This window comes from Thamnophis sirtalis, unplaced genomic scaffold (genome assembly GCF_051295495.1).
Source record: "Thamnophis sirtalis isolate CommonGarterSnake01/CBP01778 unplaced genomic scaffold, rThaSir2_p1.2 scaffold_13, whole genome shotgun sequence".
NCBI classification, from domain to species: Eukaryota; Metazoa; Chordata; class Lepidosauria; order Squamata; family Natricidae; genus Thamnophis; species Thamnophis sirtalis.
In genome coordinates, this window is record NW_028261393.1 from 18,233,120 (window position 1) to 18,304,172 (window position 71,053).

The 71,053-nt window shown below is 43.1% G+C and overlaps 4 protein-coding genes across 8 annotated transcripts in view; all 4 read left to right on the forward strand.

The window, feature by feature from the left end:
- The first annotated feature begins 1,832 nt into the window (after nt 1-1,832).
- Nucleotides 1,833-33,538, forward strand: KDF1 (keratinocyte differentiation factor 1). 4 transcript variants are annotated; one of them, XM_087727130.1, is made up of 5 exons: nt 1,833-2,240; nt 11,761-11,832; nt 15,711-16,803; nt 21,879-21,959; nt 32,457-33,538. In XM_087727130.1, the coding sequence occupies exons 3-5, from the start codon at nt 15,732-15,734 to the stop codon at nt 32,537-32,539; spliced, it is 1,236 nt and encodes a 411-aa protein (XP_087583256.1). In that variant the 5' UTR covers nt 1,833-2,240; nt 11,761-11,832; nt 15,711-15,731; the 3' UTR covers nt 32,540-33,538. The 4 variants fall into 4 exon arrangements, with proteins under 4 accessions (XP_087583256.1, XP_087583258.1, XP_087583259.1 ...); XM_087727132.1 differs by having other exon boundaries at nt 11,766-11,832; XM_087727133.1 differs by lacking the exon at nt 11,761-11,832.
- A 12,349-nt stretch (nt 33,539-45,887) lies between these two features.
- Nucleotides 45,888-60,596, forward strand: NUDC (nuclear distribution C, dynein complex regulator). The gene is made up of 9 exons (XM_014076507.2): nt 45,888-46,088; nt 51,156-51,233; nt 53,091-53,294; nt 53,503-53,580; nt 53,961-54,074; nt 54,808-55,002; nt 55,247-55,330; nt 56,459-56,577; nt 59,222-60,596. The coding sequence occupies exons 1-9, from the start codon at nt 45,993-45,995 to the stop codon at nt 59,271-59,273; spliced, it is 1,020 nt and encodes a 339-aa protein (XP_013931982.2). The 5' UTR covers nt 45,888-45,992; the 3' UTR covers nt 59,274-60,596.
- Nucleotides 60,597-62,406: 1,810 nt separating this feature from the next.
- Nucleotides 62,407-65,249, forward strand: NR0B2 (nuclear receptor subfamily 0 group B member 2). Its single transcript, XM_014076502.2, has 2 exons — nt 62,407-63,079; nt 63,959-65,249. Exons 1-2 carry the CDS (start codon nt 62,557-62,559, stop codon nt 64,198-64,200), a joined length of 765 nt encoding a protein of 254 aa, XP_013931977.1. The 5' UTR covers nt 62,407-62,556; the 3' UTR covers nt 64,201-65,249.
- A 2,314-nt stretch (nt 65,250-67,563) lies between these two features.
- GPATCH3 (G-patch domain containing 3) overlaps nt 67,564-71,053 on the forward strand; it is a 9,058-nt gene continuing 5,568 nt past the window's right edge. For both annotated transcript variants that reach the window (XM_087727156.1, XM_087727157.1), the window contains exons 1-3: nt 67,564-67,935; nt 69,442-69,878; nt 70,837-71,014. In XM_087727156.1, coding sequence (XP_087583282.1) covers nt 67,578-67,935; nt 69,442-69,878; nt 70,837-71,014 — 973 coding nt within the window. In that variant the 5' untranslated portion in view covers nt 67,564-67,577. The remainder of the gene's footprint in view (nt 67,936-69,441; nt 69,879-70,836; nt 71,015-71,053) is intronic.

Genomic DNA, 71,053 nt, shown 5'->3' on the forward strand with positions numbered 1-71,053 from the left:
ATTTCCAAAAGAAGAAAAAACAAGAAAGTCCAGTTGCCTCATGAAAAAGCACCTTTGGGACAACCTTGGCCTAGATAACTGAAAAACTCTACAGACTTTTATCTATGCAATTTGGGATGAACGCCCTTTGCATGGTGTGGAAGTAGGAATGAATTTCCAGAGAGAAAAATTGCAGACTACAGAAACCATTAGCGCTACTCAGGTGATCCTGAGGGCACAGATAAACCTCCAAGGGCTTCAAGGACCCTCTGAAAGGATGCAAATGTCCAGCTATCTCTAAGGAATATAAATCCTTCCATTCCCTACTGTTCTGTCAGAGCTGAAGAAGCTTCTTGGATGAGAAGCGAAACATCTTCAAAAGAAAAAAACAAGAAAGTCCAGAAAACGCACCATTGGGACAACCATGACCTGGATGACTGAGAATGTCTATAGACTTTTATCTAGGTGGTTGAAAGGGTTGAGAACAACTTGATGGCACATAATCAGTCAATCAATCAATCAGTGTCCTTGGAATCTCTTGCCCTGTGCTGGCTATATGGTGGAGGGCTCCAGATGTTGGAAGGCTCCTTTGGAAACTTTTCCATAAACGTATTTGTTTGTTTGCATAAGTGCACCATCGTGCCTACTGTCCCTGTCCTACTGTCCCCATTTATTCGTATCCATTTCATTCATACTCATATTTATTCCTATACCGATTATCTTGTAAATGATTGACAAATCCAATAAATAAAATAAATAAATATGTCCTCCAGCTTTGGAATTCCCCCAAGTGCTGTTCCCAAGGCTCTTTATAGGTGAGTGGGTTCTCCCCACCAGTATTCTGAATCGGGGAGATGACGCATCAGATAAGATTTCCCCGTGCCGTCGAGCATACACAGAGTTCCTTCCAGAACCTCTCCCTAACTGCATGATACAGTTGCAGGAACTGGGTATGTCTAGTTTAATGAAAAGGAGGACTAGGGGAGACATGATAGCAGGGTTCCAATTTCTCAGAGGCTGCCACAAAGAAGAGGGGGTCAAGCTATTCTCCAAGGCACCTGAGTGTAAAGCAAGAAGCAAAAGCAATGGGTGGAAACTAATCAAGGAGAGAAGCAACAGAACTAAAACTTAGGGTATAAAATGTTAAAGTATAATATATAGAATGTAAAAGGTATAGGAAATAGATATTGATTTGATGCTATTATAACCTAAATAAGGATATAACTTAGGACAGTGAAATAGAGATAGAATTTTTATAAATACCATTGTTACGAAAGATATTGATACCGATGTGGAAAAGCTGTAATAAGTATAAATTTGTGTTTTGTGTCTGGTCTTTTTAAATGTCGGAAAATTCAATACATACTATTTTTAAAAAAAGAACTAGGGAGAAATTTCCTGACAGTGAGAACCATAAATCAACGAAACAACTTGCCTCCAGAAGTTGTGAATGCTCCAACACTGGAAGTTTTTAAGAAGATGTTGGATAGCTATTTGTCTGAAGTGGTGTAGGGTTTCCTGCCCAAGCAAGGGGTTGGACTAGAAGACCTCCAAGGTCCCTTCCAACTCTGCTATTCTAAAATTCTTTCTCGTTGCCCTGAGAGGCCGGGCGAAAGTCCACTGCCCCGAGGGCAAGGAGCGGAACCCAGCGCCCGCGACGAGCCGTCGGTCGGCGGCGTCTCTTTCCACCACCACCCCGCTCCCCTCCCAAACCCATCCCCGAGAGGGCTCGCCTGCCTTCCGGAGCAGCGTGGCCTTCCAGGCAGCTCGCGTGTCACGTGGGACAGCTGAGGGAGGGGCCCCAGACGCGGTTCACCTGGCCGGGCAGGTAAATGCCAGGGCGGGGCTGGGGGGGTGGCGGGCAACGATTTCCCAGGAGGAGGAGGAGGGGAGAGAGAGAGAAAAGCGCCCCTCGGTGTTGGGGAAAGGTAAGCTCGGCCCTTCCCCAGGGGGCTTCCCGGAGCGGCTGGAGGCCTTCCGCCAGGAAGTCGAGGCAGGCCCGGCCCAGGTAGCGCTAGGGGTGACACTTTCCCCCACCTTGGATGCTTCGTTCCCTCTCCTCCTCCGCTTGGGCAGCGTTCCCACCCCCGGCTCCGTTTTTTGGGAGGGGGGAACTCTTCCGTCGCTGCCCGTCTTTTCGCCACCCACCCCTCGAAGATCCCTCTGGGCAGGAGATCGGAGGCCAGGCCAACTCCGAAAGGGCTGGGCCGGCGAAAGTTTGACATTTGCACCGCCGAGGGCTGCCGGCGCTGCGGATCCAGGTAAAATCTCTCTCCCCTTTTGTCTTGCCTTGTGGGAAACTGTTTTCAGCCCTCGCTGAACCCACCCGAAATCCCTACAATTCCACGTGGAGGTCCGCTGGATTCCACGGCAGACGTTCTTCTATCCAGTGAATAGGATATGTTGCCCTCTTAACCTGTAGAGACGGGAGGTCTTCAAACTTGGCAACTTTAAGACTTGTGGGACTTCAACTCCCAGAATTCTCCAGCCAGCTTTGCTTGAAGAGTTGAAGTCCACAAGTCTTAAAGTTGCCAAGTTTTGGGGGACGCCTGCTGTAAGACAGTTTGCTGGGATTTGGGAGTTCAGTTATTTGGGAATGCCACCTTATATTCAGCTCTGCTGGCTGGAGAATTCTGGGAGTTGAAGTCCACAAGTCTTAAAAGTTGCCAAGTTTGGGGGAACCCCTGCTGTAGACAGTTTGCTGGGATTTGGGAGTTCAGCTCTTCTGGGAACAGCGGTTTATATCCCCCAGAAGTGAAAAGGGGAATTGGTTGGACAGGAAGTCCAGTCTTGGTAGGGAAAAATAAACAGCCCCCCTCCCTTTCCTTTCCAGATGTTTTGGACTTCAACTCCCAGAAGCCCCAAGCAGCTGGCCCAGTGGCAAGGGAATGGAGGGGGGGTGTTATAGTTCCCTGGAATCTGGAAATCACCCAGTTGCCTTTCTTTCACAAGGCTCAGGCCATTTCTTCAGAAGGGTTTCATTTGCATGTTTGATTAATGAATGTTATTGATTTGAAAGTTTAGCTAATCCGATGGAAGACTGTCTGCACACAGTTCTTCGTAATGTTACAGGTCAAGCCAGATTATCAACACTCGGTAACATACTGTATGTATCCTCCCACTTTCTTTTCAACCAGCGACTGGAACTTGAGTTGAACTCCTAAGGAGACGACCCCCCCCCCCCACAGACACCCATATTTTTACAAGAGTCTTCCTGAATTGAAAAGCCAGCTACTTAAATCTTGTTCAGCAGAGTCCTGTATTAAAAAGAATTCAAATAATAGATTATCTTTCCTTATTTTATTTACAAAGACAATCTTGATCAAAAAGACGTAATATCCCTTCTAAAGTATTAGGTCATGGTTGATGATTGAGAAACATGGCTTTAATGTTGGAAAAGTTGTGTCTCTTGTAGGAGTAGTAGGGGAATCGGAAGTATGATTGGGAGTAACAGGAAATTACAGATGGGTGGGGGCAAGTCCCACAAGGAGTTTGTTAAAATGACACATAATCAGTTCATTCAGGTGATTTGGGAAAGGTTTGCAGATGTGAGCCAAGTCAGATTTGTTCAGCCCAATATTGGTAAGTCACCCGTTTGTGTTCTAATGCAGAATATTAGCAGAGAGGCTTATTGTTCTTGGCTGTTATGCTTTGGACTTAACCTTTTAACCATATTAAACATTATATTACATAATGAAGCCTTGTATCAACCATATAAAGCGTTATTCTCAGTTTACCCCCAGCTTGTTTATTCACTCCTTCCTTTTCTGTACAAAGAAATGAAATATTTACTGGACTATTCCACAAGGAGGAAAAACTCATGAATTTGTTTATCAGTTCAAAGTATGAAAATAAATGTACTGCTGCCATCTAATACATTTTAATACTTTAGCCAATCTGCAGCAAAAGCTTACGAAACATTAATATCTTATTAGCAGTTTGGAAGTTATGGCCAGTCACTACTCTAACCCAGGGGTATCAAACTCGTGGCCCGCGGACCGGATGCATCATGCACTGGCCACGCCCAGCCCCATTTTAGCAAGGGGGAGGGGAAGTTGTGATATGTCACATGATGACGTGTCATCATGAGTTTGACACCCCTGCTCCAATCCAAATAAACTATATAATGGTTTAGCGTGATCCATGATTCTATTAGATTTTTATTTTATTTATTATGAAATTTATTTCCTGCCCATCTCATATATAATGACCTTTGGTGGCTTGCAACATAAAATATATAGTTTTACGTTTGGTATGACCTACAAAACGTGGATTTATTTCTTGATGAAAATGACCCAAACTCTGGATAGCAGTTGACATTTGCAATTCTTTACTATGAAATCAACTGGACTAGAGTGGTATTTCTCGAACAGTTTTTGTTCTGCTCTGCTTTATTTTGCTTGTTTCTATTCCACCTTTATTACTTTTACAAATAACTCAAGGTGGTAAACCTTTCCAAATAGGAGCTTCCTCCTTCTATAATTACAACAACAACAACAACAACAACAACAACAACCCTGTGAAGTGAGTTGGGTAAGAGTTGGTGTGTGACTGGCCCAAGTCACCCTGCTGGCTTTCATGCCTAAAGCAGGTCTAGAACTCGCGTCTCCTGGTAATTGGCTCAAAGTCACCCAGCTGACTTTCATGGATAAGGTGGGACTAGAATTCAGGATCTTCCGCTTTCTAGCTTGGTGCCAAACTGCACAATTTTACATTCCTCTAACTAAAGGAAACCTAAAACTTGTTCATGAATAGTTTGATAACATCCAGATTTTATTAATAGATTATTATATCACCTGAGCCTTATTGCATGTGTACACAGTTCTAGTTTTTGTTGAGCCTTTGTGCAAAATGCTGAGATTGTCTTTAAGGTCTTTTCCACTTGAATGTGGCCATTCTATCAGATAAGCCCTCCCCTTCCCCGCATTTCCCTCTGTAGGAGATTAAATTGGCTTCCCATTTCACAACTAAGCCATCATTTTGTACGGAAATTCAGCCACTGTGGTTGCCAAACCTTAATTATTGACTAAGCATGCAAGTGTGTAATTTGGCCTGTGTAAACCAGGGCACTTTAACTGATTTAACATGCAGGATTAAAAGAAAAACCTGTGGCTGGATGTAAGAGCTGAACGTGGCCCAAACAGCTTATTTGGATGTGTTCACTTGTTTGGTGTCCTCAGACCAAGCTGTGATTGCGCTCACAGCACTAGTGTAAGAAGTAACATTCAGTTGGCACGCCAAGCAGCTCCTGTATATGTGTGGAAGGTGAAGAGAGAACCAGCTAGTCCTTCATGTCTTGGGAAAGCAATGAAAATGTTTCTTGAGCTGAAATTGCAGTAATACAGTTAATTTACTGCGTCCAGCTCTGGTGCAAAAATGTTCTTTTTTTTATGGCTCTTATGCATGCAGACTTGGGAGGCCCTTCAGATAGTCACTCACGCCCTTGTGACCTCAAAGCGGGATTACTGTAACGCGCTCTACATGGGGCTGCCCTTGAAGAGTGTTCGAAGACTTCAGCTAGTCCAGAACGCAGCCGCGCAAGCGATCGTGGGTGCACCCAGGTACACCCACGTTACACCTATCCTCCGCGAGCTGCACTGGCTACCTATTAGTCTCCAGACTCGCTTCAAGGTGCTAGTCATTACTTATAAAGCCTTACATGGGTACCTGAGAGACCGCCTCCTGCCAATTACCTCCCATAGACCAATCAGATCGCACAGACTAGGCCTCCTCCGGATCCCATCTGCCAGCCAATGTCGGCTGGTGACTCCCCAGGGGAGAGCCTTCTCTGTTGCAGCTCCAGCCCTCTGGAACAAGCTCCCCGTGGAGATCCGGACCCTTACTACTCTCCCGGCCTTCCGCAAAGCCACGAAGACTTGGCTGCTCCGGCAGGCTGGGGGGCTGTTGAAATAGTCAGCCCCATGGGAACTATGAATGTTGTGCATTTTAAATTGTTGTTTGTCTATTGTCTATTTATCCCGTTCCTTTGTTTATTGTAAGCCACCCGGAGTCCTTCGGGAGTGGGCGGCATACAAGACCAATAAATTCAATTCAATTCAATTCAACTTGCATAATGGCCAGGTTCAGGCAACACACTTAACCCCAGTCAACAGCATGCAATTGGTATGTCCAGATAATGCGCTAACCCTTTGCAGGTAATCCTCAATTTATAACCACAATTGGAACGGAAACTTCCACTGCTAAGTGAGTCATTGTATGGCCATGCCTGATTTTATATGACCTGGTTTGCCACAATTGTTAAGCAAATCCTGTGACTTTGCCTACTGACTTTGCTTGTTGGGATCTGCCTGGGACGGTCACAAATGTTGATCGTGTGACCCTTCAGATGCTGGAACCATCAGAAATACATGCTGGTTGCCAGGCAGCACATTTTGATCATTTTGACATTTTGTATGAACGTAGTCACTGCAGTTATATCACTAGTTTTGGAGATTGTTTAGAAAATGGGAAATGTTTAAAAAAAATAGAATTCTTTATTGGTCAAGTGTGATTGGACATGCAGGGAATTTGTTTTTGGTGCATATGTTCTCAGTGTACATAAAAGAAAAGATACATTCGTTAAGAATCATAAGGTACAACACTTAATGATAGTCATAGGGCAATGGTTCCCAAACTTGGCAACTTTAAGACTTGTGGACTTCAACTCCCAGAATTCTGGGAGTTGAAGTCCACAAGTCTTAAAGTTGCCAAGTTTGGGAACCACTGTCATAGGGTACAGATAAGCAATCAAATCATACTAGGAAACCATCAATATAAATCATAAGGATACAAGCAACAAAGTTACAGTCCTCCAGTCATAAGTGGGAGGAGATGGGTGATAGGAACGATGAGAAGACTAATAGTAATGCAGACTTAGTGACTAGTTTGGCAGTGTTGAGGGAATTATTTGTTTAGCAGAGTGATGGCGTTTGGGGAAAAAATGTTCTTGTGTCTGGTTGTTCTGGTGTGAGTATATAGCCTGATAGTGCTTTAAGCCTGCATGCCTGCTTAACTCTGCTGAATGTGCACTTACAGGATAGGGGTATTCATTTAACTATTATTTTTTAGCCGACTCTGTTTGTATGTATTTTGCAGCCTGCTAGGTTCCTTGGATGCCCAAGGGACAAACATATTTTAAAATACTTCTCTTGCACTCCCCTTCCTGCCTCCAGATCAGGTTCTGTTACCCTTTCACACAGTGCTGGAGGTATGGCCCATAGTTCAGGAAAAGCAAGACAAAATACAACTGAGCAAAAGTCGGTGACCTTAGTAGAATATAAATCTTCATTCTCTCCCAGAATCTGGTGCTCTCCAGATATGCTGAGAATTGCAATCCTTCTAGTTAAAAATCCTGGAAAATTCAAACTGGACATGTCTGAAATTCACCGGCATGGGGGCAGCTGGTGCTGGGAGGTTTATTTCCAAAAAACTTTTGCACTCCTGCAATTACTTTTATAAGTGCCTTGCAGGAAATTTTCCTAGGATCTCACCTCATGCACCAAAATCTCTATTAATAACCCATCCTAGAACTCTGGCTGCATTGGTTTGTAAACTTGAAATATATGTCGAAAAGGTTGGAAGTTCTTAAGAAGAGATTGGGCAACCGTTTGTCTGAAGAGGTATAAGGCAGAGGTGTCAAACTTGATTTCATTGAGGGCCGCATCAGCCTTGTGTTTGACCTCGGGGGGGGGCGTGGCCAGATTGATGACATTCGTGTCGGGAGTGTCTATGATGGCCTGAACATTCTGCCTGCGAAAACGCGCTCCTAAGCTTCATTTCCAGCTGCGATGGCCTCCTGTATCAGTGAAGATGGCACTCAGAAGGGCCGCACACACACTCCCTGAAGTCTCTTTTTGCTGGAAGAGGCACTGCCGGCTGGTCCTTAACTGTTTCCTGGGGGGCCCCGTGGGCCAGATCTAAGCACCCCGCTGGCCGGATTTGGCCCACAGGCCTTGAGTTTGACAGCCCTGGTATAGGGTTTCCTGCCTGAGCAGGGGGTTGGAGTAGAACAGGGGTCAGCAACACACGGCTCTGGAGCCGCATGTGGCTCTTTCATGCCTCTGCTGTGGCTCCCTGTTGCCAGTCGGCTCCACAATTGATAGGGCTTTTGGTTAGGACAGGTAGAGGGAAAAGGATGCCATGCTAGGAGGAGACTCTATGGTGGGGGAAACGGACTTCCGATCGGCTCCAGAATTGAATGGGGGGGCTTCCTGTTAGGACCTTTGTGGCATTTTGAGTGTTTAAGGTTGTCGACCCCTGGATTAGAAGATCTCCAAGGTCCCTTTCAACTCTGTTATTCTGTTCTGTTAACTGACCTAACTAATCCTTCCTGGGATGTTTCCCAGATGCCAGGTGGCACAGCAAACATTGCCTATTTGTCTTGCAAAAATGGCACCCTTTCCTCCCTCTTAAGAAGATATTTTTTCAAAACTCCACCAGGTTTATAGTTTATTTGGCAATGGCAGGCAGAATTCCCAGAGATTCCATAACTGGGAGAGGGAGAGGGCAAGAGAGAAGATTGAATAGTACTGTAGCAACTGCCTCGCAGCCTCATAAACTTTCCAAGATACGTAGATGGAATGTGCTCTTTGCTTAACAAAGGAGATCTGTTATCTTTTGGTTTTCCATTTCAACATCGCCCATTTATCACAGTTGGATTGGATATCCTGCAAGCCAGGTCTGTTTTCCTCACTTACTTTTACCTGTCCCCTAAATACCAAAAAAGTATATTAAGCAAACCAGGTTATATTTCATGTTCTCGATTGCAAGAAGAATATGCAGTTCCTGGCATAGGCTGTTTATTGTATTGCTATCAAATAAGTGAGCCCTGGTTGAGCAGTGTTCAGAATGCAGTATTGAAGGCTAACTCTGCCCATAACCAAGAGTTTGATCCTGACAGGACTCCAAAGCTGGTAAAACGAGAACTCCAGATTGTTGGGGGAAATATTCTGACATGGTAAATTGCTGTAAAGCACTATAATGTGGTATATGTCTAAATGCCATTGCTGTAAGTGTTCCAACCATGCAAAAGAGTACAGCTATCCTGGCTCTTGAAGCATCTGTCAAGAAAGGGACTCATGGAGCAATAAGGGATTCCAGAAGGCCAAATCTTTATAGCCAATTTTTGAACTCTCCTCTCTAGTGCTGCTGAATTTCAGCAAAATCCTAGCCAAAAAGGATTTGGTGGCGCATTTCTAGTCTAATTGAAAATTGAAACTCATGAATGCTATATAATGTGTCCAGGGGTCCCTGCAACTGTTGTCATCACCATTTGTGATTTTCCCAGCTTGTTTCTGACAAGCAAAAGGGAGGCTAGAATCACTTAACAACTGCATGATTCACTGAACAACGATGGCAGAAAGTTTATAAAATCAGGCACCATTCACTTAACGATTGTGTTGCTTAAAAACAGAAATTCTGGCTCCAGTTATTGTCATAGGCTGAGAACTACCTGTGTTGAGCTATATTACATTTTTCAAACTATCCCATCTGTTGTTTTTCAGTATCTACAGTACCTGTACAGATAGTCCTCAACTTACAACAGTTCATTTAGTGACTGTTGGAAGTTACAACGGCAGTGCAAAAAGTAACATATGACAATTTTTCACACTTACGATCTTTGCAGTATCCCCATGGTCACGTGATCAAAATTTGGACACTTGGCAACGGGCTGGTATTTAGGAGGGTTGCAGTGTCCAGGGGTCATGTGGTCACCTTTTGTGACCTTCGGATCAGCGAAGCCAATGGGGGAGACAGATTCACTTAACAACTGCGTTACCGATTTAACAACTGTAGCGATTCACTTAACAACTGTGGCAAGAAAGGTTGCAAAATGGGGCAAAACTCAGCAACTGCTTCACTCAGCAACAAAAATTTGAGCTCAATTTTGGTCATAAATTGAGTCACATTTTCTGACTCTCTGACATGTACAATTGAGTAGCACTAAGCTTAACTTAGGGGCGCGGTCGGCAGTTCAGCAGTTCGAATCCCTAGTGAGCTCCTGTTACTTGCCCCAGCTTCTGCCAACCTAGCAGTTTGAAAGCACATAAAAGTGCAAGTAGAAAAAATAGGAACCAGGGATGGGTTCCGGATCCCAGTGCAACCGGTAAGGTGCAATGGAGCCTGGTGACCACCACAGGAACACGAGCAGCGCGCGCATGCGTCCTTACCTCCTGCAACACTCTGTGATGCCTCCACAATGCTCCAGCTGCTCAGCAGAGCATCATGCAGGCACCGTACACTCCACGCGCATGCACAGATATCCCGTTTCCTTCAAATACAGGTAAGGAACGAGGGTGGGCAGGTGGACCCTCCGGAGCACCATACCGGAACAGTACCCAGTGCTCCTGGCAGGCATCGGTATGCCCATACCGGGGTGTACCTCCTGAAACCCACCACTAATAAGAACCACCTTCAGTGAGAAGGTAACAGCGTTCTATGCGCCTTTGGCATTGTCATGCTAGCCACATGACCATGGAGACGTCTTCGGACAGCACTGGCTCTTCTGCTTTGATATGGAGATGAGCACCGCCCCCTAGAGTCGGGAACGACTAGCATATATGTGAGAGAGGAACCTTTACCTTTTAAGCTCAACTTTCCTAGCTACTTTGAAGCAAGGGAAAGATTCTTCACATATGGGTGGAGGGAGGAACGCTGGAGCAGCATAACAAGCTGTTCATGTAGCCCCGAGCCAAGAATTGGCCCTACGTCTCAACAATCCAGTATTTCTTAATAACCTCCTGTCATCCACCCACATTTTTTAAAAAGAAGAAAACCCAACTGTACAGAAACATAATCTGGGAATAAGGCACTTCATGCAACATATAAAATTCCTGATGGCCATTGTTTTAAAATCAGGGGTGTTCAACTCAAGGCCCGCGGGCAGGATCTGGCCTGAAGGGTGCTTAGATCTGGCCCACGGGGCCGCCCTGGAAACAGGGAAGGGTGCAGCCCTCCCGAGCTGTGTTTTTGCTGCCACAGGATTGCAGGAGGCCGTTGCAGCCCAAACCGGAGCTCGGGAACCCGCTTTATCTGGCAAAGGGCTCAGGCCACCACAGGCGCCGACACAAATGTCAAGCTGGCCACACACACACACACACACAGACACACACACACTAAGGTCAAACACAACCCTGATGCAGCCCTGAATGAAATCGAGTTTGACACCACCACCCCCGCTTTAAATCAACATAACATTACAAAAATTGTGTCAGCGTTTCAGCCCTTCTCAACCTCTAAAATGACAGCTTTTGGCAAGGATCTCCGACACAAGCAGTGCAGGTAACGATGGAAATGGAGATAGGGGTTGCTGGTTTTACGATCTCTGAATTCCTTTCTTTGCTTTTTTGACAGTTTCAACCTTGTGGCCAGCTCTCCCATTTGATAGGGTGAGGCAACTGCTTTAGGCAGATGGTTTTGGCTGCCATAAAAAGCAGCAAAAACCTCCTTTACTTCTTTTATTTTCTCTCTTTTTGTACTGGCAGAAGGCAGGGCATCCTTATCAGAATGGCTAGTAATTTAGGCTATGCACTCGGGGTGGAGTAGGGGAAGAGAAAGTACGCTCTCCTTGGTTTGACGCCACAAATTATTTCAGTTGATGCTTTGCACAGAGCAATTTTCTTCTTCAATCTCTCTCTCAACTAACTCATTTTTTTTTCTGCCAATCATCTTTGGTTTGTTCCCAAAGAGAAACCCTGCTGAGTCAGAGCCTATCCACCAAATCATTATAGGGTTTAATTCTGTTCTTCTGTTTATTCTCTTTCTCCCCTACTCCTCTTTAAGCACAGGGCCTTCTGTCATGGAGGAAGCAGCTCCGTAGATCCTCAGTGATTCCATAAGAAGGCAAAGCAAAAGGTAAAATAACTCAGAAAACAGGAAGAGAATGTAGGTGTAATGAAATGTGAGAATGGCCTTGGGAGGGAGAGCCAAGATTGGACAGTTGGCGCGTTCACAGAAGGAGAAGAAAGTGGGGAAAGGAGGAAAAGGGAAGAAATGCTTTGAGTCCTGTAAGACACCTTGTGAGATAGTTAAGAGGACTAGCTGATATCATTTTTGTAAAATTGCATTAAGAGAATGTTGCAAGACTGATAGTATTCTCAGTATTTCTTTCTCTTTACTGTCTGGAAAATAAGACAGGGTCCCTTCTCTCTCCTTCCTCCTACTGCCGGCTAAAACAGGGGTCTCCAACCCCCAGGCAGCGGCTTACTAACGGGCTGTGGACAACGTGGAAACGGGCAGCACAAGTGGCATGCGAGCGTGTGTGAACAGCTCCACTCACATGAGTGGAAGACACTTGTACAGGCAGGTCCACTTGCATGAATGGAGTTACGCAAGCACCCACTGCTCACGCACGTGGAGTTGCACGCGCGAGTTGGCAGAAGCTTGCACTTGTGCAAATGGAGCTGTACTTATGCGCTTTTCTGGTGTGGAGTGGCACACCTGCCACTCACACAGAACTATCCCCCCCTCCTCCCGCCACATGCCAGGCCACCAAGCCAGAAAGGTTGGGGACCACTGGGCTAAAGATATTTTTTGCGTGGTGGAAGTCCAGTCTGTGGTTCTTCCTTCTGTCTCCCATGGTCCTTCTCTCATACCATTTCCGTAGGCTTCAAGTAAAGCCATGGGATGTGTTCAAATGCTACCTCCATGAGCTCTTTGTGTGCTTTGAAAATACATTGAATTGTTTTAACCCCCGATTTAAAAGTTAAATATCATGTGACACTTCTGCCTGATGCTTTTGGAAGTGCAGAATAGGGTTCCAGAAAAGTGAGTACCAGTACATTTAGTTTGGTTTTGAAGTGATGAAATCTGCCTGTAAGAAGGGAATAAATATAGGAGTAATCAGATCCAGAGGCAGAAAGTAAAACCAAAACCATTCAGATATACACATTCCCAATCAAGCTAGATTTCTGAAATGCCATCTGTGACACAGAGCAAGCCAGCCAAACCGGAGATTAATATAGCACCTGTAGCTGTGCATAAATCACACCAAGAAGAAAGAAGTTCCGAATATGGCAAAATTACAATGGCACTGAAAAAAATGCCTTATGAGCATCCTCATACTTATAGCAATAGCCCTTAGACTTATATACCACTTCACAGTGCTTTTAAAGCCCCTCTAAGCGGTTTACAGAGTCAGCCTTTTGCCCCCAACAATCTGGATCCTCATTTTACCCACCTCGGAAGGATGGAAGGCTGAGCCAACCTTGAGCCTGGTTAGATTCAAACTGCCAAATTGCAGTCATCTGGCAGTCAGCAGAAGTTGCCTGCAGTGCCGCATTCTAACCACTGCGCCACACCACTGCACCACATTATTACAGCATCCATCCTCCCCACAATCAGAATTTGAGCACTTGGCAACTGGTATCCATTTGTGACGACTGCAGTGTCCCAGGGTAACATGATCACCGTTTATAACCTTCCTGGCTGGCTTTCTACAAGCAAAGTCAATGGGGGAAGTGGGGTTCATTTAACAGCTGTGCAATTCCCTTAATAACCGCAGTGATTTGCTCCACAACTGTGGCAAGGAAGTTTATGACATTGAGTGCAACTCAGTTTTATAAACTTCTTACCACAGTTGTGAAGCAAATCACTGCGGTTAACAGTCACTTTGCTCAGCAACTGAAATTCTGATCCCAACCACGATCATAAATCATGGACTATTTGAGTCTTGTGTGAAGTCTTAGTACTGCTTTATAGAGCCTTGGTAAAGCCACACCTGGAATGCTGCATCCAGTTTTGGTCAACACCTTGCAAAAAAAGGTGTTGAGCCTTTGGAAAAAGTGCAAAGAAGAACAACTAAGATGATTAAAGGACTGGAGATTAAAAAAAAATGAAGAACGTTTGCAGGAATTGAGTATGGCCAGCCTAGAGAAGAGAAGGACTAGGGGTGATATGATAGCAATATTCCAATATTGGAGGAGCTGCTGCAAAGAAGTGGTCCCCAGCTTATTTTCCAAAGCACGAAAAGGCAAGGCAAGAAACAATGGATGGGAACTAATCAAGAAGAGAAGCAACCTGGAATAAGGGAGAAACTTCCTAACAGTGAGAACAATTACTGTATTTTTCGGAGTGTAAGACGCTCCAAAGTATAAGACGCACCTAGATTTTGGGGAGGAAAACAAGGGAAAAATATCTGCCTCCCAGCAATTTGCCTCCTTGCAACAAACAACACAGACAATATACACTGTTTGTAGTGTTATATTTCAGACTATACTTGTACAGACGCTATTAAAATTGATGTGCTTTCTGGAAGTATAGTTATTCTCTGCTATTTAAAAGAATAGCACTTTTTAAAACAATAGCACTGGGCCTCTTCAGATCAAGCATTTATTTTAAAAAGCCTCTTCATTTTGTTAAGTTGTCTAGAACAATAATAAAGCAGTCTTTAAAAAATAAGTCTAACAATTTGAACATTCTATAGGCATTTATACTTGTTGACTTACCTCCTTGCAGTAAACAGCCTGATTAGCACAAGAAAAAAAAATCTGCCTCCCAGCAATTTGCCATGTGGAACAAACAGCTAGTTTCACTTTCAATTTCTGCCGATCATCAGCTGTTAGAGGCTGCAGGGATTGCTATAGCTTATTGAAGTCTCTGCAAGCCCCATTTGCTGCAAAGAGGTAAATTGCTGGGAGGCAGAGGCCAAAGGTGGGGGCCGGTGGGAGGGTGGGGCTACATTCAGTGTATAAGATGCACCCAAATTTTCAACCTCTTTTAGGGGGAAAAGGTGCGTCTTATACTCCGAAAAAATATGGTAACCAATGGAACAGTTTGCCTTTGGAAGTTATGGGTGCTTCATCACTTTTAAGAAAAGACTGGACAGCCTGAAATGTTATAGGGCCATGATGGCGAACCTATGGCACACATGCCACAGGTGGCACACAGAGCCATTTGTTAGGACACCTGAGGAGCTGCCCTGTTAGCTGGCCAGCGCGCATGCACACTGGCCAGCTGACTTTGGCCTTCTTTTGAGGCCGTTTTTCGCCCTCCAGAGGCTTCCTTGAAGCCTCCTGAGCACGAAAACCAGCCCTATAGGAAAACAGGAAGTTTGGGAACAGACTTCCTGTTTGTCCATAGGGCCGTTTTTCGCCCTCCGGAGTCTTCAGGAGGTTTCCCTGAAGGCTCTGGAGGACGAAAAACAGACCTATGGACAAACTGGAAGTAACTTCCGGTTTGCTCGTAGGGCCGATTTTTGCCCTCCAGAGCCTTCAGGGAAACCTCCTGAAGGCTCCGGAGGGCGAAAAACGGCCCTATGGACAAACAGGAAGTCACAATTCCCAAACTTCCGGCTTCCCCGTAGGTATGTTTTTCACGCTCCGGAGCCTTCAGGGTGAAAAGCCTCTGGAGCCTGGGGAGGGTGAAAAAACCATGCCAAAAGCGGGGTGGTGGTGTTGCTGGTTGTGCCCACATGCACACGGCGGGGGGGCATGTGCATAGCATTATGGGTATGGCATGCCTGTGCATGACCCCCCTGCGCTCGCCCCACTTTTGGCACAGGAGCCAAAAAAGGTTCACCATCACTGTTACAGGGTCTCCTGCTTGGGGGGGGGGGGGGTTGGACTAGAAGGCCTCCAAGGTCCCTTCCAGCTCTGTTCTGATTGATGACAGAGGGAAGGTTTATCTCTTAGAAGGGAGCAATAAAGGTCTTTATTATATCCCAATTTGGATAGCTCTGATCTGATCATATGTGGAATAATTTTCTCTTTATGTTTTTTTCCTATTTCTATCAGGTCTTTTAGGGGTGGTGAGTCATGCTGGGAAAGAAACGAGGACATTGCCAAAACCAAAGCCACCCCCATCGGCCCCCTCAAGATGTTGCCGTCCCACAGAGGATCGGTTCTCCTAAGACAAGTGATATTAGCCTGGAAGTATTTAACGGCTCTACCCCGGAGCTTAAACACATCCGCAGGCCCAGGCGGGATAGAAGAGCCTACAAAACAGATTCCAACAATTCCCACGGAGGGGAAGGTGAGACCAACACCTTCATCCCTAGACCTGCAGAGAGCCCTCCTCCTCCCTGCTGTCCCAGTCTTTCCCAGGTCTGGAACGCCTCCAGAGCCATCTTCTGCTATGTGATCACCTGTGGGAGCTGCTTCAAGGACTGCCGAGCCAGTATCTCCTACAACAGTGCCTTGACAGAGGATGGGAAGAACCAGGAGTGCAACGGACATTCAACTAACAGTCCGGCCAACATTTCCCCCAATGAAAAGAACGGGAGCCGGACTGAGAAGAGTAACATGGGAAGCAGTTTCAGCTACCCTGATGTGAAATTCAAAGGGATCCCAGTCCCGCTTTATCCAAACCGGAACCCTGGCTCTGCCACAGACTCCGATTCATGTTACAAGGAGCCTTTGCCCGAGAGGTTCTCTCAACACACCATTGAGAAGCAGCCTGCCCCTACCAGCCACCGAAGCTCTGAGGAACATTATTCCTTCCACGAGTCCGACCTTGAGTTTGGGGAGCTGAACAGCTCCATGTCCAGTAGGGAGATCGACGGCCTCATCTTCAGGAAGCTCACCGAGCTTTTCAGCGTCCACCAGATTGACGAGTTGGCCAAGTGCACCTCTGACACGGCCTTCCTGGAGAAGACCAACAAGATCTCGGACCTCATCAACAGCATCACTCAGGACTACAATTTGGATGAGCAGGATGCCGAATGTAGGCTGGTCCGGGGCATCATACGCATCAGCACGCGGAAAAGCAGGGTCCGGCCCCGTGTCCCTGCCCCAAATCTCCCAAGTTCAGGGGAGGTCACCATCCGAGGCCACCCACTACACAGTGGCAATGAAACTATGCTGGCATCTGTCCTCGCCAGTGAAGAAGGTAGGTGTGAATTTCCGTTTTTAGGGTAGAACGTGGTACCAAATGGGGGGAACCAAATACACCACACTTTGGAGTGTCATGTCTAGGGCAGTACTGAGCACAGGTAGTCCTCCTCGACTTACAACAGTTTGACCATTCAAAGTTACAATGGCTCTGGAAAAAGTGACTTGGGACCAGGAGTGGGCTTCAAAAATTTTAGCAAGATGTTCTCTGCCCAGTTGCTGAGTGGGCGTGGCCATGATGCAGCCTAGTCAGCCTCTTACACCACAGTGGGGGGACGTTTTTGTCCTCCCCGGGCTCTGGGGGCTTTCCTCGAGCCTACAGGAGGGTGAAAAGAGTGTCCCCAGGCTCCAGAGGTCCTCTGGAGGCCGGAAACGGGCCCGGTTTTGGCCTTCCCAAACTTCCACTAGGCCCGTTTTTCCCCCTCCCCGAGCCTCCACGCGCACCATGCACTTACCTGCATCCAAAACGGGCCGCGTGGGGACTCCTGGGAGGGGAGGGGTGGGCGAGGCCAGTCAGGAGTGGGATTTGGGGGTTCTCTGAACTGCACAAAATCTTAGCTAGAGGTTCTCCCAGATCCCTGCAAACCCCCAACAGTCCACTCCTGCTTGGAACTGTTTTTCACACTTATGACCATTGCAGCATGCCCCTGGTCACATGATCAAAATTCAGATTCGTGACTGTTGCAATGTCCCCGGGGTCATGTGATCACCTTCTGACAATCCAAGTCAATGGAGAAGCAAGTTTCACTTAACAGCCGTGTTACTAACTGAACAACTGCAGGATTCACTTAACAACGGTGGCCGGAAAGGTGGTAAAATGGGGCAGAACTCACTCAGTCTCATGTAGCAACAGAAATTTTGGGCTCGACTGTGGTCGTAAGTCGAGGACTAACTGTATGTGCTATGTGTGAAACACATCTATGTCTTTCTCTTCTATTTCGATCAAATCTCTGTAAGGCATATGAATAGAAAAACCTCTCGGCATAACCTCTCACTAAAAGTGGCATCTTTCAGATGTCCCAAAGGTGCTTTTTTCATGAGGCAACTGGACTTTCTGGTTTTTCTTTGAAGATGTTTCACTTCTCATCCAAGAAGCTTCTCCAGCTCTGACTGGATGATGACTGGATCCTTCCATTCCCTGCCATCCAGTCAGAGCTGAAGAAGCTTCCTTCTTCAAAAGAAAAAAACCAGAAAGTCCAGTTGCCTCCTGAAAAAGCTCCTTTGGGACAAGCATGACCTGGATGACTGAGAATCTCCATAGAAATCCTTCAGTTGTGTCAAGCTGCAACTTCCACTAGACCAGAGGTCTTCAAACTTGGTAACTTTAAGACCTGTGGACTTCAACTCCCAGAATTCTCCAGCTCTGCTGGCTGGAGAATTCTGGGAGTTGAAGTCCACAGGTCTTAAAGTTGCCAAGTTTGGGGAGCCCTGCACTAGACAACCAGCATAGCTGATGAGGAAACTATAGGTTGTCATTTTGGCAATGCCATTTATTTGCAGGGTACCATTTTGAGAGAGGCCAAAAAGGAAGCACATGACTTCAGGGGTGGGGCTAATCATGTGGCCCTCCACATTTCTCATGTCACACCCAGAGTAGTGGGAGTGGAGTGCTGTTTTCTCACTGATCAAGTCAGCACTATCCATTTGAAGCAGGGGTGGTATTCACTTACCTTCCCTACCAGTTTGCAAATGTGAACGCTTGCTTCATTCATATGCGCCCTATCTGTGCATGCACTCAGCCTTCCACGCATTCACTTTGGCTAAAAAAAAGTACCTAAATAGAATGGTATAGAGCTGGGGCCACCCATGATTTCCACTGCCATATATTACCTTGCACACATAACCATTCACAGAATGAGTCTTAGATTTGCCTAGCTTTAAATATAGGTAAAGGTAAAGGTTCCCCTCGCATATATGTGCTAGTCGTTCCCGACTCTAGGGGACGGTGTTCATCTCCGTTTCAAAGCCAGCGCTGTCCGAAGACGTCTCCGTGGTCAGGTGGCCAGCATGACTAAATGCACGGAGTGCTGTTACCTTCCCATCAAAGGTGGTCCCTGTTTTTCTACTTGCATTTTTACATCCTTTCGAACTGCTGGGTTGGCAGAAGTTAGGACAAGTAATGGGAGCCCACTCAGTTACGCCGCAATAGGGATTTGAACTGCCGAACTGCCAACCTTTCTGATCGACAAGCTCAGTGTCTTAGCCACTGAGCCACTGCGTCCTTTAGAGCTTTAAATATAGACATTGGTAATTAAAGCTTACTGCCTCAAATTCTAAACAGTATTCATCTCAGCGGAAGGCTGTTCTCTTCTGCGAACAGGATTTTGCATATATCCAAATGAATTACTGCTTGCTTCCCTGGAATGCAAAATACAACCTAGGAGAGCATCAACACTTTTGAGCAGTAACAGCATGTCTGGGCACGCTGCTTTTCCATTTCCCAGGCTGCCACGGTACAAGTATCGTCCTGCTCTTTTCTCACCCCTAGGGCACAGCCTACAGGCTACGGTGCCCAGGCAGAAGCTGGCACAGGATGCCTGGGACCAGGCACTGCCTGCATGGATCAAAATGATTGTTCAGAGAAGCAATGGTGATGGCAGCACTGAGAGGAAGGGATGTTGGGGTCCGAAGGTAGGGTAAATGATGGCGGGGGTGTGTGTGCACAGATGGGAATATGGATCTTGAGGAAGATCTTTCATTGGGCCCTCAAGAAAGGACCCTCAAAGAAAAACAAGATTCTCTTTCTGGTACCCCAAACAGAAATAGCTATGGAAACCTAGACTCCATATCGCAATTTGGAGGGGGGGTGCATTTTGCAACAGAGAATTGAGATGCTGTAGGTCACCCACCTCTCTCAGGACCCTCCTACACAGGACACGGAATGTTCTCAGAGGAAGTCCCAACAGAGTGCAACGTTTCTTCCTCCCAGAGCAACAAGAGATTGAGCTCCAAGGCAAAACAGTGATTTGGGAGAAGGTCCATTTATGGTCCTATGAAACATAATGCAATTGAAAAGAAGGAATGGCATTTGAAGTTACAGGCGTATTTTTTGCTCTGAAGAGAAATTCCCTTTTGCAAAAATACTTTATTTTATTTATTTTATTATTTGTTTGTTTGTTTGTTTGTTTTATTCATTTTATTTATTTTATTTATTTTATTCATTTTATAATTTATTTTATTTATTTTATATATTTTATTCATTTTATTATATTTATTCATTTATTTTATTATTTATTTTATTTATTTATTTTATTTATTTTATTTATTTTATTTATTTTATTTATTTTATTTATTTTATTTATTTTATTTATTTTATTTATTTTATTTATTTTATTTATTTTATTTATTTTATTTATTTTATTTATTTTATTTATTTTATTTATTTTATTTTATTTATTTTATTGTTTATTTATTTATTTTATTTTTATTTTTTATTTTATTTTAATTTATTTTATATATTTTATTCATTTTATTATATTTATTCATTTATTTTATTATTTATTTTATTTATTTTTTATTTATTTTATTGTTTATTCATTTTATTAATTTTTTATTTATTTTATTTTATTATTTATTTATTTTATTTTATTTATTATTTTATATTATTTTATTTATTTTATTAATTTTATTATTTATTTTATTTATTTTATTTATTTTATTTATTTTATTTATTTTATTTATTTTATTTATTTTATTTATTTTATTTATTTTATTTATTTTATTTATTTTATTTATTTTATTTATTTTATTTATTTTATTTATTTTATTTATTTTATTTATTTTATTTATTTTATTTATTTTATTTACTGTCAACTAGTACAAAGAAACAAGTATAACACATGAAAAAATGGCAGAAATAAATGGATATAAATAAGCGAAACATAGCCATAAACACATAAAAAGAGTACATATCAATGGGGACAGTAGGACAAGGACAGAAGTCATGCTGGTGCACTTATGCACGTCCCCTTTACGGACCTCTTAAGAAATGAGTAAGGTCCACGGGAGACAGCTTAAGGTAAAAGGTCTGGTAGGGTGGTACTTGGGCTTCAACTGTGAACTGAGCTTGCACCAGTAGCCTCTTGAATATTACCAGTACCAACCATAATTGGGACTGGCAAATTGGTCACTAATCAAAGCGGTCGCTGAGTGAAACCACAACTTTGCTTGTGATTTTACTTCAGCTTTCCTTTACAAAATTGTAAATGTGAAGTTTGCTTGCAAAGTTGCTTTTTATCGCTGTTGTAACTGTGAATGACCCCTAAATGAGGCGGTCACTAAATGAAGACCATATACAGGGAGTCCTTAACTTATAACAATTCATTTAATGACCATTCAAAGTTACAACGGCACTGAAAAAAGTAGCATAGGACCACTTTTCACACTTATAACTGCCATAGCATCCCCATAGTCACATGATCTACATTTGGAGGCTTGATAACTGACTCACATTTATGACGGTTGCAATGTCCCAGAGTCATGTCATCCCCTTTTGCAACCTTCTGACAAGCAAAGTCAATGGGGAAAGGCGATTCACTTAAGAACCGTGTTACTAATTTAAGAACTGCAGTGATTAACTTAACAAATGTAGCAAGAGAAGTCATAAAATGGAGCAAACTCACTTAACAAATTTCTCACCTAACAACATAAATGTTGAACTCAATTGTGGTCGTAAGTTGAGGACTACCTGTACATATTTTACAGTCCCATCGGGTGCCCAGCCTTTCTCTCAGTCTTGGATTCCTCTTTTAAAATGGAATGGTTTATTTCTCTGTGAAATTAAGTCTCTTCTGTTAAATAAAAGCTCAAACCTGTGATGGCAGGATACCCTCTTTTCATTTGGCTGCTTCTGAGATAAACAGTTTCTTCCCTGGAATCCTGACCTTGAGCGTCTCAGAGAGCAAAGTCTAGAGCTCTTTGCGAAACATGCCTCTTGTCTGACATCCCTAACTGATCCAAGATTTATGTCACACTTGTGGACACACTCAGGTGAGTCCAAAAATACGTTAACATGACCCGTCTTGAGTTGGGCCATCTATTCAAATGCCAACCTCTCTGCTAACTGCCTTTCAGATTTACCTGTTCAGATATCGGTAGAAACTACAGCAGATATGCAAGCCAGAAATATGAGGCAAGGTCCCTACAACACAGCCGGTGAGTTTTCTTGGCATATTTTAGGAGGTTTGGGGTTTGGGGGCCTTATTATGTCATGGTTGCTTTCAGGAGAGAAATGGGCCGATGGGAAAACTTACAGGCATCTGCAATTTGACCAACTGTAAGGAAGAACGAATGGGCTTCTACCAAGTTGTTGCACTGATTCATACTGGATTGATTGATTGTGCCTTCAAGTTATTATTGACTGTTGGTAACTTCCTGGACAAGTCCTGCACTTTTCTTGGGAAGATTTCAGAAGTGGTTTGTCATTGCCTGCTTCTTCCTAGGGCTGAGACACAGTGACTGGCCCAAAGGTCACCCAGCTAGCTTGATGCCTAAGACAAGACTAGAACTCCTGGTCTCCCAGTTTCTAGCCCAGTGCCTTAACCACTATACTGGCTCTCTTTAAAAAAAAAAAACAGTGCAATAATAGTTATGTGTATTGGGAGAGTGAAACTGTCTCTCTGCATTTAGAAGGAAGTCTCACCTGGCTTTGGTTGTACAGAATTTATTGTCACATTTTCGCAAGCTATATCCTGGTGGACTGCTTCCTCTTTTCCATCTCATGCAATTATTTCTCTGACCATTGTCTAGATGTGGAGGTAACCCCCTACCCAAATTCCTACTGCATTTTTTTTGTTGCTTTTGAGGTCTCTGGCCCACCCAGAATTAAATGCGCAAAAACTCCTTTGCTGGTGCTTCCTGCAGCTCCCTGGAACAGGATGAAGCAATGGGGCAATTGTGTTTTGTTCTATAAAAGTAAAGACCCGTGTTGCTTTATGAAGACGTCAAAGCATTGTCCCTTCAGACAGGGGCAAGATTCAGCTGGTTCGCACTGGGTTGGGCAAACTGGAAGTTAATTTTGCATCTGGTTTGCTGAACCTGTTGTCACAAGGAACGGCTAGCCCTGCCCAACCCTCCCCTCCCCTCCCCAGAGTCTCCACATGGCCTGTTCATCATGCCAGGTAAGTGCAGGGCCCACACAGAGGCTCTGGGAGGGCGAAAAACAGGTCTCCTGGAAGTCTTGGGAAGGGGCCCATTTCCAGCCTCCAGAGGGCCTCCACAGCCCAGGGGAAGCCATTCTCACCCTCCTTAAGGCTTAAGGAAAGCCTCCGTAGCCTTGGGAGGGTGAAAACTCTCCCTCTGCCATGGTGCAGGAGGTTGATTAGGTCATTTCCACTGAGGCCACGCCCACCCAGCAACCGGGCAGAGAACCGGATGCTGCCATTTTTGAATCCCACCCCTGCCTTCAGCCTTAGAGCTTTGCACAGCCTTACACTGTAGCACCCATGCTGAGCATTCACACGGATCTATGCGAATTGGCTATCATGAACTGAACATCCTTTTGGTGATCCAGCTGTGTCGTGTTTCCCAGAAAATTGAGCCATAGAAGAGAACATTTATAGCTTAAGGTTGGGGTGGTTTTCTTCCCGCATATCAAAATATGTTTTTTTTCTGAGATTAACCCCAGCAATAGCAATAGCAGTTAGACTTATATACCGCTTCATAGGGCTTTCAGCCCTCTCTAAGCGGTTTACAGAGTCAGCGTATTGCCCCCAACAACAATCCGGGTCCTCATTTTACTCACCTCGGAAGGATGGAAGGCTGAGTCAACCCTGAGCCGGTGAGATTTGAACAGCCGAACTGCAGAACTGCAGTCAGCTGAAGTAGCCTGCAGTGCTGCATTTAACCACTGCGCCACCTCGGCTTTATCAAGGTTGATAAATTAGGGCATATACAGCCCCTTTGGTAGAAGAGAATATTTGTAGAAGGATCCTAGGACACATATATTTACCTTCATTCGTGAGAATATTTTTGGCTCAGCTTTGAACTACGCAGTCCTTGGCGCTCTCTGAGCTTGGCGCTTTCCTTGCAGGCGTTTCATTACTAAGCTAGGTAACATCATCCCTGTACTGTTGATGTTATCTAGTGTGGTAATGAAACGTCTGCAAGAAAACCACCAAACTCAGAGATCACCCTGCAATCTGAGCCATATCAGGAACCATACCGTCAGTGATGCGAACCTTTTTGGCACCAAGTGCCAAAAAGGGAGCCCTTTGGCACACATGGATGCTTGTCTGGGCTGCAACAAAGAAGAGGAGCTGTCCAGGGGGCATGCACGTGCCAGAAAATGAACTTCAGTTTCCGGCATGCACCAGCAAGTCTTCTGGTTACTGCCGCACATTCGCACGCAGCGATCAGCTCATGTCGGAAAACGGAAGACCCGCTCTTCTGGTTCCCAGCACTGCCGCCTGCACAAAGGCCAGCTGATCATCGGGTGCGCATGCACACCAGAAACCCAGAAAAGGAAGGGTGACGCCGCTTGTGCCAGGCAACAAGGCTCCGCGTGCCACTTTTGGCACACGTCCCATCGGTTCGCCGTCACGGGAATAGAGTGTATTTAAGCATAGTCTGGATAGATATTTGGGAGGAATGTTTTTAGTTCCCTAAACTGAACAAGGAATTGGATGACATGGTCTAATGGCCAGTGCTTCATTTCTATGATGTATCCAAGGTTGATGAATTAGGACAAAGTTTGATGGTTTTGCCATCGACTTCAGTATGTGTTTTGTTCATGCATCTGTATGACCCTTCGGTGTGGATACTCCAAGTGTGGATGCATCCCCATCGAACTGGGATACACTTTCACTTCTTCCAATATAGAATTCCCTCACCCTGCCACTTGAAGCTTCTGGCATAAAAGAAAGAAAATTTGTGACTGGGCCTTGAATTTTCAATTCATTTATGGCCATGCTCGCAGTCATTCATGCTTTTTCACTCTCTAAATGGAGCTGTCCTTGAGGACTATCCAAAAACTTCAGGCGGTCCAGAATGCAACGATGGGGCATAGGCTTTCCTGTGTAACATCTTTGCTTTAGGAGCTGTGCTGCTTACCACTTTCCTTTCAGGAGCAGTTCAAAATATCACTTGCCCCCTTTAAAGGCTTTCAAAGTTTTGTTGATAGTTGCGAAGTCGTGTCCGACCCTCTGGACAATGTTCCTCCAGGCCTTTCTGTCCTCTACCATCCTCTGGAGTCCATTTAAGCTCACACTGACTGCTTCAGTGACTCCATCCAGTCACCTCATTCTCTGAGATCCCCTTCTTTTTTTGCCCTCAATTGTTCCCAGCATGAGGCTCTTCTCCAGGGAGTCCTTCCTTCTCATTAGGTGGCCAAAGTCTTTGAGTTTCCTCTTCAGGATCTGGTATTCTAAACTTCTAAAGAGCAGTCAGGGTTGATCTCCTCTAGGACTGACCAGTTAGATCGCCTTCAAAGTTTAGGACTTGAATATTTATTTATTTCAGTGGCATCTGCCTGTCTAATAAGATTTGGGAAAGTGGGTGAATAGTCACAAGGTATACAGCCTCAGCCACAATCCCCTTTGGAATGCACATAGATGCCCTGAAAAATTATATGACCCCCCTAACCTATTGATTTTTAGGAGAGCCATCCAAAATGCGCTTTTTAAGACTGCCTTAGTCATGGAGTGCTTATGAATCATGTCCCATTGATGTTATTCTGAACATTGATTTGGCTCAACTGCATGTGCTGGGATTGACTGCTTTGGGGTATCAAAAATCACATAACTGTGTGCCAAGAATATTTTTGAGCTACTTTTTAATTTAAGCCCTCATAAAGTTCTGAAATAGCACAGACATAATGGGTATATACCGTATTTTCACGACCAAAAGCCGCACCGGATTAAAAGCCGCAGTATCAATTAACGCTAATTTTTTTAACTTTTTCCACATATAAAGCGCACCGGGTTATAAGCCGCACATTTCCCGACGCTTCTGGACATCGCGAGGAGCGGCACGAGGGTTCTTGGCGCTCCGGGGGCGCCGAGGGCGGCTGGGAGGGGCGCGCGGCTTGGTTTCTCCTCCCTGGACGTCGCAGCGGCGGCCCTGGGCTCACCGATCTCTGTGTTTTTCGCATCGGGGCATGCTCTTGCAGCGCGCCCCGATGCGAAAGGCACTGGAATCGGTGAGTTTGGGGCTGCTGCTGCGGCGTCCAGGGAGGAGAAACCAAACCGCGCGCCTCTCCCAGCTGCTTTCGGTGCTTCCTGGAGCGCCGGGAGCCACAGATGTCCAGAAGCGGCTTTTGGGGCTGGTGGGGATTGGATTTCCGGCTCGGTGGCCCCTGTCGCTTCTGGACGTTGTGGGGAGCCGAGGAGAGTGTGGGGGGGAGCGCGCGACGGTTCTTGGCGCTCCGGGAGGCGGGAGAGGCGCGCGGTTTGATTTCTCCTCCCTGGACGTCGCCCGATCTCTGTGTTTTTCGCATCGGGGCGTGCTGCAAGAGCATGCCCCGATGCGAAAAACACGGGGATCGGCGCGCCCGGGGCCGCCGCCGCGACGCCCAGGGAGGAGAAACCAAACCGCGCGCCTCTCCCGCCTCCCGGAGCGCCAAGAACCGCCGCGCGCTCCCCCCCACACTCTCCTCGGCTCCCCACAACGTCCAGAAGCGACAGGGGCCACCGAGCCGGAAATCCAATCCCCACCAGCCCCAAAAGCCGCCTCTGGACATCTATTGCAGTCGCGAGGAGCAAAGCAGCTGGGAGATCTTTTTCCACATATAAAGCGCACCGGGTTATAAGCCGCACTGCCGATTTTGGATCAAAATTTGGGATTTTTAGTGCGGCTTATGGTCGTGAAAATACGGTATTTCTTTCTTTCTATTATTATTATTATTATTATTATTATTATTATTATTATTATTATTATTATTATTAAGTGTTTTTTTTATTAAACACACATTAAAACATTGGACACAGTGTAACCCGGGGGCAGGGGGATATATTTATTTCTGTATGGCCATCCATCTCACCAAGTGACATTGCGGTGACCAAAATTTTAAAAATAAAAAGAGTAAAAATAATGCAAACATTAACATATATAGTAACTGAGAATAAAGCACCTATATAGGTAAGTGATTTAATTTAAATCTATATATATAAAAGCCAAACACCGCTCATTCATCATGAAATCTCTAGAACTGCAAAGCCTACAAACCTGAAATTCGGTACGTACGTTCCTCTTAGTTACTAGGTGCTCACTAAGAAAGGATTTTTCAAAATGACCATCACATCATCAGTATTTCTTATAACTGCCAGTTGCCTTATAGTAACATGCTCTGATGCTACCCCTTCACTAAACTGGGCATGGGCATAGCCAGCGCATGACTCATCTGGCCTACAGACTGGGAGTTTAGACATTCTACTCCCTCTCCCCACCTGAAAAGAACTCTGTTACAACTGCCAGTTGCCTCACATTCCGTTACCTCAGTTCAAATTGGCAGACATTCCACTCCTTCACTCAGGAGTGGTCTGGGGCACCTAACAGTTCCGTAGCGAAGCACAGGTATCCAGCTAGTGATATATATAGGACAGACAACTACGGAAATGTTGCCCCAAAGAAGACTGCTCCAGATTATGTCTTTGCTTATTTATTTATCAACTGTATATGACCGTCCTTCTCATAAGAAGTTATTCTAGGTAGTGTACAATAAAATCAAACAAGTGAAACCCAGTCATATTGAAATGCACACACACACACACATATACACAAAACATTTGACCAGCAACGGAGTCAACTCAAGAACCCAATATCCCTTTTTTTGCTCTGGTTGTTAAGTGAATCATGGGTCATTAAACAAATCCAGCTTTCCTCACTGATTTTGCTTGTTGGAAGCCCTCTGGGAAGCTCATAAATAATAATCAAAGAATGCTGGAACCATCTTAAATACATGCCAGTTGCCAAGAACCTGAATTTTCATCATGTAACCATAGGGACAATGCAGTGGGCATAAGCAATAGCAGTAGCACTTAGACTTTCCAGCCCTCTCTAAGCGGTTTACAGAGTCAACATATTGCTCAAAACAATCTGGGTCCTCATTTAACCCACCTTGGAAGGATGGAAGGCTGAGTCAACCTTGAGCCTGCAGAAAGTCGATATGCCGAACTGCTGGCAGCCGGTGATCAGCAGAAGAAGCCTGCAGTTCTGCACTCTAACCACTGCGCCACCGCAGCTCTATAAGTGTGAGGACTTGGCTGTAAATCACTTTTTTCAGCATCGTCATAAATTTGAACAGTTATTAGACAAATGATCATAAGTAGCTGTCCCGTAGCTGTCATGACATGCAAAAATATTAGATTTGAAATCATGGTTGACTGGGATTTGCCTGTTCATTCGAAGCAAAATAAACCACTTAAGAATTAAATCAAATCCATTTAAACCATTCTAACACTGGGTCTTAACCATGAGCAAGTCCCCATATAAACAAATAAATAAACATAACATAGTTTGTAATCTATACATATATAGCTATATATATATCTATATCTATACATAAAATGTGATATTATTCTTTTCCTGATAGCCATGCAGAGAGGCAAATGGTATTCAAGGTATGAACATTTTGTCCTTGGCTTGCTGTAATGAGGTGCTTCAGGTTTTGGTGGCTTCTGAGGTTTCTTAAGGCATCACAGCCTTAAGGGCTAGGAACTTGTCGTGGCTTTTTAATGCCACCTGAAATTCTCCCATTTCTGAATTCTGTTTTCCAGTGCCTGGCAACCAAAAAATTCAAGGGAAGGGTGGTTGTAAGAATAAACAAATATAATTATGTGATATAAACTCTGGCCTTTAATGGAGACTCTATCGTGTCAACTGGGAAGTAAATAATCCTTCAGACTTTACTAAAAGGAAGGATCTAGCCCTCATGGCTGCTTATTTCTAAGAGGGCTCATTGCTTGCCTGGGACTCTGAAGGGTTTCCATGTTGCTGTATTCCTTTTCATAAATATATTTCTCCTTTTAAAATAATTGAGAGAATGCCTCAATAGTGCAGGGTCTTCTTTGACTTTTACTATAATCCTGAAGCCACCCCCATGAAGTCAGGTGAGAAATAGAGCAGAGTCATCAGGGGTGGGATTCAGCCGGTTCGGGCGAACCAGTAGCTCCGACGATCAGCTGGGAACGAACTGGTTCACTCCGACAATCAAGTCGGCCCGCCCACACACCCCTGCACTTTACATGCCCCCCTAGAGTCGGGAACGACTAGCACATATGTGCAAGACGAACTTTTACCTTTATCTTTTAAACATTTTGCCCATCCCAGGTGCTTCTTTTCAAAACAGGACTGGGCAAAATGTTTAATTCTTTACCTGGAGAGTTGAAGCACCTTATGCTACATCAACAGTGCTCCTTAGCTAGGTTTGAAGGACACTTCATCATGCTAAAGGGGGCAAAACATTTCCTTGTTGTTCCCAAGAGAATCACAGGCAGAGATGGTGTTCGGACCCGTTCGCCCGAACTGGCTCTATGCCATCCCATTTAGGCACCATTTTTTTTAGCCAAAGCGCCTGTGCAGAAGGCACATGCTCACATGTGCAAACCGGTAGGGAAGGTAAGTGAAATCCACCCCTGATCACTGGGATGTCGTCTGCTAAAACATATGAAGAACAGTTGCAGGAACTGGGTATGTCTAGTTTAATGAAAAGAAGGACCAGGAGAGACATGATATCAGTGTTCCGATATGCTGCCACAAAGAAGAGGGAGTCCAGCTATTCTCCAAAGCACCTGAAGGCAGGAGAAGAAGCGGTTCTACCACAAAACCGCGGACAACAAAATCGCGGACGACGAAAGCGTGTCTGTGACGTCATCACAGCGCAACGAAAAAGATCGAAAAATGTAAAAATAAAGCGAAAACCTTACCCTAACCCCCCCAAACCTAACCCTAAACCTAACTCTAAACCTAACCCTTAACGTAACGAAAAACCTAACGCTAACCCTTAACCTAACGCTAAATGTAACGCTAACGCTCTAACCCTAACCCTAACCCTTAACCTAACCCTAACCCTAACCCTTAACCTAACCCTTACCTTTATGTGAATCGGCTTGCTGTAATTTAATTTTTATTGCAATTTTTCGATCTTTTTCGTCGCGTTGTGATGACGTCACATACGCGATTTCGTCGACCGCGCTTTTGTGGAACGCGGTTTTGATGGGTCACAGAAGAAGCAAAGGGTGGAAACTAATCAAGGAGAAAAGCAACTTAGAACTAAGGAGAAATTTCCTGAAAGTTAGAACAATTAATCAGTGGAACCAATTGCCTCCAGAAGTGGTGAATGCTCCAACATTGGAAGTTTTAAAGAAGATGTTGGATAACCATTTGTCTGAAGTGGTGTAGGATTTCCTGCCAAAGCAGGGGGTTGGACTAGAAGACCTTCAAGGTCCCTTCCAACTCTATCATTCTAATCTATTCTACTTCCCAGGAGTTGAGATCAACTCAAAGACATCCTCCACTATTTCTATAATGGCTTGGTCAAGCTACGCCTTCTCAGCTGGACGTGGGAATGGCTGGGTGAATTTCTTTGGTTTAACATGGGCTCTTGGGGCAGGTATAAACAGGGCTGTGTATCCATAACTGCAGTGTGGTTAAAATTGCCTGAGAATGTGAGCTTTTCATCTTTCTGGTTTTAAAGCATCCATCCCGTTCTTTTGGCTACAGAGAGTCTCTTACAAATGTGCAATGGGAGGTTGATGGAATGTGGTTCAAAATCTTGGAGTTACTAAGGCTTTAGTGTTCTTTTCTCTGGACAAGCAGAAATGGGATTTTGAAAATGCTGAGAAGGGTTTTTCTTTTAAACAAAAACAAGCAGAGCCATTTTCTCAACATCCCAGTTCTTGAACGCAGCGCCTGGATTACGCCACTAAAAAAGCAGAAACCAAAGAAGGCGCTATGTATTTTTCTTGTCCATTATTTCAACTGTTTACATTTGTTGGAATTTGCACCGTTTGACTTTTTATTTCCCACTTGCATGAGTGGCTTCCTGTCCTGTTGTGTGTGTGCGTGGATTATTTTAAAAGAATTTTACGTAAGATTGAAAAGTTACAAAAACATAGAAAAAAGAATTTTTTTAAAAGAATGGGGAAAAGTGAAGGTCAGCAAAAAGCAAAGGAAGAAAAAGAAAGAAAAGATATTTAAGGAAGCCATTTCTGACCTCCTTTTTAGCACTTACAGTATAAACCTCATAGTTATCATCTGCACCAGAGGTGGGTTGCTCCTGGTTCGGCCCGGATCGGGCAAACCAGTAGTGGCGGCAGCGGGAGGCTCTGCCCACCTGCCCGGACACATCTGCGCATGCACAGAAGCATCGCGAGCACGCACAAGCACACGAGTGAACCGATAGTAAAAAAAATGGAAATTCACCACTGATCTGCACCCTCGCAAATTCCATATCTTAGTTCCCTCCCTCCCATAAGCAACCCATTTTAATCAGTGAATCCCAAAGCCAACAGTATGTATGTATGTATGTATGTATGTATATATACATACATGCATACATACATACATACATATTAGAGTCACAACCACTGGTAAGCCCCAATTATGGGAGGAAGCTAACTGCTTCCGTCATCTGTCAATCGGCTCGTCACAAGAGTCCATCACGACAGAAACCCAATATTTTTACTGTTGCCTTTGTTATATTTGTGTTTTTGTTATATTTGTGTTAGCTTCCTCCCATAATTGGGGCTTACCAGGGGTTGTGACTCTAAAATATATACCTTCTTCCCTGGCTTCAGCTGATAAGGAGGAGACCTGTGGCTTAATGTCTAAGATGTTTGCCTAAGATGCAATACAGCACAGGTTCGAATCCCAGTAAGGGTATGGTTAGCTGATGAGAGCTAAATAGCTTGAAATAGATCTATACTAGTCTCCCTTTATTTATTTATCAGCACAAATAAACACACACACACACACACACACACACACACACACACACACACACACACACACACATATATGATGTTTCCTGTTCTATTTTGGAGCGGGGGAGCAGCTAAAAATTATAGCAGAGTCACGTGTCCATTCTACAACAGTCGTCTTCACATTCTAGATTGTAAAAGAGTTTTATGCAAATCAATGCAGTTTTCAAATTATTCACAAAATTGAGACATTTTTATTAGGGTGAAATTATATATGCAGCCACGGTTACAAAATATTGTTCCATCTTATCCTTTCAGTATCCTAAAAAATATGAAGAATGGTTGCAGGAACTAGGTATGTCTAGTTTAATGAATAGAAGGACTAGGGGAGAAATGATAGCAGTGTTCCAATATCTCAAGAACTGCCACAAAAAAGAGGGAGTCAAGCTATTCTCCAAAGCACCTGAGGGTAGAAAAAGAAGCAATGGGTGGAAACTAATCAAGGAGAGAAGCAACTTAGAACTAAGGAGACATTTTCTGACAGTTAGAACAATTAATCAGTGGAACAACTTGCTTCCAGAAGTTGTGAATGCTCCAATACTGGAAGTTTTTAAGAGGATGTTTGATAACCATTTGTCTGAAGTGGTGTAAGGTTTCCTGCCTAAGCAGGGGGTTGGACTAGAAGACCTCCAAGGTTCCTTCCAACTCTGTTATTCTATTCTATTCTAGCATGCTTTATCCTAGCTTTTATTTCTTGTATGTATAACTCTTCCTGTTTCCTCCCATTCCCCTGCAGGACTCCCATTAAGTAGAGGGTCTTCTTTCCAAGATACAGAGACAGACTCCTCCGGAGCCCCTCTGCTTAAAATGCATTGCTGAGAAACGTAGACCTGGCAAATCCGCAGAAGCAGTGAGGCCTTTAAGTCTGCCTCACGAGAGACCAGTTCAGAAGCGATGGACGATGGAGTCTGATGCAAGCCATCCCACAACTGTGCCATCCAAGGAATCCTTGATTTCTCTTGCCATTTTTCCAAGGTTGATCCTGCTGTAGACTTGCTTTTTTTAAGATGACCAATGGTGCTTTTTTGACCATTTCCTTGGCGACGTTGATCTCTTGCTTCAGAAGGGAACAGAAATGATGTAGCAGTTACAGCTTTTTGCACATATCCTTTCCTTTAACCATTCTAGCTCTCCCCTTACCCTTGTCAAATTAAAACCGACCTCTGCATTTCCCTTTCCAAAATAAAAGAGATCTTCTGCCTGTCGGGCTTATTCATCCAACAGGCTATTCTGTTACTGACTTGACATTCATTTTCTCATTTGGAATTCAGATTTGATTGTTCTCATGCAATTCCCCATAGGACTTAAAAAATGCACTCTTCATTGTAAATAGTTCGCCAGGACTCTTGAGGGTGAGACATTGTTGATTTAGGAAGATGACAATTCCTCTGTTTGAAATCTTCAAAAACTCTCGCTGTCTTTCCTGTAGTTTAATTTTATTCTCTTTTCTTTTTTCCCCTGCCTCGTTTGAACCATAGGGGTGCCTAAATTGGAAATGGAAAGTTTGATTTGGGGAGGGGGGGGAGCTGTTACTGCATCTTAGGGTATTTTGATTTCTACAGTGCTTTGGTGGTGTTTTTTTTTTTAAAGCAAATAAAATTATATTTAAACAATGAATGTTGAAAAGTCACCCCCTTTGTCTCATACAAAGGGACTAATTTAATGGCTAGACGTTGTGAGAGGTTGTAATTCAAACAAAACTGGAGAATACACCAGGGCGGAGAAATATAATTTAAAGGATGGCACCTGAGAAAGGAATAGATTGTTCTCCTTTCTTTTCTTTTCTTTTTTTTTAGTAAATAAAGATTTTGCACAGTGCTCTAGTGGTTGCTTCTGGCTCCATTGGGAAATAAAATATGACTCACATATATATATAAAAATGTAATTTGGCATCAACAGTATTGCTATAAAGAAGTGAGATATCATTAATATGTTCTTACTTGAAAGTTGTTTAAGAAATGTTGCCTGCTTCTTTCTCTACCAAAATGACGCAGTCCATAAAATGTATCTTACAGGAGCAAATAGTCTGACATAGGAAGTCCACGGCTAGTTGACTTCCTTCTTGCTTCCTGCTTGTTGGTATTTAGAGGTAGGTCATCTCAAATTCTTGAAAAAGCAGGTGTAATAACTGTTCACTATAATGAAGAGCATACAATCTAGACAGCATAGTAAAAAGCAGAGACATCACCCTGCCAACAAAAGTGCCTACAGTCAAGGCTGTGATTTTCCCAGTTGCAATCTATGGCTGTGAAGGTTGGACCATAAGAAAGGCTGAGCGCCAAAGAATGGAGGCCTTTGAACTATGGTGCTGGAGAAGACTCCTGCGAGTCCCTTGGAATGCAAGGTCATCCAACCGGTCAGTCCTAGAGGAGATCAACCCTGACTGATCTTTAGAAGGCCAGATTCTGAAGAGGAAACTCAAATTCTTTGGCCACCTAATGAAAAGGAAGGACTCACTGCAGAACAGCCTGATGCTGCAAACGATTGAGGGCAAAAGAAGGGGATGACAGAGAAATGAGGTGGCTGGATGGAGTCACCCAGAGGTGGGTTCCTACCAGTTCGCACCTATTCGGTAGAACCGGTTCGTCAAATCTACCGAACCGGTTAGAAGAGGTTCCATCAGTGGACCCGGAAAGCAGGCCACACCTACAGAAGAGGTTCCCAAAAATTTTTGAAACCCACCACTGCCACACACACAGACAGACAGACAGACAGACAGACTGACACAGAGAGAGAGAGAAAGAGAAAGAAAGGAAGAAATAAATAAAGAAAAAAAGAAAAAAGAAAGAGAGAGATGAAAGAAAAGAAAAAAGGGACAGAGAGACAAAAGGAAAGAGAGAGAGAGAGAAAGAAAGAAAACACATGGCCGGCAAGCCACTCCCATCAGGTCACATGGCCAGCAAGCCACTCCCACAAAGGAGGCCACACCCACAGAGTAGGTTCCAAACTTTTTTGAAACCCACCACTGGAGTCACCAAAGCAGTAGGCATGAACTTAAATGGACTCCAGAGGATGGTAGAGGACAGGAAGACCTGGAGGAAAGCTGTCCATGGGTCACAATGGGTTGGACACGACTTTGCAACTAACAACATAATGAAGAGCTACTAAAATAATTTATTAGTATTATTACACAACTGCTACTATTTCTACTTCTGCCTTGAAATGACCTGCAGACATTGTGAAGATGATCTGTGGACACCTTCGTTGCCGGCAATTCTTAACACATTAGAAAACACCATAAGAGTCAGCAGTCATTTCAACTAATCAATAGAAGACAGCAAAGAAGGGTGTTCAGTTGATATTTCTCTTCATCCATTAGCTTTAACTCATGTATTATTGCTTGGTAATTTAAACAGCTGAGTGGTTAGCTAAATGTCTGTGGAGATTCTCAGTCATCCATCTTCATGAGCTGAAGAAGCTTCTTGGATGAGAAGCTAAATGTCTTTGAAGAAAAACAAAGTCCATGTCATACCAGCCTCTCTCAGCAACCAAGAGAGAAACCACTTAACTCCATTTTGCAGAATTAAGAGTACTTTTACTGGGTATGAGTAGATAGCAGCCAAGCAAAGCAAGGTCTGAGGCAAAAGTGCACGCAATCATAGATATCAATAGGTGACCCAACCCCCTCCCCCTGGTAACCCCATCCCACAGTCCAATCCTCACAACCCTCGGGTGTCATGTGGGTTCCATCTTCAAAACGCATCATCATGTTGGTATGCAGGACAGTTAGCCTTGGCGGGCTCATCTCCAGCATGCTCAGTAGATGGTGAGAACAAAACTCCCTATTAACAATCTCTCCTGTACTTAAAACTTCCCTTCCCAAATACCATGCCTCCCCCTCCCCATTTCAATGACAGCCGAAAGCAAGTAGTGAAGCAGAGGCTGACAATCCAGTTGCCTCTTGAAAAAGCACTTTTTGGGACAGCTGGATGGTTACTGTGAGGGGAAGACGTAAAATAACAAAGCTGCTATACCTCTTCGCAATTGGAAGACCTATTTTGCCTGACTCTTTCAGGGATGGGTCATAAACATAGGAAGCAGACGAGTAACGTTTTCACCAGTGGGAAAGCAGCCCACTCAGAAACCCTGCAAAGATGCATTGTTGGAAACAAAAACATTATTTTGGGGGGGGGGTATTTAAGATACACTGCAGCTTCATACCTAAAGCAAGACTAGAATTCACAAATCTCCTGGTTTCTAGCCTGATGCTACTAACTAAACTAGTGCTGTAGTGTAGCTTAGCCAGAAATAATCTGATTCTAGTATCAAACCCAGACGATCATATGAGATCGTCTGCTACTTCTGGGAGTGGTGGATAGATTGCTATTTTGATTTGAAGATTTGGAAGTGGCCAGTGCCAATTATTTGCAGGGCTGAACGGGGGAATGATGCTGGACCCTACATTGCTCCAGAGAAAGTCAGAAACTACTACAGTTCCACTATCAAATATAGCAATAGCAATAGCAATAGCAATAGCAGTTAGACTTATATACAGCTTCATAGGGCTTTCAGCCCTCTCTAAGCGGTTTACAGAGTCAGCATATTGCCCCCAACAACAATCCAGGTCCTCATTTTACCCACCTCGGAAGGATGGAAGGCTGAGTCAACCCTGAGTCGGTGAGATTTGAACAGCCGAACTGCAGTCAGCTGAAGTAGCCTGCAGTGCTGCATTCAACCACTGCGCCACCTCGGCTCTTCATCTTTATAAGATGAATAAAGTATTAAATACTAGATGATTACCCGGTGTTGCCCAGGTATTTATTTATCCTAATCCATACATTTGACATCCAAAATAATCCTGGACCAAACATAATTTCTAATGTTGGATTTTCCCCCTTATCAGAGGGAGCCCCCTTGTGGAGTACTGTGAAGCTGTTACCATGGCAACTCTACTGCGCTGTACAGCCATTTTATGGCAGTATGGTTGAAGTCATTTTAAGGCACAACAGGCTGTATCTTAACAGAACACACACCCCGAGGGGTGCTGGTGAGGGGTATCTTAGCTCACAATATTTGTTTCCAGAGGGCAAGTCATCTGTGTACCAAGTTTGGTTGAAATTGCTCGAGGCATTCCAGTTATGTTGGAACATACACACCAGGGGTGGGTTCCTGCCAGTTCTAACCTCTTCTATAGAAGAGGTTCCACAAATCTACCATGCCGTTTAGAACTGGTTCCAGCTCCCTCTCCCCGCCCGTCTGCACCACGCTTGCCTGCCCACCGCTCACTGATTGGCTGAGTTACCAATCACCCTGCCCACCTCTAAGAGTCCTATCTAAACCTTAAACTCTTAAAGCTGTCACGTTTGAACATCCCTGGGGTTTTTTTTCTAAAGGGTTAGGGGTGCAAGGGTCTTGTAACTTGACAGTTTTAAGACTTGCACACTTCAATGCCAGAGTTCCTGAGCCAACATGACTGGAGAAGGAATTCTGGGAGTTGAAGTCCACAAGTCTTAAAGCTGTCCAGTTTGAACACCCCCTGGGGTTTTTTTTCTACAGGGTTTGGGGTGCAAGGGTCTTCTAACTTGACAGCTTTAAGACTTGCGTGCTTCAAATGCCAGAGTTTCTGAGCCAACATTTTGGTTGCTAAGCAAGGGTGTTGTTAAGTGAGTTTCATCACATTTTACAAGTTGGCCATGCCTACCCAGTCACATGACTGCCAACCCACTCCCACTCTGTCACATGGCCGTCAAGCCACTCCCACAAAGCAGGTCACACCTACCGAAGAGGTTCTAAAAAGTTTGAAACCTACTACTGATACACACACATACACACACACACAGCCATTTATATAGATATAGATAAACCTTGTTTTTAGCAATAGTGGCCTAAAGTAATGACTAGCAGTCAGTGGGAGCTACTTCTCATGAAGTTAACATGTCTTTTCTTTGAAAGTTCTGAAAAAAATGAAGTATTTTGGATGGCAATTTAAATTTTAGCAGAAAAGAAAGAGGAATTGACTACAGTGCAGGAAAAACTGTGTTATCTACTTCAGGAACATGCTTTAGGGGAATTCAACGCTTACATTGCCACGGACTTGAAGAACCAGTTTTCTCCCTCTCTATTGCCAATCACACACACACAGACACACACAAAATGAACTGCTGCTATCACTATCTCTGTTACTAATGGCTGTGCAAAAAGGAGTATTATCAAAGTTTCCATGACTGCCACCTTCTTGTCTAACAAGAAAAGTACCGGTCTAGATTACTCTGTTCATTTCAAACATTGAATTATCACTTTGATAAAATAGTGTGGAGGCCAGTATGATTGTGCTCCCCCCCCCAAGTCCTGAGTCTCACTGATCTCCTAGTCCAGGGGTCCCCAACCTTTCGGACCTCTGGGACCACTAAATTCATAATTTTAAATCCTGCGGACCACTAATATGACCTGCTTAATGACTGGGTGGGTGGGCGTGGCTAGGTGGTCATGTGACTGGGTGGGCATGACCAACTCAATGTCACTCACGTCGAGGGGTGCCTGGCCGGCTTCTACTCGCCCCTCCCCTCCCAGCCACTCCTCACCTCCCCCCCCCCGGGCTCCTTAGGGCCCCAACAGGAAGCAGTTGTTGGAGCTAAGCAGCCACCAGGAGAAAGAGTTGGCAAAACAGTTCAGTTCAAATGACCGAGAAGGAGGCTCAGCAGTTGCACCTCATTGAGGACTACAAGCATAGGCTTTCCAAGCAGAGGGAAGACCTGCGGGAGTGCAAGGCCAGGTACCGGCGCCTGGAGGCTCAGCAGGCTGAGATGGTCAGCCAGTTCCAGGCCATGATGCAGTCCCATTGGAACAAGGCCTTCCAGCTCTTTGCCACCAGCGGTGCTTCCCTCCAGCCTTCACCCAAAGCCCCAAACCAGGAGGCTGAAGCAGACCCCAAGTCAGAATTTCTTCCCCCCTCCAATCCACACAAAAAGACCTCGAAGGGGGAGACACTCTGCAGCAACACAAACATTCATTGCACGTATCCGTCCCAGGGGCCGTAGGTTGAGGGCCATAGGTTGAGGACCCCTGATTTAGTGCAATAATAATTTTTCTGCACACCACCAAAATTTTCTCTCGGACCACCAGTTGGTGACCACTATCCTAGGCTACATGGGGAAAAACCCGGAGGAATTAGAATAAATTGCTGAGTCTTAGTAGCAGCTCTGCTCTTTTTTTTTCCTTTTCAAGGTTGCAGGATGATAATGATGCATCCAGAGAGCAAAATGTTCAGGCACCAAGGCCTTGGCTGGACTCCATGCAAAACAACCTGCTCTCTCCCTCTCTCTCCCACTACCATTAAAAACAAACACATCCTATGAAAATGGACTTCGACCTTAAGTCCAGCATAATGTATTTGTCGTTGCTCTCAGCTGCCAAAATGGGTGGAGTGACAGCACTGATTTTTCAAGCTCGGCCTCTTGAAGAACGGAAGGGAGGCAATTTCTATGCAAACATCTCCTTCAAAGGTAGACAGTCCTCCCTGGAGAGCGTCCAAATTGGGAGCGGGGTGAGTGATAGGCTGCTTTTTCTGTGTCTTAATCACATCAAGAGGACACTGTCCCGTAGGACTTTTTGTGGTTTTTTTTGGTCAATAACAGGTAAAAAATGCACAAGCTGGACTTCGATTCCCACGGACTCTATATAAAGGTCACCAGACGAGAGGACCATTCTGCCTTCTTGTTCCGCTCTGGGAACAAAATGTTTTATTTGGTGAAATCCATTCTACCTCTGCCCTAGTCTAGGAGAAAGGTTTGAAATTTCAGGGAGGGCTAACACCACATGTAGGACCATGAATGACACTGCAGATCTGAGACACAAGAGCCAGTTTGATATCTCCCCTTCCCAAACTAGAGAAACAAATTAGCAGGACATCGTAACAAAAAGTAGTGTAGGAAGTTAGCACCCACCCTCCGTCAAAAAGAATGAAATATTCTGGGAAATATTAGAAAGGCAGAATATTATATTTCCCTGGAGGAGAAAAGAAAAAAAACATGTTTTTAAAGACGAAGCAGCTTCCTGCAGCTCCCTGCCATCATCTTCAGCTCCAGGGTGATGGGATTAAGACATAGTCCCCAGGACCTGATAGGATCTAATAAATAATTATTATCATTATTAAAAATAAAGTATTGCTATGAATAACTTGACTACATTACATTACAATTGAAGAAGTAGGATGTACTTTTTCAGTTTTTTAAAGGTTGGTTTATAGCTATTAAAAGTTAGGTATAGCTAAAGTGTGAAAAAACAACTTTTTGCTTCTTCAGTTCTTACTATACTATTCTGATTTACCTGTAGGAAGTTAGCACCCACCTCTCTCCTAGAAAAATGAAATATTAAAAAAGCAGAATATTATATTTCCCTAGATGAGAAATGGAGAAACATGGTTTTAGGCAGGAAACAGACTCACTCTTCATAGCCCCCACCATCCTCAATAGTCCACAGCAGATGTCCACACTTAAGAGATATAGAGATTGTTAGGTCTATTCATAGGCAAATGCCCTCACCCAAGATTCCACAAAGGTAGGATTAGCCCTCTACCTATCTCAGCACATGGCACCTGGGAAGATTACATCACCCAGCAAGGCTCACCCAAGCCTGGGACTCAGGACAGCCTACAGAGATGCCCCTGTATGGCCCCATAGGAGTGTGACAACCAATCAGAATACAAGCTCAAATTCAAAAGCCCAGAGAGGGTATAAAACTCAGGGACTCTCAACATCTCTTCCTTTTTTGTTTCTTCACCCAAGATCTTCAAGGCATGTGATCCTGCCCACCATTAAAACCGCCTTTCCAAACACTTTTCTCCCCACTTGGAACTGAACCCAGAAGGACATTTCTCCCAACATAACAGAGGGAATAGCCACTTATAAATCACTGCTGGCATTTTGTTTTAAACCCTGGACTTTAATCTCATGAAGTCACAAGACCGGGTGTTTCTCCCAAACGACCTTAGGCTTGTACAATTCTTCCTCTAGTGATGACTATTCCATGAAAAAAAAAATCATTGGAAAGCTCCTACTTTTACATTTACTGCTATGCTTTTGGGAACTAAGGATTTTTAGGAAATTGTGCTAGAAGCAGAATGGACAGAACAAAACTGATACAAACTGCAACGGGGCACTTCTAGCTTCTGTCAAAAATGCGCTAAGGGAAAAGTAAAGGTATGAAGGAGTCCTTTGCCTAATTACTCCGGCAATAAACACCATTGAACTGAAAAGAGGTTTTGATGTGTTTGCACATTGTTTATGGCAAAGGTTGTAATTTATGGATCCTAATTCCTTTTATTGGAAACTTTGTCTTTGCCATATCTTTCCATCAGCAATCAGTTCTCTCCAAAGTATAAGTGCTGCAATCTAGGGATGTACGAGAAAATTCATCCATTGTTCTCTCTGACTCCGGATGAGGCATCAAGACAGATTTGGTGCATAATTTAGGGTCCTCTTGGATTTGTTGCACAAATTCATCTTTATGACAATTTATTTATTGAGAAAATGTATACTGCCACCTAATCACTCAAGGTGGCTTACAAGGATATAAAAACAACATATAAAAGAAATAAAATTAAAATAATAGCCCCCACCCTTACCCCTGTAACACACATTCATATTAACCCTTTAATGGGCTCCATCCCACTCTGGGTTTCCCAGGATTGCTGACAGACCCTGTCTGAAGGATTGTTAGAGTGGGGCCAGTTTAATCTGGGGGGGGGGATGATAATTCCAGAGAGAGGGAGCTACCATGGAGAAGGCTCTTCTTCTGGGTCCTGCCAAATGTATCTCCTTAGGGGATGGGACCTGCAACATTCCTTGCCTCTCTGTTCCAGTGGGTTGGGTAGATATGACCGGTAAGAGACGGTCCCTCAGGTAACCTGGTCCCAAGCCATGAAGGGCTTTAAAGGTGACAAATAGCACCTGAATTGCACGCAGAAGCAAATTGGCAACCAATGCAGTTCTCACAGGAGAGGCAATACATCAGCACACTGAGGCCTGCACAAAACCACGTGGGCTGCTGCAATTGTGCAGTGCCGCAGGCTACTTCGGCTGATCACCAGCTGACAGCAGTTTGGCAGATCGGATCTCACCAGGCTCAAGGCTGATTCAGCCTTCCATCCTTCTGAGGTGGGTAAAATGAGGAGCCAGATTGTTCGGGGCAAAAGGCTGACTCTGTAAACAGCTTAGAGAAGGCTGTAAAGCACAGTGAAGCTGTATTTAAGCGCTAAGTGCTAAATTACATCCATTCCTGGACAGGTGGGGGTGCTTGCTCACAATTATTCATGCCACAGTCATTTTCTAATTAGATTAGCGTGAGTTCTAGTTCCATCTTAGGTGCAAAACCATCAGGATGACCTTGGGCTACTTGCTCTTTCTCTTAGTCCTAGAAAGTAAGTGTTGGAAGTAAAATCCAGGCTGCTTCCAAGCCAGGAGAAAGACGCAGGAGCTAATGAATTTGGAGGCAGACTGCAGGAAAGGAGATCTCCATTTATTTAGAAATCAGAAGCGAAGTAACTCAGCATCAGTGAAGTGACTCAGCATCAGTTCTGGGACAGCTGACAGTCTGGCATGGGGAGTAGAGTGATTTTTATATCCTTTTGGACCTTTGAAATTGAGGTGCCTGGAGGAGTTATTTGATTAGATTACTAATGTGCCTTTCTGCATTCTTATTGTCCCTATTTGGTTTCCTTAGTGGTGGTCAGGGTCAAGGCTAGCCTTGAAGAAATGGGGGGGGGATGTAAACTCTATTGTTCTGACCGAGGCTTCCCAAGAGTATGAAGCAAACTACTTGTCCCTACAAAAACCCCTTTTATTAACTTACTGTGAATTCTTCTCATTCACATCCAGCAAAATCTTTCAATGGAGGATTTACAGTCACAGACCTTATCTGGCTTGGAGAGGTAACACACACCGGTATCTGCAAAACTTGTCAAGGAGTCTCGGAGAGTCACAAACCAATTAAGCAAACTAATTGTCTCCTGCAAACTCCACTCCATTTTGCTCATCTTTATTCCCTATGGGAGGAGCCATTCATTGTCCATCTGTGACCTTACTCCCAAGTTAACCCCTGTTCTTTAGCTGTTCCCTTCGTCTGCCAACTCTGCACATGCGCACACTGGGAACAGGCTCCAGTTGTTTGTCTGCCTCACTGATGTCTGATTCTGAAGGCAGCTGATAACTGTTAGATGGCTCTGCCCCCCCCCCCTGCCTCCGACACAGAGCCCTCATCAGAGCCTTCCCCAGCCTCCAGGACTGGCCCATGTGCCTCCTCACTGTCCAAATCTATTGCCAGCTCTGCTGGCTGCTGGCGGCCCACAACATCTATGTGGCTTTGTGCTTTCTGACTTAATCCTGTCAATTCAGCCTGTCTCCATCTTCTAACCGGGGCTTACTTGAGGCCTTTCTGGCTGGGAGGCAGGAATTGCTTTAGCTTCTGTGAATGGTTTTTCTTTGCCTTCTCTGGGGACATAAAAATAAAGGGGGGGGGGCGTGTCTTATGATTTTTCCTACACAGGCAATGGAAAAATCACTTCTGAAATATTGCCAAGAAAACTCCAGGGACAATTATTGGAAAAAATATCCTGGGTTCAGTTCCAAGTGAGGGAAAGGACACTGGATTCATGGAAGTTGCTTGGAAAGAAGGTTTAATGATGGACAGGATCACATGGTTTGAGGTCCTGAACAGAAAAGGGAAGAGATGTTGAGAATACCCTGGTTTTACGTCCTCTCTGGGCTTTTGAATTTGAGCTGGTATTCTGATTGGTTGTCAGACTCCCATGGGGCCATGCAACTCTGTAGGTTGTCTGTGTCCCAGGCTTGGTTGAGCCTTGCTGGGTGATGATGTAATGAAAGGGTTTTGGGATTCCTATTATGACTCTGCCTGAAGTAGGTAGATCTTTGTTATGTAGAATAGACTGACTCAGGCCATAATGGCCCATTGACGAAGGTGGGAGGGCGTCTGAGTTTCTGTCTCCCTTTTAGGGGAAATATTATGCCCCTTTAATTTTTCCTAAAATATTTCATTTCTCTAGGAGAGAGGTGGTGCTAACTTCCTATACTACACAGGCAATGGAAAAATCAATTGTGAAATCTTGCCAAGAAAACGGCAGGGACTAGTCCAGGCAATCACCAGGAGTCAGCAATGACTTCAAGGCACCCAAACAAAATGCTCTTTACAATGCTGCTCTTGAAGACTACCCCAAAGCTGCAATTGATCCAGAATGCAATAACACATGCACTTTTGGGCACCCTAAGATTTGTCCAAGTAACACCATTGCAGCAATGGCAATGAGCTGCATTACTTTTTAGTTGTTTCCCAGGTACAATTTAAGGCGCCGATTATCACCTTTAAAGCCCTCCATGGCATAGATTATTTGTGGAAATGTCTCTCCCTGAGGATATCTGTTCATACCACTTGGTTATATAATGATGGCTGAACTCCAAGTCTTTTCCCTTAAATGTTGTCATCTAATCCGGCCTTGGAGGCCCAACTTCTCCATAGCCATGCCACCATCCATTTTCCAATAGTTTCTCACCTGATACTTGAGGAACCACTAACATTTTTGCCTTCCCTGGCTAGAAAGTGGCTTTTCCGCACTGAGCTAGGGTGAGGATTGAGTCAGGAGCTTAATAATTTGGTAGGTTTGACTCTTGAATGGAACAGTTGATTTGTTTTGCCTCTATTGTTTTTATTGTTTACGTGACATTGCTCTATTTGAGATGGGTAATCATGTAAGTTTTTTAAATAAATTGTAGAAAAATATTAGAACGTCTATATTTCTGGACAGCATCCCATAATTTTTAAGCAGCATGTTTTAAAATACTCTTTGTACAATAGTGGATGTATATATATATATATATATATATATATATATATATATATATATATATATATATATATATATATATATATATATATATATATATATATATATATATATATATATATATATATATATATATATATATATATATCCATTTACTTGATGCCTGGCAGCTGTGAGGGTCTGGATGGGCTGTAGGCTTCAGCTCAGCTAGCATGGCTGAGCAGTTTTGGGTTTGGAGGCCTGCCAGTTCTAGATTGATGCCATCTTTGGTGTTGGATGGGATTGCACTGCCCCAAGCAACTGGTGTGCAACTTGGAAGATCCTCCTGGACTTACAACTCCTTTTCCCGAATGCCATCATTCTGCTTAACAATTAATTCACACATTGTCAAATAATTTACCAAGACTGTATTACTATTATTTTTCTCTTACTTCCTATATATATATCTCTCTCTTCCCACTTATGACTATAACCATGTTGCTTGTATCTTTCAATTTATATTGTTTTTATTTGTTTCCTGGTATGATTTGATAGCTTATTAGTAATCTTAACTATCACCAAGTGTTGTATCTTGATTCTTGATGAATGTATTCGATTTTATTTTTGTTTATGTACACTGAAAAATTCCTTGTGTGTCCAATCACACTTGGCCAATAAAGAATTCTATTATATTCTATTCTAGATGGCAATCATAGCTAGGAGGGACTTTGCACAGCCTTGCTTGAGTGCCACTCAACACAGGGCTGCCCTTGAAGAGTATGTGGAAACTTCAGCTGGTGCAAAATACAGTGGTGTGGGCAGTCACATGTGTGATTTTAGAATAATACACCTCTGCAAGATTATGGGTTCGTTCGGCCAGTTTATTTTTGTGGGTGGATGGACACCCAATTTAAAACCAAGAAATAACAATATTGAAGGGTGCTCTACAATAAAAAGCATTGAATATTTATTTAAAATGTTAAAGATTAAATAATATAAAATATTAAAACGCTAAGTGAGAACATTAGAGATTACAAATAATGGACTCCCATCGACTAATCATTTTACAGAGATGTTGGTGGCGGGGAGTCTAACATGAAGAAAAGAAGCGGGGAATAAAAGCTATAAATTCAAAGCTTCAGTCAGGTCTTTTCTGACGTTTTATTGCAAACGACCAAAGCATCCTCTTCGCACCGAACGTGTGTTGTGGAATTTCCCATCATGCCCCCCCATCAGAGGCGGTAACCGTAGCAACCGACGCCAAACACGGGGGGGCGGGCTAACGGACCGTCTTTTGACTTCCTCTCGTCGCCGATTGAAAGAGCCGGCTGCCAATCAAAGACGGCGAGTTCGACGGTTGGCCAAAAGCTTTCCGGAACGGGTTAGTCAGAATGCGCTTCTCTTTTCCGTTTCCGGTCGCCTTCGTAGGAGTGCGTTCTGAGGCGAGCCGAGCGGCCCTGAAAAGGAAAGGGAGCATCTCAGTCGAGCGATCCCGGCGTCATGGGGGCCAGCGGGGAAGAGGCTGCCGACCACGAGGAGCGATTCGATGGCATGTTGCTCGCCATGGCCCAGCAGCACCAGGGCGGCGTGCGTGAGGTAAAATGGAGGGGAGGAGCGGGCGGTCCTTCTTCCCTTCCATTTTGGAGCCCCTCCGCCTCGGAGTTCTTTTCTTCCCTCGCGGAATCACAGCGGGGGAGAGATGGTGGCTGTCCCCCTTGGGAATCCCCCGGAGCATCTCACATGAGGAGAGGGAGACGGTTGGTCTGAGGCGGCATCAATTGCAGGCCTGTCCTCTTCTTCGGCGAAATTAACGCTCAGACGAGCCCAATAAACGTCCCGTCCCACCCCCAATTCACCAAGACAAAGTTCCGTATGAAATCCCCGAAGCGGTTTTTAAAAACGTAGAACTTGTATCTCTGTTTCGGGGAAAGGCGAAGAAGGTGAGGCTGTTATCTGAGTCTATATGGGATGATGTTGAACGGTAGCATCTGGAAAGGATTAAGTAATATAAAATAATACATTTTGTGTTTGTGTGTATGAATATATATGTATATATTTGAATCTCTATATATATATGTATGTGTGTGTGTCTGTATATATATGTATGTGTATATGTATGTATGTGTGTATATATATATATATATATGTATGTATGTATGTATGTATGTATGTATGTATGTATGTATGTATGTGTATATATGTATGTATGTATGTGTATGTATATGTATACAATACAAAACAATACAATACAATAGCAGAGTTGGAAGGGACCTTGGAGGTCTTCTAGTCCAACCCCCTGCCTAGGTTTCAGACAAATGGCTGTCCAACATCTTCTTAAAGACTTCCAGTGTTGAAGCATTCACAACTTCTGGAGGCAAGCTGTTCCACTGATTAATTGTTCTAACTGTCAGGAAATTCCTCCTCAGTTCTAAGTTGCTTCTCTCCTTGATTAGTTTCCACCCATTGCTTCTTGTTCTACTCTCAGGTGCCTTGGAGAATAGCTTGACTCGCTCTTCTTTGTGGCAACCCCTGAGATAATTGGAACACTGCTATCATGTCTCCCCTTGTCCTTCTTTTCATTAAACTAGACATACCCAGTTCCTGCAACCGTTCTTCATATGTTTTAGCCTCCAGTCCCCTAATCGTCTTTGTTGCTCTTCTCTGCACTCTTTCTATAGTCTCCACATCTTTTCTACATTGTGGCGACCAAAACTGAATGCAGCATTCCAAAAGTGGCCTTACCAAGGCATTATAAAGTGGTATTAACACTTTACGTGATCTTGATTCTATCCCTCTGTTTATGTAGCCCTTATGTTTGTTTGTGTGTGTGTGTATACATATATACATACGCACATACACACACACACCATCTGGAAAGGACTAGAATTAAAAATAAAAACAATGTTGGGATAAAAAGTGCTACTTTTTAGTTGTGCTACTAGATGTTTTGTTGTGATTTAGTGGTTCCCATGGCATTTTAAGACTGGCACAGTTTCTCCTATGATGAGTGGCCACTGTAATACTAATGCCTTCCAGAAAATATCCCTGATGAATGATCTCTTTGACAGTCTGTATCTTGGCTACCAGTAATCTGCAGCTCTTTTTTATTCTGGACTAGTTATAGCCCAAATGGCCATATTGTATAGTGGTTCATAGTTGTACAATACTGCTATTCAGAGCCTCCAGTTGAAAATGAAAGAACTGGATCTCTGTAGAATAGGAATAGAATTCTTTACTGGCCAAGTATGATTGGACACACAAGGAAATTGTCTTTGGTGCATATGCTCTCTGTGTACATAAAAGAAAAAATACATTCGTCATGAATCATATGGTACAACACAAGAAAATCATAGGGTACAAATAAGCAATCAGATCATACTAGTAAACCATCAATATAAATGGTAAGGATACAAGCAACAAAGTTACAGTCATACAGTCATAAGTGGAGGAGATGGGTGATGGGAACAAGAAGATTAATAGTAATAGTAATGCAGACTTAATAAATACAGTCCAGAGATGGAATTTATGAACCAAGCTATGCTGTGGCTTGCTTAATGGTGGCTTATTGAAAGGGTCAAAACAAACACAGCGGGCCATTGAGCAATGGCTTGTTTCTTGGTATGAATCTGCATTCTTTGCTTGCAATTTGTATTATACCCACTGAACCTTTTTGGTTATTTTTTTGTAATGCAGATTGGAATTTGCATTTAATTTATTCTGTGTTTGTGTACTGCAGAGGTCATTGGGAACCCTCATGATTTACTGGTGAAAGTGTTGAACATAGAATGGGAGATGCACGTTCAAATCCATCCTTAGGCATGGAAGCTCAGTGAGTGACCTCAGACCAGTCATATATCCTCAACCTACCTCACAATTTGGGAGAATGGGATTAAATGAAGTACACCTCCTGAGTGAAAGGCAAAATACAAATTTAACAAATATAACACAACTCTCCATTGGCTTTTAGATGTATCTGCCATCCTTCCAATAAAGTGTCATGGGCCATGTGAGAATAATGGGAATAGCAGTTCAACATTTGAAGTATATCCCTTTAAAAACTCTACTGTTATTTATTTCCTAATCTCTTTGCTGTTGATATTTTGGTGTCACTGAGTATGTTTCTGTGCTACTCAATTCCTAAAAGATCTGCCTACAGCTTGCCTACTGTAAAAGTATAACAGCACAATGATCATCACAGTGTAATGAAAGAAAAAATCAATTGACTATATTCCACCCAGTGAAGGTAAACTGTTCTAATATGTATACACACAAATACTTGTTCTTATATACCTTATATCCCCGGGATGGCGAACCTCTGGCACACGTGCCACAGGTGGAACACAGAGCCATTTGTAAGGGCACGCAATGCATTGCCCTGTCAGCTGGCCAGCAGGCATGTGTGTACTGGCCATATGACTTTAGCCTTTTTTTAAAGGCCATTTTTCGCCCTCCCCAGGCTCCTATAAAGCCTCTGAAGCCTGGGAAGGGCAAAAAAAGCATGCAAAAAATGGGGGTTCACGCCTGCCATGCGTGCATGCACGCTGGTGTTCGCACATTGCATTTTGGGTACAGCACGCCCACACATGACCCCCCTGCGCTCCCGCCGCTTTTGGCATGCAAGCCAAAAAGGTTCGCCATCTCTGATATATCCCATACTTGTGGATGTATAATTCATATAACTGAGCAGAGGTGGCACAGTGGTGAGAGTGCAGTATTGCAGGCCACTTCAGCTGACTGCTATCTGCAGTTCGGCAGTTCAAATCTCACCAGCTCAAGGTTGACTCAGCCTTCCATCCTTCCGAGGTGGGTGAAATGAGGACCCAGACTGTGGGGGCAATATGCTGACTCTGTAAACCGCTTAGAGAGGGCTGAAAGCCCTATGAAGCGGTATATAAGTCTAACTGCTATTGCTATATACATTCCACAGCGAGAGAGACTTTATGATGGATTCATACGTTGAACAAAATAAATTAATTGAACATTTAGAGTGGGAAAAAATAATTTTGTCAATATTTTTTATTTTTCAGCAGTAATATAATAGATTCCAGCTAAAGTCTTCTGGCACCTATTGCATATAGTGGAATAGGCATGAATTCTATAAAATTTGTCAAGGAAATCTTAAAAGAGAATGTGTTATTGCCTAGCACGTGGGGAACTTCCCTAGGATTTGCATTTAACCTTAATTAATTAATTATTAAAGGAAATGCCACTTCATGCAGTCATAATGCTATAGAATATCCCACTGCTGAACTTCTAGATAATTTCTAAAAGGCCTGAGGTTAATATAACAATAAAAAGTTGGCCAGTGGCAGACATGAAATTTCTTACAGATTTATAAATTATAATAGTAGAAAATTCAGTTCAGAAAGGCTTTACAAAGTCCTTTCCTATTGACTTGGTTCCCCTTACCAGTGGAAGCAGGTTAATTAACCAGGAGATGAAAATCTAGAAATGGCTACACTTAAACAGTGAAGTCATCTACCAGGTAGAATAGTGAGTCTACCAGATGGAAACCCATGCTTGTTCTGACAGACCAGTTGATCCTTTAAGCTGTTGGCTTTATTTGAAAAGGTGTAAGAAAAAGTATCATTGGGCACAACTCAGTGGGTTACGGTACCTGGTGCCGGGAGCACCAGGTATCATTGTGGTACGGTGCTCCGGAGCGCCCGCCCGCGCTCCTTACCGGTATTTGAGGTTTTCGGGGCTTCTGCACACGGAGCATATGGTATTGCGGGCAATAAGTACACATGCGTGCACTGCGCGCATTCATGTGGTAGACACCTGGTGCCATTGCACCGTACTGGTTGCACCGAATCCGGAACTCATCACTGGCACAACTGCATTAAAAACTCAATCGGGGATCCATTATTGAGATAGCTTGTTCAGAACATTAACAAGCTATCTCAATAATGATCTACATTATTGTCTACATTAAGGTGGACTACTGTAGTAAAAAAGTTTTCAGGATGATGTTAAAAGTTTTGGCTGGTCAAACTTCCTTGAATGGATATTTGTTCTAAAATAATTGAGTTTGGAGTAGTTTATTAAAGGTTGTATCCTGGGGGAGCAGACGAATCACTAGTATTACCAAAATAGCATTGCTTATGTTATCTAGTCCAGTGTTTTTCAACCACTGTGCCGCAGCACACTAGTGTGCCGTGACATAGTGTAAGGTGTGCCGTGGAAAAATTACTTTATATATAGTCAATATAGGCACAGAGTTAAATTTTTTTAACATTTTCTAATGGTGGTGTGCCTCGTGATTTTTTTCATGAAAAAAGTGTGCCTTTGCACAAAAAAGGTTGAAAAACACTGATCTAGTCTATAATATTTATATCCTGCCTTTACTTTTGTACAACTCAGGGCAGGATATATAATGCTTCTACCTCCTATTTTTCCCCAGCACAACCCTGTGAGGTGGGCTAAGTTGAGAAAGACTGTCTAGTCCGAAGTCACATAGTCAGTTTTCCTACCTAAGGGAGGACTAAAACTCAATGTCTCCCCAATTTTGACTCCAACACCTTAACCAGTACACTAAACAGGCTCTGCAGAAGCAACCTGGGTAGGTGGGTCACTTCTATATATTTTTTATGTAAAAATATGTTCATGTAGGTTGAAATGTGAACTGCTTATCCTTTATTATGGTACTTTCATTTCTTACAGCTTGTGAATACCTTTTTCAGTTTCCTGAGACGCAAAACTGATTTCTTTGTGGGGGGAGAAGAAGGTGCTGCTGAGAAGGTATATGATTCAGTTTATAAAGTTCTCTTTAAGGAAGATTGAAATCTTTCCCACAGTGTTCTTTTAAATCTCCCATTTTTCTTTGATTTTGTTATATTGCAATTCCATCCCACTCAGTTGCTGGCTCTGGAAAAAAATTGGAGAGGCCACATTATCTAATGTCTGACCTTAATTGAGCAGGTTTATTTCAGAGTATGACAATAACGGATGGTTTGGGTTATTTTGTTTGGTTAAGCTTTGGCTGGTTGAAAAGCTAGCATGTCAAAAAATGTATTGGTCTGACTCAGACACCCGAGGATCAATAATACCAGTTTATTTTATTTGTTCTCTCCTGGAAAGTACTAAGTCCACTTCTTCAACAGTGGTTTGTTCCCAAAGAGCAGAATTTCTCTAACCCGATTTTGTGAAATGTTCTACATGATCCACTCTATTCCAAATCACTCTCTGTTTCACTGATGCGGCAGTATGACAAATCATTTTTTATTTTAACAAGCCTTCCATAAGTGTTCCAAACTATGTTTTGTGAACTTTTGAGGGGAGGGAATGAATAATTTGTAATCCATTCAGTATGTGTGAGCAGTTTAATTAGTACATTTAATTTATGAAACTATTTAGATTTTAAAAATATACTCAAGAAATTTTATATATTTCTTTTAAACGTTATAATTACTTACAAAGCCTTTCAAAAGTGGCTGTCACATCCCTGAAGGATGTACAGTGTTGACTCAAACCTTTTCTGTTTCTAATGGTGATAGTATAGGAAATTGGAAAGTAATACTTACGGGGATGTGTGTGTGTGTGTATGTGTATGTATGTATGTATGTATGTATATAATTTAAATCTTGTGGAATTAAGTAAACCTATAGGTAACCTAGTACAGCAGAAGTTAGGGAACAGAGTATACTTCCTCTATGGTGGTGCAATAGAAAAAGTATCTAGAACAGTACTGTTTAAAATCTGTTTGCTCCTTAAATTAGTAAAATGAGCATTCCATGAAAGGAACAAAATCACTAGAATTTAAACTCAGATTTGTTAAATGAGGAAGCCAGCAATTACTAAGCTTTTATATAAAGACTAAAATATCCAGTTGTTCACCACTTAAAGAGCCTGTTTCTTCTGCCCCTTTTTTCAAATTCGCAGCCGTAGACAAGGTCAGAAGTTGGCATGCGTCTCCAACATGTCACCATCCAAAGGGCAAAATAGATTATACGTTACCAATTTCAGCACTTCTGTTCACGACCCTTGGCTGCTGCAGTAGCCATGAAGGTCACTCATCATTGGGAACCCTTGAAATTAAGCCAGTTATGCAGTCAAATGATTGTGTCACCACTTGGAGTAAATACACTGTAGCCCTGACCCTCAGGACTTGTCTAAATTGTGGACAAAGGCTATTCTTTCCTACTGCAGATTCTTTGGAAAGGAGCGGATCAGTTTTATTATTCTAAAAAACTTTCAACAACTATACGTTTCCTGATACAGTCCTTTTTGGAGTAGAAACAAAATATTTAGGAGTAGTGAGTGTGACTCTTTGCCTTAAATAAACTTTACAGGTCTGACACTCTTAGCTCCCTGTAAAAACAAATTGGTGAGTGGGAGAGAATAGTTTTACAATGTGGGCTACAGTTTTAACTTTTTAAGTCTCAATCCTGATTTCCCTCATTGGAGGAATTTGGGGGCTGGGAGCAGTCCTGAATATTCTATCTTTTGAAAAAGATCCTCCATTTGTTTTTTATCTCTACCAAGAAAACTGCATGAATGCAGTCCCAGCTATAGAGCTTGAATTGAGATCATTTTTACTGCTTGTGTAATTGAGAACGGTCATGCCCATTACATTACTTTTCTATTCTCTCACCTCAGTTAATCACAGAGACTTTCAGTCGCCACAACAAACTTGCTCTAAAAGCCCAGAAAGAGAAGAAAGCTCGTCAAGAAGCAGAACAGCGGGAAAAAGCAGAACGAGCCGCCAAACTTGCCAAAGAAACTAAACAGGAAGACAGTGAGCCAAGGATTAAGGAGCTGACTGATGAGGAGGCAGAAAGATTGCAACTGGAAATAGACCAGGTATGAATCTGCTTCCCTCTATTGGTGGGGCATAATACAACAATGGTATATATAGAAAATCCCCTTTTTAATTTTTATGTGGCCCATTCAGTGCTATCATTTGTATCGGATGTGAGTGATGAAATGGGATTACTGCTATCGCTAAGATGCTTCAATGTGCATATCACAAATAAAACAGGCTTATAGAGGTGATACTCTTTTGAAACAGAACAAAGAGAAGAAAGAAAATGATGCACCAGTCAAGTCTTCTGAAAAACAAGTGGAATCTTCTGAATCCAGCAAGCAAGTAATGTCTTTTTCAAGATTTTAGCTGCTGGCACAAAAGACAATTGCTGATCTGTTTTCTATATTATTGCTTTAAGATGGTTGAAAATAAGGAAGGTGTTATCCAGAATACTGTAACTAGAACATAAATTCTAGCATTTATTCAGGTATATGCCAGAGGACACCCCACCCCCCACCTTATCCCAAGATTGGATTTGGGCAAAAGGACCTTTGTGGTGTTTTTTTTAAACCTGTCTTAAGCAGAAAAGACTTTGAAGAAAGTTGTACCCATATATGTAGAATAGCTGAATTGCCATCTCTATAAATAATGCAGTAAACAGAAAATACCAATCATTAAAAAGTTCTGAAAAGTATTTTATGTACATTCCTATGTTATATAAGGATACCGATGAAGAAGAGGAAGATGAGAAGGACAAAGGCAAACTTAAGCCAAACTCTGGAAATGGAGCAGACCTGCCAAACTACAGGTGGACACAAACTCTTTCTGAACTGGATGTAAGTTGTAGATTTTGAAGAACATGCTAAGTTTTACATAATAGTCTCTGATTTTTATGAGGAAAATGAATCAGTGAAATATTTAATTGTGATTCATAAGTCTCTTTTGGATAATAAAGGGGAAAAAATCTGACTGTGGGAATCTACGAATTAATGAATAGCTGCTTCACTTTCTTTTAGAATTGGCCATAGAATATTATTCTGTGTCAGGAATAGAAGAGTAAGCAGAACTGTAATGAAATAGACTGTTATAAGTGTAGCTAAGAACCACAAAGATGGTGAGGAGTTTGCTATCAATGAAAAAGTTCAATAACTGAGTATGTTTAGGCTAAAGAAGAGAAGGCTAAGGAGACTTAAGGTAGTAGTTTTCTAGTACTTAAAGGGCTGTCACAGGGAAGGATCCTCTTACACTTGAGGGTAGGACAAGAACCAGGGGGTGGCAGCTTTACAGAGCAATATTGAAACTTGAAATAAGGAGGAATTCCCTGAACACAAGAAGTAATTTACAGTGGAACAGTTTGTCTCGTGAATCATGGGTGCTTCATCATTGGAAGTATTCAGATAAAGCCATTTATCTGCATTGGTTTGAGGATTCTTGTCCTTGGCAAGAGGGTAAATAGAAGACTTCCAAGGTCCCTTGCAATCCTAGGATTCTATTAATGGTGATGTTTATGTCTTCCCTGCTTGAGGTTTTCATGAAGAATTCACTGTTCTCTTTTCCTGTTTTCTCTAGTTGGCCATCCCATTCAATGTGAGCTTCAAACTGAAGGGAAAAGATATGGTGGTTGATATACAGAGGCGTCATCTGAAGGTGGGCTTAAAGGGCCACCCCCCCATGATTGATGGAGACCTATGCAATGAGGTGAAGGTGGAGGAGAGCTCATGGCTGATTGAGGATGGGAAAATAGTCACAGTGCACTTGGAAAAGGTACAAAGCAAATGTTTCTGGGTGTTAGTTAAATGATGATTTTGCAAGACTTCTCATATAAGGTGATTGCTTTATATTTAATACTTGTTAACCCCAAACAATATGCATGCAGTAATATTGTGATGAGACAGAAGAATATGATGCATCAGGATACATAAATCACAAAAGTTACGTTCTTATTGCATATGCCACATCCAAAGAAGCTGATATATTCTACATAATAATATTTCTCTTTTCACTGTAGATCAACAAGATGGAATGGTGGAACAAGTTAGTCCAAACAGACCCAGAGATTAACACCAAGAAAATTAACCCTGAGAATTCAAAAGTGAGTGATTCTTTGGTCAGGTTTTGTTTTAACTCAAGAGTGTTGCTCGACCATTTGTGGCCCATATTTCACTTCTGGGTTGGATTGGTGACCTTGGTGGATGTGGGTGTGACCCAGGCAGGCACGCTCTTCACATACACACAAATTATCAGGGATTATTGCATGGCCGAATGTTTTAACTCTGCGAACACCACCCCACCCCCTGTGATTGCCACTGGAAGTAAGGAGTCATTCTAGCTGCTAATATGAACAAGGGTAGAGCAGATCCCTGCTGCTCACCTGCAACTTGGTATGGGTTAAAGTGGGTCAACACCCACAATTCAGAGAGGAGACAACCATGCACTGTCTTTATCCTCCTGTGATAGAGAAAGATTAGAGTCATTGAATTTCACAGACTGTTGAAATGTTTATTGTTAGCAGCACGATGGAATCCGTTACTTTATTGAATTGTAACCATAGTCTGTTTCAACAAATGGCAGCATCTGACTGACCGTCCCAGGCAGGATTCCTTTTTGTTAGCTCTTTGAAGTAGATCAGGGCAAGGGGAAAAAAACAACTGTGGAGATTCCATGAATTTTATGCTATTGTAAGGTTTATTAACAGTTTGAAAGCCAATATAACAGCTTAACAGTTCACTCATATCTTTTTCAAGGTCAGCTCTTAATTCCTTTACAGCTAGTACTTAGATGTAAAACCTTTCCAGGGTGTAGTTTCCAAACACCCAAGAAGAAAGGAGCGGCAAACTGTTTTTTTTTTTAAATAAAAAAACCTACTGTATAATCTAATGTGTATTTTCCTAAGCAAGTCAGTTTCTTTTTTACATGCTGCTCCTGGCGAGCAAAGACTTCCTCCTTCAAACATTTAGATAAGTTTCAACGGCTGTCTCTCTGGAGCTCTTGTTCAAGGCCTTGAAGAGCTGCAGCTGCTGCTGCTGCTGAATATACAGCCGTGAAAACCAGAAGACAGTTTTGGTGGTTGTGGGACCAAAGGGGGGGGGGTGGAATCAGCCTTTCCTTGCTATGTATACAAGTGTTATTAATTTGGCTTTATTAACTGGTATCTAGAAAGTGAGCGACAAATGTATAAATTAATATGAATTTCTCTGATACATTTCTCTCAATTTCCAAGTTATCAGACTTAGATAGTGAAACACGCAGCATGGTTGAGAAAATGATGTATGATCAGCGACAGAAATCAATGGGGCTTCCGACATCGGACGAGCAGAAGAAGCAGGACATACTGAAAAAGTGAGTAAGGCCAGTTTTACACTGTGAAGAAGGGAGCATCAACTTATTTTCCAGGCTTGCCCTCTAATGGGAGGAAGGGGCTACGGCATTAATAGAGACAGCCAAACAAGTAAGTGCTGTGTAGAGACTACGAAGCCAGGCAGTACCATCTCGGCCTGAACTATGACGTGGTGTCTCTGCCTCTAATCTCCATGTGCCTCCAAGTCAGATAACACACCGCTCACTAGACAATCATGCATTTTATTGTTTTATTGCCCTGCTTGTCAGAGATCTCAGTAGAAGCTTCTGTGAGTAATTCCCCTGTTAAGGCCAGATAGGGTGATGTGCATCAAGTTGCAAGCGGGGTAATTAAAGGTCAAACACTTTTCATCAATCATTCTAAATAGCTCAAGCAGAGAAAAGGGATAAAGCCAGAAGTGGGGGCAATTTCTGTCTCTTTCCCTGGCTAATCTCCATAGGCACAGTGTCACAGCTTGGATACCTTTTTCTAGTATCAGTAGTGGCGTATTCAAACAAGCAATGCTTTTCGGAAAATGTATAATTTTTGTTCTGGATGTTGCACTGCAGTTTAGCCCTTTCAGTCCACCAAGTTACGAGCTGTTTGCCTTCCACCTCCTTCCAAGCTCTCCACTGTGTCTCTTCTTTGGGTCTTAGTTCTTCCACTATGTGTGATATCATTAAGGGTGTTCTTAGTTAATAATTCAGCTATTTTACAGATTGGCTCATTAAGAAGTCTTGGAAAAGTGCCATTCGGCCCCAACGATATTCTTAATTTGTCTGTTAGCTCTAAAACTTTACCCTTTGCCCTTCTGCTGGGTAACGTTTTCAGATAGTGTGGAAAAGTGACCCCATGAAGTAGTCACAGTGTCCTCCCCCAGTAGGTTGGCTAAATAACATATCAGTAAATAAAACAATTTGGAGGTGGGGAGGGGGGAAATGGTGTGCTTTCAGGTGATCTTAGTAAGTGCTCTGAGCTTAGTAAGTTAGAGTCAGTTTTGTGAATAACTCTGTGCCCCTGTTTCTATGTATTTCAGTGGAGCAAGTTAGGGGGCAAAAGCCTTCCATATCTTTCTATAAAATGGGAGCTTTAGCCTGATCTTACATAAATGTAATTGGATGAACTCCACCAATTACATAGACTTCAAGAATGTAAAATAGCTTGAAACTAATAGGTAAAGGTTCCCCCTCGCACATATGTGCTAGTCGTTCTCGACCCTAGGGGGCAGTGCTCATTTCCATCTCAAAGCCGAAGAGCCAGTGCTGTCCGAAGATGTCTCCGTGGTCATGTGGCCAACATGACTAAATGCCAAAGGCGCACGGAGCTCTGTTACCTTCTCACCAAAGGTGGTCCCTATTTTTCTACTTGTATTGTTACATGCTTTCGAACTGCTAGGTTGGCAGAAGCAGGGACAAGTAACAGGAGCTCACTCTGTTGGGTGGCACTAGGGATTCCAACTGCTGAACTCCGACCTTCTGATCAACAAGCTCAGCATCTTAGCCACTGAGCCACCACATTCCTTGAAAATAATTCTAAGTACTAAACATGATCTGATTCTGCTAACTGGCATTTGGTGAGACAATTGTAATGGGAAAAGGATGTCAGAAGTGCTATTTCTGAACAGTATGATTTCCAAAACCTCTAGTAAGAAATATCCCATTCAAGCGATGCACAAACAAGAATATTTGCTTGCATTGGAAAATTCGTATTTGACCTAGAGCTAATCGTTCCTAAGGGCAATATCTGATTGATTTGTCATTGCCATTTTACAACTGTTGGGTTCCATAATGGAACAGTTTTACTGATAATGTGAAGAACAGAGCTGATGTGATTCTACATAAGTCATAGCCAGTAATGTCACAGTGATAGCTTATAAATTTGTTACCTAACAAAATGGGAGTTTCTGTATTTTACTATTCTATAATGTTATATTATTATAAATAATAATTGGATTATTTATTATTGCTTTTACATGGACTGTTCACTCCCCATTTTTTGAAATGCACATTGCTTCCGGAGACCAGTGTTTGATTGAAGAAAGAGAGAGAGAAGAAAGGAAAGAAAGAAAGAAAGAAAGAAAGAAAAGAAAAAGAAAGAAAGAAAGAAAGAAAGAAAGAAAGAAAGAAAATAAATAAATTGTGGCTGAAATTGGATTAATAAGGGAAACTGGATTCCCTTATTACCTAATGATGTTTTGGGCATTATCCTTCTAAGGCAGGGCTATCAAACTCCCAGCTCACAGGCCGGATGCATCACATGCTGGCCACGCCTATGCCCTGTTTAGCGAAGGGAGAAAAGTCCTGATATGTTACGTGACGACGCTATGAGTTTGACACTCCTGTTCTAAGGCAGGGGTCTCCAACTTGGTAACTTTGGCGGACTTCAACTCCCAGAATTCCCCAGCCAGCAAAGCTGGGAGTTGAAATCTGCCAGGCTTAAAGTTGCCAGGGTTGGAGATCCCTGTTCTAAGTATCTTTTCTGAGACCTTGTTTTATATACAGCAGCCAAACTGTCTAACATCAACAATTAGAAACTTTTTCTTTCCAATTTGGGGGATGGGGGGGGGAAGGGAACTGTGGCTGAGGAACATAAATGCTGGTATTCTTTATCCCTGTCAACTAATACTCCTTTCTCTCCCTTTTGCAGGTTCATGGAACAGCATCCTGAAATGGATTTTTCAAAAGCAAAATTCAATTAATACAATTACCCCTATTTTTTCCTCCTTTCCTGACAAACGTTCAAATTTTAAAGAGCAAGAAATACCTTTTGGATGATGCATACACTCACATCACTCCCATTTTGGGATTAAAAAATACCATAGTTGTACTCCATATAGAATACTGCTTAGACTTCTGGATTTTCAGCATCAGTGATCAGAAGCCTGTTCTTCACCTTTCTAAGGCAATATTTTAGGGAGATGAAGGATTGAAATAATTGGGAACTGCATTACACAATAATTGCTTTCCATTGGGTTTCTCTTAGCTTTGAAAAATATGGGAAGGTATCATTTAATTTTTTTTTAAATTTTGAGTTGATATTCACCCTTGATCATACTCTTGCTCCTAAATAAAGAGCTGGAAGGCTACCTTCAAAATAACGTCACTCTTTTGTTTCAAAAACCAAGGAACCATTACAGATATAACTCCGTATAACAACCAGGAACGGCTTCAAAATCAATCAAAGCACTGACAATCTTAAAAATCTTTGGCATGTTCCCTTTGAGCCATTACTCCAAGGTGTAGCACTGCAAGAATGTATATTCTGGATATATACAGGTTGCTACTTAGAGGTTACAGTGAGGAGCAGCTTCCATCACAGATCCATGCATCTGACATTCGTTACTATTTATTGCTTCCAGAGTTAACACGGCAGTCATAAGTAGTGAAACCTGGAGTACATTCATTCAGGATTTGGGACAGATTGCAAGAATGCTAAGATCTTTAATAATGTGATACACTGGTCTTATTTTATGTTATTGTCCTTCACTGTTTCCCCAAGTCATTTTGTAACTTATCTCAGAGCTTTGATGAGAATAGACTCCAAGGTTTAGGAAGCTACAAAACGCTTCATTGTTCCTGTTGCAATATTGAAGTTGGGGAGTTTCAAATCCAGTCCGCATCCAAGGGAAATTAGGATGTGGCTATTATATCCCTGATTCCACCAGGGAATCTAAGGAGTTGTGCTCATCTTAAGCCAATCTCCTGAATTGTGTTGCTATGAGAAAATGAGATGCCAACAATAACTGAGGCTATTCTGCTATTAAAGGGAACAAAATGAAGAAGCAGATCTCGCTTCCTGAAAATGAACTGTCTACCTTGTCAAATCTGTTTTTCCCCCCAGAATTGAACATGTCAGTCAAGAACATTTTGTTCTGTTTTGTTGCTTTCAGATAGCTCATATTTTGCATGCACGATTAAAAAGGTGGTGCTTTCACGCGTTTTCAAACTCATGATTATCAGGGTATCCAGAAGCAAGCTATCCAAGATGATTAGCAGCTCTAAATAAACTCCCTTGTACCTTTCTGCTCTCTCCAGTTAATTTGTTTGTCTGTGTTTTGACTGCACTGAAGAAAATGAACAACAATGGAATATAAGGCTACTTCCAGAATGCTAGATAGCCTCCAGCAATGTGTATATAAATTGGAGGAGGGGTGTATACTTTGGGTTTCCCACAGTAATGTCTTTTGGATGTTTCGGGAGTAGAGATCTCAGCATTTCAAGCCTCCGTGGCTGGGAGTTCTGAACCTTGCAGTTGTACCACATCTAGAGGAGTGAAAACATCTGGAAAAAATAGTCGATTTCCATCAGTTCTGGATTGCCAGATGCATCAAGTATTTTAGTGTTTCTTCCCTGCCAGAAACTACATGTTGTTACTTCCTTCTCAGACTCTGCAGACCAATGACCCAAGGGGGAAAATGGGCTTAATTCATTGGCATGTCAACTGAGGTAGTCTGCATGCTCCAAATCCCCCCTTTCTCTTGAATCTGGGTTGCTAGAGGTAAAGGTTCCCCTTGCACATAAGTGCTAGTCATTCCTGACTCTAGGGGGCGGTGCTCACCTCTTTCAATTCCGAAGACATCTCCGTGGTCATATGGCTGGCATGAGTAAACACCTAAGGTGCACCAAAGGTGGTTCCCATTTTTCTTACTTGCATTTTTATGTGATTTTGAACTGCTATGTTGGCAGAAGCTGGGACAAGTAACGGGAGCTCGCTCCGTTATGCGACACTAGGGATTTGAACTGCCGACCTTTCTGATCGACAAGCTCAGCGTCTTAGCCACTGCATGACACAGCCTTATTTTCTGCCATAGGGCAATAATGGTGTTAATTGCCTCTGCACACTTGCATTCTTGTCACTCTGTTGGACTTTTGACCACCATAGCCAGCTTTCCCAAACATGGTCCTGTGTATAAATGGTACTTGTAGAAAAATAGTTTGTGGAGTATTTGATTCTCCTATGGAAGCTTCGTCCACTTGTTGGATGTCTTCCAAGGGAACCCACAAAAAAAGGGGGGGAGGGAAAACCTGCCTGTAACTTTGTCTTCCCTCCACCCAATTAAATTTGGAAGTACCATCATTGAGAAAGCATAAGTAAGGCTTCAACAAATTGGCAACTAGCAATAGCAGTTAGACTTATATACCGCTTCATAGGGCTTTCAGCCCTCTCTAAGCAGTTTACAGAGTCAGCGTATTGCCCCCAACAATCCTGGTCCCTTACTGCTCTCTGACCTTACTGGAGCCTCTGTTCAATCTGAATTTGTATTAAAAAGAAAAGTAAACATGCTATACATTTTCAGTATCTCTCGGAATAAGACAACTACACCCCACTTTTAGGCGTAGTGAGCCTGCTGGCTCTTTTTTTCATCCCTTGCCTCTCTTCATTATTAGCCAAGCGCAGCTGTCTGAGTTAAACAATCTTTAGATTACATGACTTCCAGGTTGCTTATTCCAAGGCTAAAACTTTATGGACTGTTTGCAAAAGACTCTCTTTGTTGGACTTGGTGTGTGTGTGCGTTATTTGAACTCCTTGGCAGTGACCCCTATCATTTCCTGAAACCTGATTACAGACTGGAGCCTTGGTGCCATGGTACAGGCTGGGTTAATGACTTTGTTTATACTGATACCAGCGATCCCCGTTAAGGGTCCAAGTCTTCTGGCACCTTCATTGAGAAAATAGTCCTCTGAGCCACGTGGAGACCTCACTTCAATTCTAACCAATCAGCCCGAGAGCAGCCCTTGTTTTTCAATGAACTGCTGCTGCTCGTCAACGGGAGGTCAAGGCTGCTGAAGTGGGTGGATTCATTCGCCCATTCAGGAGCCTTATAAGCAGAGATGATAGCAGCCGAGGAGAGGGCGAAAGGAGCCGCAGAGTAAGGAGAGCTGTAGCTGAAGGGGTTGGACGCTTGCCGAAGCAGCAGGCGGGAGAGAGAAGCGCTCGCTTTTGATTGTGCTGAGTGAGGCAGCTTGGCTCTCGCATGAATAATGGAGTGTGGGAAGTGTCCTTGTCATCACGAGAACGGTGGGAATGCCATTCTCTACACCCTGCTAAGTGAGAACCTGACTCACCACAAGGGTAGCCGTGGCTCTTCCCAACAACGCTGCTTGTGCCACAAGCGCCGCACCGTTTGCCTTCAGACCCCACAAGCTACTTGCCAGGCGGCTTCCGGCGTCTTGGTGAAGACCATCAGCTTCATGAAGAACCTGCCTTCTTTCCAGCTCCTGCCTTGGGAAGACCAGCTCTTGCTGCTGGACAGCTGCTGGGCTCCCCTTTTCCTTCTGGGCTTGGTGCAGGAGATGGTGACCTTTGAGGTTACAGAGACCCCCGTGCCCAGCATGCTGGAGAGGATCCTCCTTGACGGCCAGTGCAAGAGACCGGAGTTGCAGCGGGTGCAGCCCACCCTGGCCAGCGTGCAGCGCCTCCAGTGCTGCTTAAACTCTTTCTGGAGTCTAGACTTGAGTCCTAAAGAATACGCCTATCTGAAAGGCGCAATTCTGTTCAACCCGGGTAAGTGCCGTGTCCCTCCATGCATGGAAGGTCATCAGAGGGCCACATTCCACCCCAATTGCTTTTTTCCCTCATAATTGATGGGAAAACAAGTGATATTCTTCCATAGACTCTCAGGCTTGGCTAGTTTCATTCCTTTTAGTAGTCAAACAAAAAATTAAGAGCATCACTGCTCAAATTATGCTGCTGAGGTTTTTTTTTAATCCAAAGATTAAACTTTATATAACCAAAGCGGCATCAACTATTGCCATTAGAAGAGTAATCCACCTGTTGAGGCTGTTTTGTCATTCAGAGTCACTTTGGATAGTGAGATGGACAGTCTAAATTTAATAAATTATCTGCTATAAAGATACATATCAACATGCACTTTAAAAACACAGAGAAAAACTAAGTATCAACAGGACAAGAATACGTTCACTGATTTGTAAATTAATGAATTTGTGGTGGTGGATCTTTGAGGAAATGGAGCTTTTTATGGACAAAAGCATTAGGTTCTATTAAAATATGTGCAAACTTATAGTAAGGCAAGAACTTAGAGGGATTTTTTTTGTGGATAAAGGAAACTGCTTTTTAATTCTGTGTTCAGCAGTGATAGTATTAAAAAATACTTAATTACATCAGGAATGTCTTTTTATAGGATTGGAAGTTTTTTTATCAAATGAAACAAAGCTGTAGATTTCAGGATAATATCAGCTGCACCTCTCACAGAAGAGGTTCAGGAATGAATAATGAGGAATAAATAATGCAATTGAACACACTCTAATGGGTTAACTTTGCATAATTTAATCTTCTAGCACAGGCAAATGAAGGAAATCAGTTTACCTTTTCAAGGATTCTGTGATTAACTTCAGATTCTCCCCCCCCTCCCCCTCCTTCCAGACATTCCAGGGCTCCGTGCTTCTTTGTACATTGAGAGCCTCCAGCGAGAGGCTCAGCAAGCACTCCAACAAGTCCTAGTGCTTCTCCACTTAGAAGATCAAGGCCGATTTGCCCGAGTCCTGCTGAGCTCCTCCTCCCTGAGATCCATTCCTCCAACTCTCATTACAGATCTTTTCTTCGAACCCATCATTGGAAAGACAGACATTCTTGAGCTTTTAATAGAAATGCTGCTGATGAAATAGTTTTAAGTAAGCTTAAACCATCCTCGTGCTGTTGGGTCAGGCAACTCATACTTGGCTTGGTATTCGATTCCAAGAGAATGCACAATGATTTTTGGAACACCCGACAGACAAAGCACAACATCTTATCAATCACTCTGCAGACAAAGGAGGTGCTCGTGGGTGAACTCGTGTTTTATTCCTGAACAATGCAAGAATGCAACATGCACTCAAGCTCTGTGAAGTATTGCACTTGTAACAAGGTGTTTGGAGCAGGTAATTCCTGAGCTAGCATAGCAACGTTCGTAGCAAACGTATTGCCACCACAAAACTCTGCCAGGTCCTCAGTGTCGTCAGTTGCAGTGATGGAATAAAAGCCCTGACTGAACCAATCTTGTTCAAAGATACCTGCAGCTCCAAAGTGAGGCATACAGTATTGATTTTTTTTTACTTCATTTATATTGGCTTCAGTTTCAAAGTTCAATTTCCAAAGGGATGCCTTGCCTACAGAAAGGCTCCTGGGAACTGCCATTGACTGGGAAATAACCCACAGCTTCCCTTCCAAAATATAACCCCAGAATTTCCTAGTTAAAAAAAAAAAAGAGCCAGGAGATTTTTTCAGAATACAACCAGCCTCTCCCAGTTCCTAAAAAAAGGATATGCATCTAAATGCAACTCATTTTTTCTAAACAATTTTTAAAATAAGAATATTGACCTGCATAATCATACATTCCAATCTTCAAGTGCAAACACTTTGCTTTAAGGTATCCTGACTTTTGTATAGATTTGTGCATTGAGGAAAGCTAAGGTCAGAAAATGTCAATTTCCATTATTCATCATTTTCCTGCTTGAGGAGGGTTTCTTTTCCCCTCCAGCTTGCTTCATGTAGTGTTGCCTAAAGCAGCTGTTTTTCTCCTCTCCAGTTTATAGTGTTGTTCTATGCTGGTTTCTGCCCTTTTTGCACAGATTCCCAATGTTAGTATTTTGTGAGTAGGTGCTTCTCAAGATTTGTATGTAGTAAGAAAGTTAAGTTATTGTTTTTTAAAGAAAAAAATAAAAGCATTTGCAGTTTGTTTTGTGACTATTTATTAATGAATGCTGAAAAGATATATCCATCTATCTCCAATTTCACATGATGATTTCATCCTAAGACAAAATCAAGACATACGTGTCTAGTTCTTGATATCAATGGGCATTATTTCAGTAGTTTTTGAAACTGTTGGAAGAAATATCCATCTGCTTCAGTTCTAAGCCGGGAGAAAGATACTGGAGACAAAATGGAGGCTGGAGGCTGATTGGAAAGATGGTTTAATGTTGAAGCAGAACCACCAAACACATGGTTCTGGGCAGCTGACCACATGGAGTTGAGAGAGAGGGGTTTTTCTCTCTTGAACTTTGCACTTGAGCTGCCTGTTCCTATGCAAGAACATGTATTCTATTGGCTGTTGTCAGGCTCCCATGAGGCCATGTGGGGTCATGTTTGTCTGAGATAAGTTTGGTTGAAGTTTGTTGGTTGATGCAATGTCCCCATTGATTGTGCCATGTGGTGAGCTCTGCTGCTAAATAGGTTAATCTTATTATGTCCTGGAGGGTCATGTCTTAATCCCATCACCCTGGAACTGAAGGTCTTTTGTCTTGTAGATAGGCTGGCCCAGTCCTGCTGGGGCTATTTAAAAAAAAGGGGGTGCTTTCCAAGAGCATGTTTCTCTTTTAGGGAAATATATTCTGCCTTTTAAATATTTCTCAAAATATTTCATTCTTCTAGGAAATGAGTGGTTGCTAGCTTTGTACAAAATGGTTATACAGAAAACAGTTCCTATGATGAGAAGTCAAAGAGTGAGATTCTGCCTACTCTGAAGGAGAGAAGGTTGATGGGAACATAAAAGTAATACTTGACCTGTCATAAGAAGGATAAGATTTTTTCTCTGCTTCCTCAAAGGGCAGGAATATATGGAGGAATGTTAGAAAGCAGTTTGATAATGTACCCTTGAGGTGGTGACCTCTTACTGGCTAGAAGTCTTTCAGGATAGTTGGACATCTTGGGTGGAGAATTTTCTACTTCTAGATTTCTAGAAGTAGAAAAATTAGATATCCAATCCTTCATTATAGGTAGTCCTCAACTTACAGCAGTTCACTTAGTGACCATTTGAAGTTACTATGGCACTGCAAAAAGTGACTTACCACCATTTTTCACATGGCCATTGCAGTATCCTCACAATCATATGAAGTTTGGCAACTTACTTTTATGATGGTTGCAGTGTCCTAGGGTCATGTGATTACCATTTACAACCTTCTGATAAGCAAAGTTAATTGGGAAACCAGATTGATTTAACAATCATATTACCATCACGTTACTACTTTTAACAACTGCAGTGATTCAGTTAACAGCTGGGGCAAGAAAAGTCTTGAAATGAGGCAAAATTCACTTAACAAATGGCTCACTTACCAACAGAATTGTTGAGCTCCATTTGGTTGTAAGGCAACCAAATTGTTAATCTCTAACTATTGCTTGCCTGAATAATTTAACACCCATCTGGCTTTGCAGAAATATGTATCCAAAATAACAGAAGGAGCTCATGTAATGCAAAGTCTAGCCAGGTGCACCTTCTTCTGCCCAGATGCAGCCCCCAATTCTGCACAATAACCAATAGGAATGCACACCTTGCCCAGAAGAGTCCAGAGCCTGAGTGTCTTAATGGTCAAGTAATACATCTCAGTTCAGAGACTGCAGGGGAACAGAATAACCGAGTTGGAAGGGACCTTGGAGGTCTTCTAGTCCGACCCCCTGCTTAGGCAGGAAACCCTACACTTCAGACAAATGGATAGCCAACATCTTCTTAAAAACCTCCAGTGTTGGAGCATTCACAACTTCTGGAGGCAAGTTCTCCACTGGTTAATTGTTCTAACTGTCAGGAAATTTCTCCTTTCAGTGCGTTCAATATATGCTATTCAAAGAAACTAGGTATAACATGCGGTCTAAATCAGTGTTTCCCAATTCAGCAAATTTAAAATAAGTTCAATTCTCAAAACTCTCAGCCAGTAAGGATTGCTGAAGTTGAGTAACAGTAGTCTAAATCCAGTCGCTAAGTGAATACTTTCCCATCTCTGTCTGAATTTCACCCTCTGACATTTCTGTAAGGAAAACCTGATTTATTGAACATCACCAGCTCAGAGCATCTAAAGCTGGACTTTTCTGTAAGTCAGAAGTATGTTTGCAACCAAAAAAACACTGAACGCAACACTGCTGCATTTTTTTTCTATGGACTTTTCTGTACGTTGGCCTTGAACTTATCTCTATGGCCAAGACATAGAGCCCGTTTCCGCTCAGTGCTGACGCCATCAATCCGCGTCGCGAAGCCGATCCCGCGCGAGGTCACATGACGCACCCCAGGTGTTGCAAGATGGCGGACGTAGCTCCGGCTTCTTCCTCCCCGGAGCGCGGCGACCGCTACTGCCTGGTGAGCTGCGTCCCAGCCCAGCTTCGCTCGGCCGATCTCCGCTCCTACTTCAGCCAGTTCATCGAAGCCGGCGGCTTCCTTTGCTTCCATTATCGGCATCGCCCTGAACGGGAGGAGGAGCAGCAGCTGGGCGGCCCTTCAAAGCCAGGAAGGCGGACCTGCTGTTGCCTGGTAACGGTGAAGCCCGGGTGGTCTCTCCGCTTGGTTCGCATGTATTCAGGCAAACGGTGGGTCGACGCGCAGGGGGAGACGCTGCCTGGGCGGTGCATCATACGAAGAGTCCGGATTTCCCCGGACAGAGGTATTAAAAGAGACCGAAGGGGTGCCCGACAAATGTCGCATCAAAAGCGGGTTTCATGTCGTTTCTCTCCGCTTTGCGTCTAGAACAGGGATCCCCGACCTGCGAGGTGGGGGGGGGGCAGAGCTTTTAGTTAATAGTCCACTTTTCGCAGAGTTTCCACTGTATTGTTTTCATTGTTTGTTTGTGTCAGTTCGGAATGGGGTTTTTATGAGAGGTGTGTACATTGTTACACTAACAGATTAACAGAGTTGGAAGAGATCTTGCAGGTCATCTAGTCCAACCCCCTGCCCAAGCAGGAGACCCTACATCTGCCTCTACCTAGGATCAATATTTAGGAACCACTGGTCTAGAAGAAAGGAGCAGGAAGAAGATTTAGATTAGATTAACAAAGTTGGAAGGGATCTTGTAGATCATCTAGTCCAACCCCCGCCCAAGCAGGAGACCATACACCATTTTTGACAGTCCTTTCTTGAAAGTCTCAAGTGATGAAGCTATCACAACTTCCAAAGGCAACTTCTGTTCCATTAGTTGATTGTTCTCACTGTCAGAAAATGTCTCCACATTTCCAGGTTGAATCTCTCCTTGGTCAGTTTCCATCCATTATTCCTTGTCTGGCCTTCAGGTGCTTTGGAAAATAGCTTGACCTCCTCCTCCCTGTGGCAGCCCCTCAAATATTGGAAGACTGCTATCCTGTCTCTCCTGGTCCTTCTCTTCACTAGAATAACCATGCCCAGTTCCTGCAACTGTTCTTTGTTTTAGCCTCCAGTCCCCTAATCATCTTGATTGCTCTTCTCTGCACTTTTTCTAGAGTCTCAACATCTTTTTTATAGTGTGTTGACCAAACCTGGACACTTTTAAGGATGCTTTAAGGATTGGAGGAATTGTCTATCCTTGGTTACATCTGCTGTCCCATCACATCTCACAGGATAGGCATGTTGTGGTTCCCATCAATTAAGGAATGTCACTTGATGGGAGCCAGGAAGAGAGCCTTTCCTGCTCTGGCACCTGCCCTTCGGGGCATCATTACCTGGAACTTGAATTGGCCTGACTCTTCTGGCCTTCACAAAGCCTGAAAGCTTGACTTTGCTGTCATGGTTGGGGAATCTGGCAACGATGATGTGGAACCTACTAAATGGCTACATTATTAGTAAATTGGATTACAACTTGCAAATTATTTTATGGTTCTAATAATAATGCTAGTGTTTGTAATGGTTCCTGTATGTTTGTTTGGGGAGGGGGGTCTGTTGTTTTCTGTTTTGTGAGCTGTGCAGAGTCATGTATATGAGTTGGGTAGCTGTATAAGTTGAACAAGTAGAAGTTAAGCACAATGGGAGACCCCTATGCAAACATAGTAAATAGTAGGGCTGTTAAATATGGGCTGAAAAAGCTGGAAGACAATTATCATCTGGTGTTTTTTTGCAACCCATATCCAGTAGTCCTAAATAATGCAAACTGTTGCTCTACTAGCTTTCTTCCTTACCTGTATATTTATGTGTATATTCACAGAAACCGACTTATTTTGTTATAAAACCAAAAAGGAGCTACACACTATATCAAGAGAAACTTTCACTCGGGATGATTTTGAACGACTCCCTGAACTGAATCCTCCTGCTGTAATGCCTTATGGAAATGTGGGAACTCCATTGCGAGTCTTCTTAGAGCTTATCAGAACTTGCCGAATGCCCAGCCGTGTCATTAAAAAACTGCAGTTACAGTTCCCTAAATCTGGCTCATCTCGCAGGTATGGGAATGTACCATTTTCATATGAGGGAACTGATATTATTGTAGAAGAGGAGCGAGTTTACACAGCTACGGGAGAAGAAATAACAGAAGGAGACCACTTGCCAAATGTAGAGTTAGTAAATCAAGATGATGATGATGCAGGAGAGAGAGACCACGAAGATCCGGAAAAGAAAGAAACAGATGACTCTGAAGTGGATTGCGTAAGTAGTTTCTTCTAATTGTCAAACATGGAACTATTATATATGTTATCTAAAAGTTGCTAGTTTATTTCGGGGGGGGGGGGGAGAACATTATTGTTGTGGCCCACTGGCAGCCAGCAGAGCTGGCAGCAGAGTCGGACAGTGAGGAGGTTGGGGAGGTTGGGAAGGAACATGGGCCAGTCCTGGGAGCTGAGGAAGGCTCAGACGCAGAGAGGGAACTAGACAGCAGTGAGGCAGAGGAACAGCTGAAGCCTCTTCCAAGTGTGCGCATGCATAGAGCTGGCAAAAGATAAGAACAACTAAGAAAGCAGGGTTGACTTAGGAGTAAAGCCACACCTTGGAGGTGATTGGCCCCTCCCATAGGAAACAAGAGGAGCAATTCGTTCATTCAATTGTTTCCAGAGTGGAAAGTTCTGTTTGTGACTTTAAGAGACTCTGTGCCAAGTTTTGCCTTGCCCTGCACTTGGAAACTAGTTATCTGGCAGCTCTCCAAGTGAGATAAGGTTTGTTTTAATAAATATTCCTCTGAAAGGAATTTTGCCAAGCCTTGTGGACTGTGAATAAAAGGAATCCACAGTTGTGTAAATAAAAAGGGTTTTGCCAGAACCAAAACTCTGCTTCTTGCTTTTTAAGGAAGCCTGGGTCAGAACAATTATTAATACGTACAAGCTAGAAAAGATTCTTGTGAATCTGAAGTCAGAGATGATTAGCTTAACTACTGCAATGTGTTTCTGGCTTTTGACCTGAGATTTTCTAGCTTTTGTATTCTCAGGACTGCCTAAGGTCATTTAATGCATTCGAAGTTGTGTAGTTTAATAGAAAGATCTTTTATTTTCATAAAATACACAGTTAACATTTTTTTAAACATCTAAGGGGAATGTTAATTCAGATAGCGGGCGGTGAGCTAAATCTTAGCTACATTATTCTTCTGTTCCCGATCACCTGACTTCTGCTATAGGAGGATGATGATAGATGTGAAGAGTGGGAACGGCATGAGGCCTTGCATGAAGATGTCACCAGCCAGGAACGCACAAAGGAACGTTTGTATGAGGAGGAAATTGAGCTAAAGTGGGAGAAAGGAGGCTCCGGGTTGGTCTTCTACACAGATGCACAATATTGGCAAGAAGAGGGAGCAGGTAAATTAGCAGAGGTGTTAATTCTGTGTGGCTACGAAA

Coding starts and splice junctions, on each gene's coding strand:
- KDF1 (XM_087727130.1), top strand. CDS start 15,732: ATGCTGGGAAAGAAACGAGGACATTGCCAAAACCAAAGCCACCCCCAT. Junction 16,804..21,878: donor TGTCCTCGCCAGTGAAGAAG/GTAGGTGTGAAT, acceptor ACTGCCTTTCAG/ATTTACCTGTTCAGATATCG. Junction 21,960..32,456: donor AGGTCCCTACAACACAGCCG/GTGAGTTTTCTT, acceptor ATTCCCCTGCAG/GACTCCCATTAAGTAGAGGG.
- NUDC (XM_014076507.2), top strand. CDS start 45,993: ATGGGGGCCAGCGGGGAAGAGGCTGCCGACCACGAGGAGCGATTCGAT. Junction 53,295..53,502: donor TGCAACTGGAAATAGACCAG/GTATGAATCTGC, acceptor CTTTTGAAACAG/AACAAAGAGAAGAAAGAAAA. Junction 54,075..54,807: donor AAACTCTTTCTGAACTGGAT/GTAAGTTGTAGA, acceptor TGTTTTCTCTAG/TTGGCCATCCCATTCAATGT.
- NR0B2 (XM_014076502.2), top strand. CDS start 62,557: ATGGAGTGTGGGAAGTGTCCTTGTCATCACGAGAACGGTGGGAATGCC. Junction 63,080..63,958: donor CGCAATTCTGTTCAACCCGG/GTAAGTGCCGTG, acceptor CCCTCCTTCCAG/ACATTCCAGGGCTCCGTGCT.